Raw genomic sequence first — 72,089 nt, forward strand, 5'->3', positions numbered from 1 at the left:
CAGGGCTGGGCGAGGTTTGTGAGAAATAGAGCATTCCACAATGAGTCCTGTTTCAGGTTTAGCCTAAGCACCCAATAGGATATCGAAAAGATAGTCAGTATAAGGAAGCACAAGCCCAACATTAGACTGGTCAGGTTGTAGAACGCCAATTAAAGGGTTGTTGACAATTCCACAGAAGGAAGTACCAGTTCGATCGAAACTTGATTGAGAATGTCCGCCAGAGAGGAACTGGCCTCCGTAGCCAAACCAGGAGGAGACAGGAGAAGTTTCCAAGCCACTGGCATAACCCAAGTAAAGTAATCAGACTACATAGGGAGTGGAGCCATCTCAGAAACGGGAGAGGGATACACCACAGTCTGTAGTACTTCAACAACCATGGCCCTCAGAAGGAAAAAGCAGAGGAAAGGAGTCTGACACGGTCGGCTACATCGGCACCACATCAGACGCAGTAACCGAAGCCGGTAGACGTTGAGAAGGCGACGCCTCCACGTCGAAAGGACCGTTGATCGGTGTAGACGTCACCACTATGGAAGTCGGCAGACAAGAGTCAGACGCCGACATCGGAATCTACAGACCAGTATCAAGAGCCAAAGATGGGAGCCTCGACAGGCTATGCACCGGCGTCGCTAAGTGTCAGTCACAGGAGGTCGGCCTGAAGCCACGGGAGACACCGCCGGTGGGGTCACAGGCACGACCTCGTGCACTTCTGTGGGGCCCAAGGGTGTTCCAAAGGGAGGTGTGATCCAAGAATAGATTGAAGAGTTCTCATCTGGGTCAAAGACACCCCAGGATAGGTGGGGATACGCAGGACTGACCCATGCCCGACACTTCAACAGAAGAGTGGGGACAAGCAATGCACCGAAGGAGAGATTTGCCTCTGGACATCGATGGAGAATGATGCCCGCAGGAACGGCTCCAAGCACGGTCGGTCCATATAGTGCATATAGTATCGAGGACGCCAAGCAGACTTTGATGACTGTGATATCTGTGCCCCAAAAAGCTTCATGCGACGTTCCCTGCATGCTTTTGGTCGGAGCTGGTGACAGGAGTCGCACTCTTCAGAGTCATGGTGCTCACCCAGGCACCACATGCAAACCGAGTGAGGGTCCGTGGCATACATCTGTCATCCACAGGACTCAAGGCTTGAACCCAGACAACATTGAAGAAGAGAGAAAGAGGGGGCACTTTGCTCAGGCGACAAAAAAAGTCAAGTAGGCAGAAAAACGGCTGAAGGAACATTTCTGGATCCATATTGGCGCCCTGGGGAGAACTCTAAGATAAGGAATCTGGGCTAGATGCCTATCAAATACACTTGATGCAATACTTCAGTAAGTAAACCGGTCTCAGCAGACTTACTGAGCTACAAAACAGTAAATGTACGGGCACAAGCCATATAAAAAAAAAACTACTACAAGATGGTTGGGGCGGCACGGTAAATGGTAATCACTTATCACTTTTCTTTGTCAAGGAGTGCCAAAACAACCTCTCCCAGAGGGGAAAAAGTTCTTTGTTGTAACGTCAAATGCCATTAAAGCACTTGTATCAAGAGTCAGCAACAGTAACTCTTATTACATGTCTGGTAAAAGATTTAGCTCAAAGCTTCAGTAAACACCAGCACTTCACTGTACTTGTACATATAGAGGAGCAACACTCATCCCATCAACCGAGGTGAATTTATGAGGCCCCCCACCACAGGAAAGTAGGTAGCCTGAAGCCTCTCCCGCAACAGCCATGAACAAGCGCTCCACACCACCATGTTTCTCCGAGATCAAGCAGAAATGCCTTGGAGAAAAGCCCCGTCATTTTCGGACTGGGGGCGTATTTTTCTTTCTCTCCTCTTCCCATTGGCTTGAATGTAAAATTCCAGCCAATGGGAAGAGGAGAGAAAGAACCTAAAAAAATAAATAAAATAAAAAGACGCCCCTCAATCCGAAAAAGATGGGGCTTAAATGGACAGACGCCCCTCTTCTCCAATGGCTGGCCTCCGTTTAGGAAGCCAGCCAATGGAGAAGAGGGGCGGGTTCAAGCCCCACTACTGGAGAACATAAAATCTTGTCAGCGAGACTGCGCAAGTGCAGCCTTCGTTAGCCGACACCTAAAAATGCTATGCAAGGCAACCCTTACTAATAAGACCTATGGTACAAGTGTCAGCAGAGACTGGTTGTTTGTAAGAACGATGCTCCTACAACAGCACAAAGAAAAAACACACTTTCTGCTAACTTTCAAAAATGATGGGGTTTTTTTACCAATCCAACTCTGATCGGTAAATAGAGGAAATAAACACCAGCATAATTTTTGTAGATGCTTGTTTTTTTAGGCACGCGGAGATGAAGTGATGAGCCCTAAATCCCCTCCACATCGTCCTTTCACATGCTCTCCTCCTCTTCCCCTTGTTTTCGTCCACTTTCCTCTCCTTCCTCCCCACTCCTTCGGTCTTCAATTTGGCTCAATATTTTATCTCTCTCCATACCCTCACCCTGTCCCTTCTTTTGGATGTTGCCTGGTCACATCCCTTGCTCTCGATCCCATCTGGCTGCTGCTTCTCTACCCTGACCTCCCCTTTCTGCCCACCGTGCCTTACGTTGGTCTCCACCTCAGCCTACTGGTCTACAAGCGTACCCACCATCTGCACCTGTTCTCCACTTGACCCCTCCAGTAGTCTGCCCCCTTCAGCTGGCCACTAATGCCCTCTGGCTTCTATCAAGAAAGTGTACATTTGACATTACTTGGTGTTGTATTGAGATCATTTGTATTTTATCTGGAATGTTTATTAATTGAGAATTCTCTTTGGAATTCTCCTTGTTCAGAAGGTGGATGCTCTATTAAATACTTCTGTACCCAATACTGGATTTCTTTTAGATTATTTACTCTACTACTTCACTACTACACTTGGCTCCTGCCCTTCCACGTTCAGGGCCTTGCCTAGGGAACGCTTCCCTCCAGCAGGTCCCTGCTAAGCACTGTGTACACAAGCACTCCTGGTTCAGGACCTCATGCAGGATGTGCACATGCACGGCTCCGGAATGGAGGGCGGGAGTGGGCTCTCCACTGCCACAGAAGAGGAATCCTCGTGGCTGCTTAGCTATAAAACACAATACTTAGGGGCATATTTACAATAAAGTGGCGTAGCGTGTAGTTATGCCAAGAAGGCTAACAACACTCTTCGTCACTTTAGAAACGCAGGGCTGCACCATATTTACTACAATAAGGTGCATCCCTGCGCTGGCGCCAACGCAGGAACCTTTGCACCATGTTGCATGGGTGCCTGTGTTCAGGAAAGATTGTTTATGTGCAGGAAGGTCCCCCTTCCTGCACATAAACAATCTTTAAATGCAGTTTTGTAACTTCTACATGTGCTGCTTAATGCAGCACATATAGAAGTTGCAAAGCTGATTTTTTTTCCAAATGACTTTATGTGTAGGAAGGGGCACCTTCCTGCACATAAACACTCATGGGCAATTTGCGGTTTCTGTATGCTGCACAAGGCAGCACACATGGAAACAGCAAAAACAAGGAGAAATAAAGCCTTTCTCCTGGTATCGCTAGGTTAAGACCAGGTTGCCCTGGTCTTCATTTTGGCACTGCCTCCTATTTACGCTGCCTTTGTAAATAGGGGGCAGCGTCAAAATCAATGGGTGTTCCAGTGGAATGCCTACCACAACACCCACTGCCCCCCCTTCACGCTAAGCATAGCGTGAAAGGGTGCCTTAATTTACAAGGCAGCATTAAACCACGTTAAGTGGCTTAACGTTGTCTTGTAAATAAGGCGTGGCCCCTTTCGCCATCACAACGTCACTGAAAGTGACGTAGTTGTGGCGGTTTGGGCTTGAAAATATATGCCCCTTAGACTCAAATCCTCACACTTATGTTTCACCAAACTCTGGGATTGTAAGGAAATCGCCTAATGCATCCAAATGGTGCTACCAGTGTCTATACACAGGGTATATGGTAAGTCATGTGAGTTAAAGTGCCTTACGCCACTCACAGCGGATAGGTTATAACAAAAACCAAAAAGAACAAGAGTAGAACAAATTACGAGTTTTAATCTCTACCATGTTTAATCATGTAAAAAGGTATGAAAAATAGCACAGGCTCTTCAAAAGCTGCTGATTTCTTATGATTATTTTGCAAATGGTTTAATGGAAGTAAAAGCTTACATGAAACACCATTCACGCCACACAATTACACAACTAACAATTCCACTTACACCATATACATCCACTCCATAAGACAAGGGCAAAAGACATTGCCATTTACAACGGCAATTGCTCGAACTCCAAAAAATGCGAGACCTATTGCATTTCTAATGCTGGTTAATGAATGTAGTTGTCCAAAAGGTGGAACAGAAATGCAACTCATTACTTTCTAGTGCAACATGTTTAACACAGCCAGCAATACCCTCGATTTACTTCTGGAACCAGTGGAGGTCGTTTTTTAAACCTTTATGTTCTTTAAAAAAAAATGTACCATGGGTACTTTGGATGAGAGGAACTGTAAGAATACAGGACACCTCACCTTTAGAAAAAGTAATCAAAAATTCTCCGCAGGTACTTATATAGGGCGTGGCATATCTTATGACACTTCAAGCTCTTACCCACTCTGGAGTGTGGTACTTCAACATAGGGTCCACTCCTCACAGATGCAGAATACACAGGTGTGTTACCCTCGATAATGAGGGAGAAACTACAACAGGTCAGTATGAACACTATCAATAGGGTAACCATGTAATAAGGGTGTGAGGAGTGTGGAAAAGGCATAATAGCACCTAGAGGTGGACTTTTTTTTTTTACAGCCTCCTCATAAGATCAAAAACAAACCGTAGGGAAAAACTGCGTTATATCCCTTTAACCAGGGCAGTAGGGAAATGCTGATTTATATCCCTTTAACCAGGCCACTATGGGTTGGCCCACTTGAAAGTCTAAAATGAAGGTCATGTGCCAGGCATTAGAGTTAATTGAAGTGTCAACGGAACTTGAATTCCCAGCGAGTCTAGACAGCAGACTGCAGCAGTCTTGCGGCTACGTACTGGAGTAGTGCGAGACCCCAGAGCTTCATTGGTACAGTCTAGTGGGGGAAAAACAACTTTCATGGCCACCTGAAACTGTGACCGCATAGGTCATCTGGAAACCTAGTGAACCAAGATGGCATCCGATGGCCTAAACAGGTCCTAGCTCGGAGGGCATGGCCAAGATGGCAACCGGTAGGACGTGCCTGCTCATTGCTCTGGTTCCGATCCGTTGCCCCGGCTAAAGCCTTGAACAGTGGACCCGCAGAGAAAGCTTTGGGGCCCGAGGGCACGTTTGCGGTATGTCAGGAGCTGTTTTTCCGGGGTGAATGCTGCAAAGGACGGAGGAGTGCGACCCTAGAAGCCAAATGGTTGCTGCGGAGGGGGTGTTCTAGGGCGCTCCTCGTGGCGGACCGTGCAGCAGCGTCTTCCTGCCTCACATAAGTCAGAGAGCAGTGGTCCGCAGGCACGGTCGAGCCACGTCGGACTTCGGGCTGGGGCTGTTCCGCTGCTCCGTCACCCTACAGGGGAAAGAAGCACACTCCAGTGGCGGGGCTGCCGAGAATACAGCCCGGAGACAGAAGGACCGGGACCAGCGGGAGCCCTAACCGGGAGTGAAGCTCTGGACTGGTGGCGGTTCCCCCCACCCCACCCCGACTCAGACTGTACTTGAGGCCAGTGAAGGCCAGAGAGGCTCTGCTAGGAGGGGACACGCGCCATCCCACGAATGTAGGCTGTGCTATCGCTGCAGGCCCCCCTCTTGGTGTCTAATTGTTGCCAGAGGAGGGGATCGGCCCGGAGGCATCGAGCGGTCGGCACCAAAGGTACTGACAGAGGGTCCAGTCACAGGTGGTGAGCAGAACGGGAAGGGCCCAGAAACCAAAAAGAGTTGCATCGCAAGGCCTGAGGAGAGAGCTGTTGGATCCCCTTCGCCGCTTCCACACCTAAGGTGAGGGATAGTCTAGCCAATATGCTTCACACCAGAAATGGCCCCAGTGGAGGCTGGCCTGCCTGCGACCCAAGATACAGTGACGGTCAGAGGAGCGGCTGAGGCCGGGCACTGCATTCGACGCACGCCCCAACGTGTATGCTGCCAAAGAGTTGCGGCAATCTGCTAGTGCTGGGTCAAGCAGCAAAGCTGAAGACTAAAAGAGAAGATTAGTGCAGCCGCAAACTCTCCAAAAGAGGTTTTTCGTATTGTCATATCCTTGGTCACCATACCCCAAAAAACCCCAACCCAGAGGATGCACTTGCTCGATGTAACAATCTAGCAGAATATTTCCACCAAAAAATCCACTTGATTGGCCAATCCTTTGCTCCCTGCCAGATTGATCCTATTGCGTCCAATACTTTTCTCCCTGCCAGATTGATCCTATTGCGTCCAACACCAAGAGTTCTTCTCCCAACCTACTATGCTCTCTAGCAGAGTTCCCTTTACTAGATGAGGTTTCCCTAAAAGCACTTATTCCCAGAGTGACCTCGGGCTCTCCTTTAGACCCTGCCCCCGCGACACCTTTCCTTAGTTGCAGATGCTATATGCACAGTAATCTTGGATATCTTAAATGCCTCAATCTCCTCGGGCACGGTCCCCCCTGCCTGGAAATGCGCCCAGTTAAGGGCCCTCCTGAAAAAACCTAGTTTAGATCTTTCTAACTTGGCCAATTATCGTCCCATATCTCTCCTCCGCTGGCTGAGTAAGCTGACTGAGAGACACATAAATTCCACACTAGGACAGTATCTATAGTCTAATAACCTGCTACATGTCTCACAAACAGGATTCCGCCCTCAACTAGGGACAGAGACGGCCCTTCTGGCAGTAACCGAAGAGGCACGGAGACTTCTGGATCAGGGGGGCTGGGAGTGACCCATTCAGCACTCACTTGGCTACAGTCCTTCCAGGTCTTCAGGAGCAATGCCTCTTCCAACCGCTTGCCGCTTAGCTGTGGGGTTCCTCAGGGCTCTTCCCTGAGCCCCACACTCTTTAACACCTATATGGCGCCTTTAGCAGAGGTAGTTCTTCCATTCGGTATACAGATCATAACGTACGCAGATGACACCAAACTGCTGGTGTCATTGAAACACCCAGAGGGTTCATCCAGCTCTCTAGGCAGCTTCCTGGAGGCAGTAGCCGAATGGATGAAACTATCTCACCTTAAGCTAAATGGCAACAAGACTGAGCTGATGTTTCTGGGAAAATCTCCACCTCCCTCTTCGGCACTTCTATGGCCAACTTGCCTCAGCCCGATGCCTGCTCCAAAGCAGCAGATAAAGAGCCTCAGCATGTGGCTGGACATCTCTTGCTGCTTCAGCCATCAAGCTTGCCGCTGCCTGCTTTGGCCTGCTGAGGAGGTTAATAAAAGTTCTTCCCCTGCTTCCCTTCAAGGCGAGAAGAATTATGGTGCAAGCTCTCATGCTCTACCACCCGAACCATGGGAATGCGTTGTACCTGGGCGACCCGCAGGCAACCATGCAAAAACTCCAAGTAATTCAGAATTGCACAGCCCGTCAACTGCTCCAAATTCCTCTGAGACAATCAGCAAAATCTGCGTTGAGGACCCTGCACTGGCTCCCTATTCAGGCCAGGATTCAGTTCAAGGCCATGTGCCTGGCTCACAGAGCCATCTGGAAATCTGGTCCGGCTATCATACTTCCCCTGACTACCCCTTGCCAACCCTCAAGAAATCTTCGCTCCAGCTCTGCCTCCCTCGCCACAACTAGGAAAGTTCGTCGTTCCAGGTGGGGCGGACGTTCTTTCTCCCTGAATGCCCTAAACCTCTGGAACTCTCTCTCCCCACTCTGCGTGGCGAACCAAACATACAGCCTTCCGCAAGCTTCTTAAAACTCACCTGTTTAGCAATGTGCCCTAAATTGACGTGCTTTCACAGTGCGGTCCATAGTGCTACGAGGCCTCAGGGTAGAAACGCTATACAAATATAACTTCAAAAGCTGTGCCCTCAAATCCTCACAACGGGCCTGCGCTACCGGTGCGAGCCTGGGGGCACCACCCTCCCCCCTGAGCAACATACGTGCCATACTTAGCAATTAACATATTCTCTCGCATTCAGACCCCCTGCACTGGATACCTATACTGCGGTGCAAGGGGCCAGTGCTGGGTCAGCCACAGACAGAGGAAGATATAACACCCTCAGAGGAAGCAGACTATGGCGAGTGTCAAGGGGGTGGGGGGGAGAGAAGACAGATCTGTTAAAGATCTACTTAAATCTCAGACAACCAACGTTGCGGAAAGCACTGACCCGGCAGACACTGAGGACACTGAAGGCCCACTTACCCGTGCATTCATTGAGACCTTATTCGCATAACTCCAGGATGATCTCAAGCAGATGGATATTAACTGGCGCAGGAGATCAGGGAGGTACAGAAAGATGTAGACTCCCTGGGAGGCAGGGTCAACACCCTTGAGATTCAGGGCACGAGCAGAGACAAAGAGATCAAACTCTTACAACAGGAGGTGGTACGCTTAAAAGACCAGCATCTGGACCTCCAGGCACATGCAGAAGACCTGGAGAACTGCTCCAGGCGCAATAACATTCGTATTCGTAACATTCCGTGTGGGGTAGAAGGCCAGAATATTGGGGCCTTCGTGGAGGACCTCTTCAGGTCGATCCTCGATGCTCCAGAGGACATGGAAATGAAGCTGGACCGCACGCACCGGGAGGCCCCCAGGAGGTCCCCCCCAGACATACTCACATGTGTGCATGACTTTCAGCTGAAGGAACGAATCCTACAAAAAGCTTAAGCCTGTGAGTCCTTGGAGTTCCATGGGCATCTGCCTCTCTTGTTCCAGGATTTAGCTGCCTCAACCCATCAGAAGAGGAGAGTCTTCCGGCCCATCACTGCACATCTCCGGGACAGCAACATTCCGTACTCATGGGGGCATCCATTCAGTCTCATCTTTTGTCTTAATGGGAAGATCCAGCAAGTTCCCTCAGTCAAGGAGGCCTGCCAATTGCCAAATATATCAGAAGAAGACGCAGCAAGCCCGCCCTTGCCTTCCAGGTCGGGTAAGGGCCGCCGGCCTGGGAGTTGGAAGACTGTTGGCGCGAACTCTTTGAAACTACATCTGAATCCCAAAACACTCATCAGAGAGGCAGGCGCTCTTGGCACCGTTGGGAGAAGACACCTCAGGCTCAGACTGAAGGCGCTGGGCATTGAGATAGTAAAGTTCGTCGCCCGATGCACCTTTGGTATCACACATGGCCGGGGCACGGGGGAGCAGAGCGACCTGGCGTTCTGGACCTTTTCCACCCTCATCCCATGGTAATGCACCCCCAGGACATTTCAGACTTCTTCTGTTTTGTTTACATGTTGATGGGTTTATTATTTAGTATGGGGACCACTTCAGTCTTGAACACACCGCCCATTCCACTTGACTAAGAAGCGCGTCCAGCTTGCACAGCATGTCAGTCTCTCCCTTCCATCATAGGGAATTGCATGACCTGTCCTCTCAAGATCCTGTCTTTGAACGTGAAGGGGTAAATAATCCCATCAAGCACCGAGCCGAAACTGGGTTTTCAGTGGGTACACTGACCCTGTTGCCACAGGTCGTGTAAATGGATACACCTCTACTCCGTTTCCCATATAGAGAGGGACCCGCCAGGGTTGTCCCCTCTCCCCCTTACTCTGTGCTCTCTACATGGAGCCAATGGCCCAACAAAGCCGAGATAATCAGTTGATCTCAGGGATCCACTTTGGGGGGGGGGGGGACCTGCACACACTTCGCCTATATGCGGATGATGATATTGTGACGTTGGAGAACCCCCTGGTCTCTGTCCCAGCGGTCTTGTCAGAGCTGGAACGCTTCTCCCTTGTTGCCAGCTTCAAAACTAATGTCCACAAATCACAGTCCTTAAACCTCACCCTCAAACCATCGACACTCAACTCCTTAAGGAGCACACTCCCTATACAATAGGCCTCGGAGGAAATTCCCTATTTGGGGATTCAGCTCGCTGCGTCAATACCAAATATCATAAAGCTAAACTACGCAACTCTGCACCGGCAGGTTAAGGAAGACCTACGCCGTCAGAGACGATATGCACTATCCTGGCTGGGCCGTATAGCATCCATTAAAAGGTCCATGCTGCCCAACATCTTATTCTTCTTCCAGACTCTTCCTCCAGAGCCCCCTCAAGGCATGCTGAGTACACTGCAGCAGGAGCTTGAAACCTTTACATGGGTGAGCAGGAAGCCCAGAATGCAACATAACATGAGTTACAGGCCTCCAGGAGAGGGGGTTCTGAGGATCCCCAACCTCCAGGACATCTTCTGGGTGACCCAAATCAGGACTTTCGTTGAGTGGTCATGTTCGGTGTCTGAAAAGCACTGGCTTTTCATAGATAGGGCGCTAGCCGTGAGATCGCTTTGGCAGATACCCTTCCTTTCCTAGGCGGCGTAACCTAAAAATCTATACTTGTCGTGCCTAACGAGTGTTCCCCTTAGTGGTTGTGATAAAATACCGGTTAAAAGGAACCGCAATACCGTTCCATTCCCCCAACCCCAATTATCGCCAACATCTCCTTCTCCCCAGGGCTGAAACTAAAGGCCTTCGCGCGATGGACAGAGGAAGGGCGCAGATCGATCGGACACTTCTTCAACGTAGAGGGCCCGCTCTCTTTCACGGACTTCTGTCATGAGCAGGGGCTCCCTGAGTCAGACGCTTTCACTACAGATACGGCACTAGGTCATGCACCCAGAGGTCCGTCGGCAAGCACAACGCTGCCTCACCACATACGAAAAGCGGCTGCTATCCAAGACGGATGACGCCCATCTAGTGTTGCAGCTCTACTGCTTAATTAGGCAGGCCCTTCAACCCCCACAAGTCCCCAAGCCAAAAGAGATGGGATTTAGAACTGGAAAGCAATCTTACACAAAGAGAATGGCAGGGCATATACTATAGGGCGAAACACATTGCCCGCAACGTGGCGAGTGTAGAGACATCTACGAAAATAGTCATATATTGGTATTACACTCCTGTATGTCTTCACAAATGCAATCCATTAAAAGATTCTCAATGTTGGCATGGATGCGACATGCCGGGCACGCTGACCCACATCTTGTGAGACTGCCCTAGGTTAAAATCCTACTGGGAGCAGATCCCACGAGACATAGATATGCACTTCGACACAGAGTTACCCCGGTTCCCAGCTTTAGTCATCCTGGGTTTACCGAACGCTCTCACATTCCCCCTAAAGTTGCGAAAGGGCCGCCAAATAGCATTAGCCTTGGGGGCATCCCTTCAAAACATACTCAGACACTGGAGAACTAACCACATTCCCACTTACATAGGCTGGTTGCATCGTTTGTGGCACATTCTTGGCATGGAGAGGATCTATCTCTCACCAGCTGGCAAGAGCGCGTCTTGCCCGGACATATGGGACCCTTCTTAGAACTATTATCTTCTGAATTTAATGAGAATACCTGTCCCAAGTATTTGAGGTTTTTGCGCCTCATAAGATCGGTGCAGGAGAACCCTCAGGGCCCAACTAAGCCAGGGTGATCACATCAGAGGGGGTGGCGGAAGCCGGCGGGGGTAAGTGGGGAGGGGGAGCTGGCGGGGGTGGATGTTGCGTTTGTTTAGCATACCGCTACGGCTTTCCCCATGTCGTGGTCTATTACGATGTGCATTTCCCTATACTAATGTTGATTTGTTTTTTCTTTTTCCTGTGCAAAACTATAATAAAGAAATGTAAACTTAAAATCTCTGAGGTCTAGTTGGGCGACAGTGTGACACTCATAAGGCCTGAAGTGGATCCTTAGCTTTCCAAAGAAAGGGGTATGGACGGAGGCCATCCAGTCGACGCGCAGTAAACTAGACATCCCTGTGTGCTTTGCCTGCAGACTGGATCCTATTGCGCAGGGAATAGTAGGAATGATGTCACCGGAAGAGCCGCTTGAGTGGAGTAGGCCCCTGCTGTAAGACTGCTGCTGTGAACTAATGCGATTTTTGAGCATATATTGGTCAGACCCTGCAGGATTTCTTGATTTGCAAAAAAATAATTCTTGTGAAAATCTGCAGTTTTGTAAAAAGGCAGCGCTTTTTAGGAAAATGCACGCAAAATTCCTTTTATTGGCCCCGTGCTAACTTTGTCTACTAATCCAAATAAACTGATGGGATCAGCGAGCAAACGAGGTGTTTGTTTACTCACCTGCTGCATTGTATCCCCCTGCCTGGAGAACACTGCTGCTGCTCAGACCGGGACACCAAAACGCAAGTACCTTTTGTCCTGGCCCAGCAGGATATGCAGCTTCTCTGCTCCTCTTCCCCCACCCTCAGTACTCCCACCATCCTCAGGCTGAAAGTCGATGGTGTGATTGCAGGGGCCTGATTTTAAAACAAGGAAAGGATTCGGGCCCGCTGCCCAGGGTCATGCAGGGGGCCACTGGGGTACTATTTTTTTTTTTTTTTTTTAAATAAAGACCGACTTCGGGCGTGCGGCCCGTAGTCATGAAGTGGGATCCGCTGGGGGCAATTTATTTTTTTTAATGAAAGAATTCGGGCCGACTTCCTGTGGGCATGGCATCGTTTTTTGTTTAAAAACACTACTGAAGCATTCTTCCTTATGAAGTAATCGCCTCAGGGACTGTAAATCCACCATGTAAAAAAATGGATGCGACTGGCCTTTCTACTTCTCTTAAGTTAATTTCCCCACGCTCCATATCATTAAACAGCTAGTTCTGGCAGAACATAAACCCAGAGTATTTTTAAGATTAAATATTAGAATATCCAGGCAAACCAAAACAGGTAATTTATTCTCGGTCACCCACGTAGGTTTTCCATTTCTGTACTGAGAGGCGCCGTTTTCTTCCCTCTCACTTCTTCCCTTCAATATTCTGCAGCAGCATTAGGGCGGTTTAAGTGCTGTCAAGTCAAGTCAAGTTAGATCATTTATATAGCGCGCTACATACCCAGAGGGTCTCAAGGCGCTTGAAGAAGGGTGGGGAATTACTTGTCAAATATCCACGTTTTGAGTTGCTTTCTGAATGCTAGGTGGTTCTGAGTAAGGTGAGTGGGAAGTGAGTTCCAGGTCTTAGCTGCCAGGTAGGAGAAGGATCTACCTCCCATGGTGGTTTTGTTGATGCGAGGTACAGTGGCAAGGGCTTGGTTGGAGGATCGTAGCTGGCGGGAGGGGATGTAGAAGGACAGTCGTGTGTTGAGGCATTCAGGTCCGATTTCGTAGAGTGCTTTGTGTGCGTGGGTTAGGAGCCGGAAAGTAATCCTCATATTGACGGGGAGCCAGTGGAGGTTTTTCAGGTGACCAGAGATGTGTTCTTTACGCGGGATGTCTAATATGAGCCTGGCTGAAGCGTTCTGGATGCGTTGGAGTTTATTCTGGAGTTTTGCGGTGGTACCGGCGTAGAGGGTGTTTCTGTAGTCCAGACGGCTCGTGACCAGAGCGTGGGTGACTGTTTTTCTAGTTTCGGTGGGGATCCAGCGAAATGTTTTTTTGAGCATGCGAAGAATGTTGAAGCAAGATGAAGAAACGGCGTTGACTTGTCTGTTCATCGAGAGTGAGGAATCCAGGATGACGCCCAGGTTCCGTGCGTGGTCCGTCGGGATGGGTGCTTTTCCGAGGGCCTCTGGCCACCAGGAGTCGTCCCAGGCGGAGGGGGAGGTGCCTAGGATGAGGACTTCAGTTTTGTCTGAGTTCAGTTTCAGACGGCTGTGCTTCATCCATTCGGCTACTTCTTTCATTCCTTCATGCAGGTTGGTTTTGGCAGTGTTAGGGTCTCTGGTGAGTGATAGGATCAGTTGAGTGTCCTCGGCGTAGGAGATGATGTTGAGGTTGTGTTGGCGTGCGATGGCCGCAAGGGGGCTCATGTATATGTTGAAGAGGGTGGGGCTGAGTGAGGATCCTTGTGGTACGCCGCAGATGACTTCAGTGGCCTCTGACTTGAATGGTGGGAGGCGGACTCTCTGGGTTCTTCCGGTGAGGAACGAGGTGATCCATTCCAGTGCTTTTCCTTGGATTCCGACGTTTCTGAGGCGTTGTAAAAGGGTGCTATGACAGACCGTGTCGAAGGCTGCGGAGAGGTCGAGGAGGATGAGGGCGACTGTGTCACCATTGTCCAGTAGAGTTCGAATGTCGTCTGTTGCTGCGATGAGGGCGGTTTCAGTGCTGTGCTTGGCTCGGAAGCCGGATTGTGAGGAGTCGAGGGATTTGTTGGTTTCGAGGAATGCAGCGAGCTGGTTGTTGACCGTTTTCTCGATGACTTTGGCCGGGAATGGAAGGAGTGAGATAGGGCGGTAGTTTTTGAGTTCGGTGGGGTCAGCTGTGGGTTTCTTCAGGAGGGCGCTGAGTTCGGCATTTTTCCAGCTTTCCGGGAAGGTAGCGGAGTTGAGGGAGCAGTTGATGACGTCTCGGAGGTGCGGTGCTATAATGGAGTCTGCTTTGTTAAAGATGTGGTGAGGGCATGGGTCTGTGGGGGATCCTGAGTGGATAGAGTTCATCAGACGGATGGTGTCCTCAGTGGAGATTGGCTTCCAGTCATTGAGGATGTTCAGGGGGGGTGGGGGTTCAGCAGGGGGTTGGGTGGGTTGGTCTTCGGGTCGGTTGTTGAAGCTGTTGTGGATGTCTGCAATTTTGTTGTGGAAGAATGAGGCTAGGGAGTCACAGAGGGCTTGAGAGGGGGTGATGTCGTTGGAGTTGGCAGAGGGGTTGGTAAATTCCTTGACGATGTTGAATAATTCCTTGCTGTTGTGGGCGTTGTTATCTAGTCGGTCCTTGAAAGCGGCTTTCTTGGCATTCCGGATCAGTTGGTGGTGTATGCGGGTGGCGTTTTTGAAGGCGTCCTTGGTGCTGGTGGTTGGGTCTTTTTTCCAGGCCTTCTCAAGGGATCGACAGAGTTTCTTGGATTTCTTAAGCTCATCGTTGAACCAGGAGGTCCTCTTGCTGCCTAGTTTGATTTGTCGTTTTTTCAGTGGTGCTAGGATGTCGGCGCTGTTGGATAACCATTGGGTGAGGTTGGTGGCTGCTTGGTCTGGGTTTGAGGAGTGGGCTGGGGGGTTTTGAAGAAGCGATGAGGAGATCTGGTCGATGGTGACTTTGTTCCAGTTTCTTTGCAGAGTGGGTTGGGGGTGGTTGTTGGATGTGGGCTTGTTGTAGGTAAAGTGAACGCAGCTGTGGTCAGTCCAAAGGAGAGCTGTGGTGTGGCTGAAGGAGACATGTTTGCTGGAGGTGAAGATAGGGTCGAGTGTGTGACCTGCGATGTGGGTGGGGGTAGTGACAAGTTGTTTAAGTCCGAGGTTGGCGAGGTTGTCCAGAAGGGTGGTGGTGTTGCGGTCGTTATTCTTTTCAAGGTGAAAGTTGAGGTCTCCCAAAAGGATGTAATCCTCTGAGGGGAGCGCGTGTGGAGTGATGAAGTCCGTGATGTCTTCACTAAATTGTGCGCGGGGTCCTGGTGGCCTGTAAAGGAGGGTGCCTCTGAGTGTGGTCTTGGGGTCGGTGTGGATCTGGAAGTGAAGGTGTTCAGAGTTGGCGAGATTGACGTCTGAGCTGGTTGAGATGCGGATGGATTTCTTATGGACGATAGCGATGCCTCCTCCTGTGTGGCCGGTACGGTCCTTGCGAATGATCTTATAGCCTTCCGGGATGGCAATGGTGATGTCTGGGGCTGAAGAGGCATTCATCCATGTTTCTGTTAAGAAGGCGACGTCCGGCGAGATGGTGTCTAGTAGATTCCAGAGGTCAATGGCGTGTCTGTGGACTGAGCGGGTGTTGAGCAGGATGCATTGTAGGTGGTTGGGGTCGGATAACTGTTGTGTGTTCGTAGATAAGGAGTTGTTCTTGGTGCCGTCGAACTTGCAGGGGTAGCAGGAAAAGGGTCCATGGGTGTGTCCGGGAGCGGCTTGGACGCAGTTGGGGGAACGGCCGGGGTTAAAGGCTAGGAGGGTGGAGGCGTCGTAAGTAATGCGGGAAGGGTGGACATTACGAGGACCAGGGGCTCTGGCGCTGGGCGCGGTCCAGGCGCGGACGGGCGTAGACGGGCTTACCTTTGGCGCGGCCATCTGTCATTAATACGCTTTGAGGGGGGGGAGGGGCGTGGGAGGGGCAGCAGGGAGGCGGGAGCGGTGCGAGGAGGAAGGGCTCAGGGCAACAACAACAAACAAAATGGAGGTAGAGACAAGTCGAGTGAGGCTGGGGCACAGAAAAAGGTCACAGGCGCTTTAAACATGCAGATTGAGATTGAAGTAAACCGGTAGAGCGCAGCTCCGTTTCCGTGAACTCTTGGCAGTAGTTCATGCTGGACTGTTTCTATTGGAGCAGGACCAAGACTGATTTGCACATGGCTCGTCTAATCTGAGGTGGCATGGTGGGCAAAAGAACAATGGGTTAGAATGGGACCCCCCCAGTAATTTCCAGTAGTTAGACAAATTGCAACATTCTGCCCATCATCTGTTGTGTGTTTGATGCAACACCCTCACTGGCCTAAAGTATGCCCAGACACAGACTTCTGGCTCACTGGAACCAAGCTGCAGCCAACTGAAGAGATCTAATCAGGCTATCCTGTTTTGGGCTGCTTGTGTTCTAGTTCAGAGGGCCTGGCTTAGCAGTCAGTACTGGAACGCCCCCAATGGAGCATGACCAAGGCTGATTTCCAAATGGTTGGGCCTAATCTGAGGTGGCAGGGTGGGCAAATAAAAGAGGGGTTGGAATGCTACTATGAGCAATAGTCAGTGGTTAAACAAATTGCAAGCATTCCACCGATCACCTTTTGGGTGTCTGGTATTTCTCATTACATGCATCTGACTGATCATGATCCTTGGTAATTCCAACACCTCGTTTGACATCCCAGATTAAGGCAACACAAAATCTAGTCACCACTCTCTGGAATCTATTGAATTTCACTAACGTATCATTGGACTGATGCACACGGCCAGACATACCTTGGATGTCAGCTTCTCAAATCCTTAAATGACCACCAGTCTTACCCACCTCTTTGGGCTGACCACTACGCTGAATTTTTCAATGTTGACACGATACAGAAAGGCTCTGCGTATAATAATATCACTAGCACTCTGATGGGCTGCTGAAGCACTCCAAGCTACTGAATATTAGAAGAACTGTATACACTGCTAGTTTCATATTCAATTCTACTACCAGTCAGATCCCCACGCAAACCCCTAAAGTTGCTGCTGTTCCTGACCCCATTGTTACAGTTGGGCATGATGCTCCTTGTTCATCAAATTCTCTACTCTCGGATCACGCCTGTCGTTTTAAACTGGATGACTAAACCCCATCTCAAAACTTTAAAAAAATTAAAATAAATCAGAAAAACATCCTAAATTATAGATCACTAAAAAAAACCAAGGCATAAGTCTGTTACTCATGGACTTGGCACCCCACCTTCACAATCAGGATTCCAGCCTCAGGCTTGGACACAGAATCAAACCAAATTCCATCACCTTCTAACTTGGGGGTTCACTCATCAGATCAAGACATCTTACCCACAGTGTACCCACATCAGGATTAAGCTATATCCTATTTCGGTGTGCCTAATGATGATCTATAGTTTCACGGGTAGCAAAGGAAACAAGCATTGGAAATGCAATAGCTCTCGCATTAGAAAAGTTGGAGCTATTGGTCTTGTAAATGACAAATATTTTATTTATTTGTTGGTTTTTCAAATAGCTAAATTGATAGCTTTGTCATTTACAACGTCAATAGTTATAACTTTCGCGAATGTGACACCTATAGCATTTTGAATGCAACATGTTTTGTATTTACGTGACATAGATGGCAGCTCTGGTCGTTAGGCCACATCTCTAGAGAGCAGGAGAGTGCAGCAGGTGTGAGTGGGTGTGTGAGGGTGTGTGAGGGTGAGGGTGTGGGTGTGTGAGGGTGTTTGAGGGTGTGTGAGGGTGAGTGAAGTTGTGTGAGGTGGTGAGGGTGAGGGTTAGGGGGTGTGAGGGGGTGGTGGATGTAGGACAGTGGAAATACACACTTAAAGCCCACTAAGATCAGAAACTGCTAGGAAATATGCTAAAATTAACAGCGCGTGTTGAAATAATAGGAACATTGAAATATTTATCTTCACGAGTATCACTACAACTGATGGTATAACTTGGGTGACAAAGATGATCAACAAATAAACACACTCCACAGAAGAGTTGGATTATGCCTTGGATTCATGAGAAAGCGGAGCTCTCACTAGATTTTTCACGGTCACATTAGAGACAGCAAAATTCAGGATATGCTTGGAAACTGCAGACAACAGATTATTGACCAGCTGGTGACACGGCTGAACACAGGGCCGGCTCCGTACAGAGGGCAGCTGCCAAGAAGCTGTGGATACACTCTATGGCTATGCGTACCATGTTGTAAACATCCGAGCTATCCCTCAAGCTAGCACATATGCCGCAAGCCTATGCCCCCGAGACAGAGCCTCGTCAGAGGAGTTGGCATGACAGAGTGGGGCTACGGTATCTGGTTGGAGAGTGGTATCGTATATGCAGGGGATCAGGTTTGTGTTAAAGAAGGGTGAGTCACCAGGAACGTGGCGAATGGGTGGCGATCAAGGTGTGGGGACTCACTGGCACTGTCTGGCCGTTGTGTAGCTAAAGAAGGTTTGTAGTGTACTTTTCCGGTTTCCTTGGTGTCAGCTTAGAGATCTATTGGTGGATCTAGAGCCGGATAATTCCCCGTGTTTATGGGGCGGCCATTTTTAAATCAGGCACTGCGGGGCTCTGTAGTAGGTTAAAAACACCTGTTTAAGGTCCCTTTGTCGCCAGAATCAGGGTCGAGGCGGGTCGTGAATTCCCGGGGGCCCGCAGCAGAGGGACACCGAGTTGAAATCCCTGTGGTGACCGGGCATGGGAGGCAGTTCGTAGAAGTCAAAGAAGAGGGTCTTGTGAGTCGGCTACACGGCGCCAACAATTTGACTACAGGCGAGAGTTTTAAGGATTTATAGTTAGACCTTTGTTGGACTTGTCCTAGTTAAACGGCCATTTTAAGGTCAGGGGATTGTGACAAAGGGGCATAAGAGAAACTCGCTCACCGTTTCACGAGAAGAATCTTCGTGCTGGCCTGTGGGGGTCCTAGTTAAACGGCCATTTTAAGGTCAGGGGATTGTGACAAAGGGGCATAAGAGAAACTCGCTCACCGTTTCACGAGAAGAATCTTCGTGCTGGCCTGTGGGAGGCGGCCCATGTGGGTCGAGGCAGGTCAGGGCTCTCATGTGCCCACTGGGTCTCCTAGAGGGAAGAGAGAGAAGGGGAGGAGAAATGCGACACGGCGGGCAGGGGAGGGGGCGGAGCGGGGAGAGGGAACAGACGGAGAGAAGGCAGATAAGGGGAGGGGGGAGGAGAAATGCGACACGGCGGGCAGGGGAGGGGGCGGAGCGGGGAGAGGGAACAGACGAAGGGACGGCAGATAAGGGGAGGGGGGAGGAGAAATGCGACACGGCGGGGTGAGGGAACTGATGTGCACGCGCTTTTAAGCTCAATGCGCATGCGTATTGAGCTTAAAAGTCACGGGCACTGCAAGGAATCGCCACGATTCCTTGCAAGTTGGATAAAGAGTGGATAAGCCCCCATAGTCTCGCTTGCTCGATGCGCATGCGCATCGACAGGCGAGACCTAATAAAGCACCACAGGAATAATCTCCCTGCATTTAAAATCTATTGCCCTTCACCCAGTTTTATACTGACTTCCATTTACGGTTAGACCCTCTTATAAGGCCATCTAGTTGACCACCATCATTCCTCCAAAAGAACGTTTTAGCTTAAATCCACAGATGACATTTCCACTGTGAGATAAAACAAAGAATTGAGCCCCAGATGCACAGCAAATCGAAAATGAGAGTACAGAGCGTTTCCAATCTAGAAACAAAACTTTGAAAACCTCCGCTTGCTCAGATAGAAAGTCTCAGGACGGATTGCTATCAGTCTACTGACTGGCAGCCTACTTTTCGTGTGCTTCACTCAAAGTCACCAGGCTTCTCCTCATTCGCGATTATATTGTAAAGTAAACAAACAGACAGACAAAAGTGGTATTATGGCTATCGGGAGTAAGGGCAATATCTGGTTAAAACAAAGAAAAGTTAGCCAGTGAATTGCTAGTAATTCAGAGTATACGAAATAATGCTTAAAGTGAATTGAAGAGGAAAAAGAGCCACTGAAGGCTACAGCCATATCACTGACTGGATTGGCCAGAAGACCCTTGAGACAAAAATGAGTCAAGCCATCTGTACTAGAAAGTCATGGTTTGGTTTTGAAATGTACGTACAAGATTACTCACATTGTTTTCAGTGACAGTCACTTCCGGCAGTGACAGTCACTTCCGGTGCATTACAAACTTTTACAAGAACAAACGATGGGCACCGCCGTGTACCGGAGTGTCATAGGGGTTCTGTCCAACAAAAGGCAGAATAAAGAGTATTGACAGGTGTTCTGCCACACGCGTGATGCTGTTAAATGTATACACAATACGCGGAACAGCCAAGAAACAGCACAGGGAATTTCTGCATACAGAATCATGAAAACCGATGCGACAGGAAGTCGAAATGGGACTGACGCGGTCATGCACACATACTGTTGAGAACAGAGGGCTTGACACGCTCCCAAACATTGCAGTATACAAAATGGTATTAAATTTCAAGCGAATATGCATACACGAGGCACATGACAACTTGTTAACAGAGACTCTGAACCTACAGAGGTGTTCACAGAGTAGGGCAGGCAGGGTGTGCGACTATGGTACCTTATCATGGGCGACAGGCTCCAAACAAGCACTGTCACGTCCAAATGTTTATCACTAAGAGTGAGGGTGTACCGTGTACGAATACATGTAGTGTTAAGCAACTGAGAACACTGTATGCGTGGGCTTGTGAGCAGTGTCCACTCAGAATAGCGTACATCTGGGCTTGAAGTCAGTTTCCACCAAAGGCAACATACACGAGCTTGAGCGCACAGATAATACCGGTCCCAGCTGCATACACAGTGATGGGCAATCGTAGGCGACACTGTTTACGGCTGGGGTGACTATTCTGCTGCGGGTGGTATACACGGACTAGCAGTGTAAATTGGCTGTGTGTGCAGTCAGCGAGACTGAAGCGAGAGATTTACTAGAAATCAATGTGATATCACCAACTCATGAGATGGGGGGGGGGGCTTGTGGATGAAAAACACAGTTCAAGCGGGAATCTCGACTGTTGAAAGGGTGAATGCGTGTTATCATAACAGATCAACAATCTGCAAAGTAAACATGCGTTTTGGTGTCAACAAATGGATCGAACCGTACGCCACAGTATAAGTAAAGACAGGCAGAGACTACCATTGCCTACTGCGGCGCCAGTCAACATACCAGGCAGGCAATACTCTCCAACGTATAAGCAAGAGCCGCAGGCAAGTGCCCAAAGTTTCAATAAAGTAACGCGACTAACCGGCTCCAGACGTATATGAAAGTTCCAACTTTGTCACCCCCTCCTTTTCATCGGCATCTATTTATTAGCTATTGTGTTATCTGAAGCTAAAGATTTGTTGTGGTAGTCGCTTGTTGCATGATGTACAATACTATATAGTAGTGTCCCACTCTCTCAATTCCAACCAACTCCACCGTAACGACCCATTTCAAAAGTACAGTACAGCAGATTGTTTATGAAACAGTATTAGTATTTAAGGAGTTGCAATACATCCATACTTGTATTATAACAACAGTTATACATGTATACGTTGTATCCATCAGATTCACCACGTATCTCCGTGTTTTCTTGCCGTTTTCATTGTCAAAATGAGTAAATTAATACGCCTTAATAAAGCTACTTCTCAAAGTAGAATATAGATTCCTGGGTACCAAGGCAATTAATATACACTTACAGATCAACACAATTGTCCAACAATAGGGAAATGGTACCTTTCAGTATCTGACACACAATTACGTTTTAAGAACTAAAATACATACGTATTTAGCGAAACTGGCTAACAAGGACAGGAACTATGAATACAACTATGGATAGTTATACATATAACAAAAGATACGACTATTCGCTGCTCATGATCCTCCTGCTTGCTTCAACGATGGCAAATCACCGATAAAATCAGAGGCACACCACAAACAATTGCGCGTGCTATCAGCTAATCGTGCCCACCTTCTGGTTCAGTGATCGCGCATCACAAAACAGTTTACTTTTAAAACAGGGCAGACTTGTGAGCGGTTTCAACTAGGATGAACTCCAAACACACTACTGATTATAATGCACTAATCGATCATCAACTCTCTGCAACTGTCTGCATTTCCTTCAGAAAGGGGTTAAAACACGAGAGTGACAGCGTAAGGGCACATCCCCTCCTGCCCGCGGTGCAGAGTGTGAGGAGCCTTCGGAGCCCCATCATGAAAACGGCAGGTGCAGAACTGGAAAGGTGTAAATGTATTCGTCTACAAAAGGCAGAGTGTCACACTCACCCTCCTCGCAGAGACTCCGGGGGCGCGGAGGCCCAACGTGGACTGTATTAGCAGCAGACAAGTCAACCGGAGCCCAGAGCACTCAGCGGGGACAGGAGCACTGGGAGGAGGAGCCTTACACTACAGGACCGAACCGAAATGTTAGAACGATAACGCGTCCGTGACGTAAGTATGAGCCGAGTGGCTCTCCTTGGCAGACTGCGCCACAAAACACACTTTGTTGTATCTATTAAGACTACTCACCAGGACAAGTGGCTTTTCTCAGCAGGTAATAGCCTGTATCTGGACACGGAATCACAAACAGGAGAATAATCAATTTTTCATTTGTATAATGACCATCTCTCACTATTTACACAGCGCATCCGTGAATGCAATCTTATGTCATTTGTGTGTAATTTTACCACTTCCGGGTCGTACACTAACCAATCCCATAGCTAAATATATCGTGGGCGTCGTCTATGAGTGGGTGGGCTGCTAATGTGTACTAGCCCGGTGGATAATACAGCCAATCGTAGTGCACCATACACAATTCCGAAGTGTGGATTGGTCGTGTTTTCTTCACGTGTTTTTTGTCTGCGAGGAGCTCTCAAATAGCCTGCAGGTATTTTTAGTTTTTCAGATCATTCCATCCAGTGCTCAGCTTGGAGTTAGCTTGAGCTCCGCCTGCAGTGAGTTTGTTACGGACGCGGTGGGGGCACTGTAGTGAAGCACCGAGTCGTGTAAACTGTGCAAAAGTAAGGGGGGTAACATTTTTCTTACAAATGAGTAACCTCCTCCGAAAAGCAGATCTACAATATCCAAAGGGCTATAAAAAGGGACAGGTTTTACAAATTTGAACGGAATGAATTTACCTGAAATGAGTGCTTAATATTTATGTTAAACACTGCAGATGCAAATTGTAAATATTTTATGGGAAAGACAAATACTTTTTACATTTTGTAAATAGAATATTTTGTAAAGGAACTGATGGAGCAAGGTAATGAACAAAATTTTGTTCAAACTTGCGAAATTAATCTCTCCTAATAAAAGTAATCAGTCTAATAAGCTTGTGGTGAAATTATTAATCAGCTTAGTTTTAAAATGCATTCATGAAACACGCGGGACTAATGGGCTTTTTGTTGCAAACGCATTGAAAAATTAATAAACTAACCTTGTCTATTGTCTTTGTCAGTATTAAATGCGGCAGTTTAATTTAATGGCATGTGCTTATTTTATGTGCTTATGTTATGTCTTTTGTGATAAAAGCTTTTGGAGTTCCTGTCATTCGAAAAGGACAAGTAAATATAAAGCTGCTTTTTAGTGCTTTAGCCAGGTAACCATGGTTAATTAGAAAAGGGGGAGGGTAACAGAATGGGTCTCAATTCTTTAATTAATTGATGTCTTGGGTTTGTTTAATAATAGTTTCCGAAGTGAGGCCTAAAAGTTGGTGCAGAAATATGGCTGACAGAGCTGCTGAGACGAAAGCTTGTCCAGAGTGATTTCCTCCACATGCGCAGCTATGAAGAATCTTGCTGCAAAGTCGTTATGAAATAAAGAGCGTTTCCTTTGACGTGTTGAGTGTGTTCACGGAGGCCAGCCAAGGACAGTATTTTTGATATGCCTGCCAAGGTTAGGAAGTGAAATGTCCGAGGCTCGAGTAAAGTATCATTCTTGAGGAAATCGAGGATGTCGAAGTGAAAAGACAATGGGCCTTATATGAAGCCTGGATTTTGGTCGAGAGTCGAATGACCTAATGAATTTTATCGTGGACTGACACGGAACAGCCAATGTAAAGCTTGGATTCCTATGAAAGAATGTAAAATGTAGAAAGTTTAGCTAGAGAGAATGGTATAAATTATGACACCATGAGAGGGAAAAAACTCTTACTTTCCGATTCCTGAGTGGTGTGTTATGCTGATGGACCTTTGGCGCATGTAAGGACAGCAGACTTTACTGATTTATTCTTTTCTAGGTAAAGTCAGATTAAGACAGGGAAAATAGTTTCAAGTCAAGTCAAGTCAAAGGATTTATATAGCGCACTACATACCCGTAGGGTTTCAAGGCGCTTAGGAAGGGGAGGAGAATTACTTGTCAAAGATCCACGTTTTAAGTAGCTTTCTGAATGCTAGGTGGTTCTGGGTAAGGCAAAGGTAAGCGGGGAGAGAGTTCCATGTTTTAGCAGCCAGGTATGAAAAGGATCTGCTTCCCATGGTGGTCTTGTTGATGCGAGGTACAGTGGCGAGGGCTTGGCTGGAAGAACGTAGTTGGCGGGAGGGGGTGTAGAAGGACAGTCGTGAGTTGAGGCATTCTGGACCGATGTCGTAGAGTGATTTGTGTGCGTGGGTAAGCAGTCGGAAAGTGATCCTTTTATTGACGGGTAGCCAGTGGAGGTCTTTAAGGTGACCAGAGATGTGATCGTTGCGTGGGATGTCTAATATGAGTCTGGCTGAGGCGTTTTGGATTCGTTGGAGTTTCTTCTGGAGTTTTGCGGTGGTACCTGCGTAGAGGGTGTTTCCGTAGTCCAGTCGGCTCGTGACCAGAGCGTGGGTGACTATTTTCCTTGTTTCGGAGGGGATCCAGCGAAATGTTTTTCTGAGCATGCGAAGAATGTTGAAGCAGGAAGAGGATACGGCGCTGACTTGTCTGTTCATTGAGAGTGAAGAATCCAGGATGACGCCTAGGTTCCGTGCGTGGTCTGTCGGGATGGGTGCTTTTCCGAGGGCTTCCGGCCACCAGGAGTCGTCCCATGCAGAGGGGGATGTACCTAAGATGAGGACTTCTGTTTTGTCCGAGTTCAATTTCAGACGGCTTTGTTTCATCCATTCGGCAACTTCTTTCATTCCTTCGTGTAGGTTGGTTTTGGCGGTGCTGGGGTCATTGGTGAGGGAAAGGATCAGTTGAGTGTCATCCGCGTACGAGATGATGTTGAGGTTGTGATGGCGTGCGATGGCCGCGAGGGGGCTCATGTATACGTTGAAGAGGGTGGGACTGAGTGAGGATCCTTGTGGTACGCCGCAGATGACTTCAGAGGCCTTGGATTTGAATGGTGGAAGGCGGACTCTCTGGGTTCTTCCGGTGAGGAACGAGGAGATCCATTCAAGTGAAAGGAAAACCGTTATTTTACTAAATTCTTCATGTTTCTGAGCTTGTTTTGAAGTGTCAGTTCTAATTTTCATTTCCTTATTAAAATGCTGCATTCATAATTGTTTATGAAATAAAGTTTCTAAAACGTAAAATGCTCTTTCTTTATGAAAATTAAGTAAATAAAATTAGATTTTAAATGACGAGCTGGTCTTGTTTATTCATGGTCTAGTTTCCATTAGTTGATCCATTCGCCTTAAGTGATTTAACTAGTTAGTAATACATGATTTAAAACCATGATAATGATAGTTAAACTGCAGTTGTATATAATAATGTAAATATTTTGTGAATAGTTTTATTAGTTAAATCCTATGATTCAGTTGCTCAAAAATTGTCTCATTGGTGTTATGGGCCTTTATGTGTGATTCATGATTAATGGTGAGTATTGAGGTGATAGGTAGCGTTTACGAGACAGTTTTTCAATTGGAGCGCTGGATCAATAACTTGGTAGCAGAGTTCGGTTACTATGGTAACTAACATGTTACATGGTAATTACATAGGATTAATGTCTAAAACATGTTAAGTTTGTTTAGTTGTTATATGTAGTCGAAAGGTTTTTTCCATCAGTGTGAAAAATTCCTAGTTGTGCCGGCATGGGTAGTGTGACAAGTGAAGTTACACAGTGCATTTTTTCTGTTTCAAAATAGTGGTATCGTCGTATATCACTAGTGTTGTGGTCGTACAGCACAAGTTTAGGGATATTTTACGTGTGTAAGGTAGAATGCATAATGAAGATTGTCTATGAAATCGTAACTTTCGAGTATATGGACTTCTGTCCTGTTTTAAAACTCACTGTGAAAAGAGTAGTAGAATTTATCTAAGCTTGAGTGAAGGGTAAGTATAGCGTTGTCTGTTTTACTGGTGAGTGAGGATTTCTATTGGTGGGTTAAAGTCCTACTAAAGATTTATGTATGCATGGTTAGGGATTTTTCCGTATGAATGTGCGTAAATTAATTCGTAATATACGATCGAGTGAATCTCTAGATTGTCTCTAAGGAGGTATAAAATATCTCTGTATGTGCATTTAGAGAGAAATGAGTTTGTTATTACTTGTTAGAAGAGTAGAGTAAGGCTACTTACTTTATCGACGAATTTGAATATTCTGTGAAAATAGCGTCGTCTATTTTACGCAAAAAGAATACTTGGATGTTTGAGAAAAGCTATCACTTTGTTTTAGCGAAACAGACAAATGGTTTGTTTTTGTGGAGTTATTAACTGAATTTCATCGAAAGTTTTGTAAATATGGCGCTGTGAATTTTTTTTATAAAGGAGGGGTCAGAGCGAGAGACATAGCAGCTTCTCTGCAGCGGTAGCATACGTCACTAGAGCTGCGCTGTGATTGGCTAACATATGTCACAGTTCATGTGACAAGGCAAGCTTACAGCTGATTGGCCCATCGAGAAAAACTGCAATTCTGTTGGTTGAGCAAAATAGTGACGAGGCTTCACCTGATTGGTTTGTTGGTGAGTTTCGCGTACGGATTGGTTAGTGTTGCGGAATAACAACTTCCTTGTTACGATCTTTTCCGAAGTTGAGGATATCATTCAAAAACATGGATTATTATTTTATGAAAGAGAAAAAGAAACTTTCGTGGTTTCAGAAATTGAAAAATAAAATTAAACCTGACAAGAACATTCATAAGTACAAAACACCTGAAGCTTATATGTTGGGTGAATATGGCTACCATACTTGTCTCTGGATTGAGAATTGGATGAAATATACTGAAAATTATGGTGTCTTAGCATGGCCAGAAGACGGATCATTTAAAACAGCGGTTTTGAAAAACTTAAGAGAAAGAATGATAAATCTTGTACCGAAACCTAGGCCTACACAATTTGAAGCTTTAGTTGAACGGGAAGATGAGATGCATGAATTAGAACAAGAGAGTAGAGGAATTCCAAAAAGATTAGTTAGAGAAACACATCAGGATAGAATGCGTCGATGGAGAAGTGCAGACATGTGTGATGGCTTGTACCCAGTGAGACTAGTTAATGAGACAACTGGAAAAAGACGTTCCCAAAAGAAAAATAATACTCGAGAAGAGAGTGATTCAGAAGATGCGGTTCTTGAAGAAATTTATACTAAAAAAAAAACACCTTATCAACCAGTTGGTTCATGGACTACTCCTCCAAGTGCCCCACCTAGAGAAATTATTGTTGAGACATCCCCTGAAACAAATTTGACTAATAGTAAAACTCCAGAAAGAGTAGAAACAGGGCGTAATTCAAATATATCACCAGTAAATAGTAATTTTACCGAAACTCCAGATCAAAGAAATGAAACCCCAAGAAATGAAATCAGAGCAGAAAGGTATGAGGGATTACCATTCCCAGATACTTCGGAATATATTTGTTCTGCAAATGAATTAATACAACAGTTAACTAAAAGCATGGAAGCAGTAACAGTACCTGTAACGATTGGACCTGGTCTTCCAGTATTTGATCAAAAAGAAATTAGACATTCATCTTTAACTGTTCCATTAAATTTGGAAATACAAAAAGTAACTGAAAAATTTTATTCAGATTTGACTGAAATACATTGAGAGAGAATGATGATGCCTGATTTAACTCTTAATCAAAGCTTATCATGTAAAACCCCAATTGGTGCAGATTCTGATTCTGGATCACCAGAAAAGAGTATAAATAAAATAAATTTAACGCAAACCCCAGATGGTAAATTACTTGATGTTGGAAAATTAAAAGCAGATTTAGAGGAATTAATTATTGGGACAATTGGAACTGACAGTTTAAAGGCATATCAGGATGATGAATTTTTGTTTATTTGCAAAAGCATAACATGGAAAACGAAAAACAGATATGATCAATCGGAAGAAATGGCTTCTGAATTAGAAGTAGACCTAAGTAAACAGAGACATTTACAGAAAAGTTATAGGGTGGATTTCTCTGAAAAAGACATTGAAAACATGAATACTTCAGGAAGAATTACACATATAAAAGATTTAATTGTGATTTTGAGAAAATGGGGTGAATTAAGTAAATGGAGAGCGAAATGGACAAAGAAAAGAGATGAAGACAGAAAAAGTTTAAATGTTCTTGTAAAAGAGAAAGAAAAAGTAGTAAATACATGTCCGATGAGGGAAATAGCAGGTGGAGGGTTTGTGCATGTCCCATGGACAAGACAGGACATTTTACTGTTCACAAATGATTTTCCCCGATTGAGAGAAAAGCCTGTGGAATGGTATCGACAGGTAGAAAGATTTGTGAAAGTTTCAAAGGTTTTGTTGGTTGATCTTGATGGATTATTTGACATAATTGTTCCATCAGATCTTTGGACAGAATGTAAAACTGCTATAGATTGGCCTAAAGAAGAACCTCAACGAGATAAAGTAACAGGTGCTCCTTCACCAGATGTTATGAGAAAATACGAGCAAGTGATTGTGTTTTTTAAAAACAAAATTCCTCCAAAAGAAATAGATTGGGTTAAAATAGACAGAACAATTCAAGAGTCAAAAGAATCAGTACATTCATTTTATGAAAGATTGTTGCTGGTATTTAAACAATTCAGTGGTTATGAGCATATAAGTGAAAAGGATATGAGCCATTTTATATACAGATTTGTACATGGCTTGAGACCTGAAATTAGTGAAATGATAAGAACTGGAATAGTTGGTTGGCAATCACATACAGTTGATGATATTTTGAGAAAGGCAAAATACTGTAGTGATGAGATAGATGCTAAACAAAAGAAGCTGGAAGAAAAAGCAATGTGGGCACAGGTGAAAGTGGCTGAGCAACAAATAGCAACTTTAGGAAATAAAAATGCTGATCAGAATCAAGGAAAATTTAAAGGTAATTATAATAAGCCAAAGTTGATGGAAAATATAGAAGAGTTAAAACAGAAACTCCCATGTTTTAATTGTGTCGAAATTGGACACTGGAAGCGCGAATGTAAGAATCCGCCCAGAAATTTTGTTAAAAATCAATCATTAAATCCACAGATGCAGAATGAGATAAATCAGCAGTAACAGCTACAGCGACAGGTAGTGATTCAGCAAAATCAGTTACCACAACCACCACTTCCAAACTGTGTAAATTTGCAGAGATACAGAACAGAATCAGGATTCAGCGGAGGTGAACAGGTAAACAGATCACCAAGAGTTAATGTGTCAAATGTGTCACAACAATATTGGTTGAAAGACGATGGAGGGAGTGAATCTGAGGATTACTTCTGACGGTGCCTGAGAGAGGAGGAAGAGTGTGTGCTTGGAGCCACTCTTGAGGTAGATCAATCTAGTCCATTTGTAAATGGTAAAGTGAATGAAGTGGAAATTACTTTCCTAGTGGATACAGCAGCCCTGCCAAGTGTCACGCTTCAGACGTGACACTAACGCATTTCAGTGTGGTGGTCCGCATCACCGCACTGAAATGCATTGTCACGCATTATGGCACCTCTCAGCTGTGAAGCCGGAGCACTTATAATCCACCAATATCGAAATCTGCAGTGGTAGCGCGATGTGCGACTCTCCGGCAGGCTTGGGGGCTGGTGCGTCTGCTCAGTCCTGTGGTATCGCGAGGCATGACGTCAGGAGAAGAGTCACTGTCAGTGCCTGCTATTGTGAGACTTTAATAGGGCGGGGCGGCCGGCGCGAGAGAGCAGCCTTTCGAAAGTAGTGAATAGCTGTGTGCGTTGGATTTTGGTAGTGCAGCTGAACATGCTGCTAAGTGCTTGCACCAAGTTGAGGCGCAAAACAGATACACTGGGCGGCCTGCAAGCACCCTCTGAGGCTCACCTGACGCCGGGCGCTGGTGGTGGTCGATTCCCTCGCCGTTGTGAACCTGAACCTGCTGCTCCCTGTGAGAAAACTGTAATGCTGAGTAAGTACAATTATTAAATTTTTTAGATAACTAAATTAATGTAGGAGCTGAATAATCTAAGTTGAAACAGCGTTTACGATAATTGAAATATACACGGCGAGGCCAGATTTTTACAGATTAGCCGGCCTATCTCCGTCAGAGTCTACTCTGGGCATGGGTGATCCACCAGGCTGCGGCTTGCCTACAATTTTCCTGCGACGTGTGAGGTTGCTGGCCACCATGGGGTGCCCCTTTGATGGCTAGCAACGTCACGCACTTCGCAGATTGGCCCCAGACAAACAGAATGGCAGGCAGCAGCTTTGTTTATCTTTGCAGCGCTCGCCATCAGCAGACATTGTGCTTAATGCTGTCCAAGCCCTTACATTAGTGTGGGGAGGGTCATGGTGCAGGGTGTTGGTTTTAATGCCCACTAATCCCCCCACGCCAGGCTGGCCCCAGATTGTGAAAAACTCCACCTTTGCAGCTCCTGCCCCCAATTACCGTGGTTTTGGGAACGAGGGCACAGTGTTTGTCCATTGTCATGATCCCGGGCCTTTTTCGGTCGGCAGACCAATCAAGTCATTAAGTGCAACCGCGATAAGCCCAGGGTGTCAACAACTCCAGTCGAAGCTCCTGCCATCCCCTATCCCAGAAAGAAGAAGGTTGGCTGCACTGTACCTGGGAGACAGGCCAGCATGAGATTGCTGCCAGACACCAGCAACAATTTGGTAAGGAGCGGTGATAAATGTACAGGGCAATGGCTGGTGACAGCTAAGTAAGTATTTCAGAGATGGGAAAACTGTGGTGATTAATTTGGGTAATTCGTATCAATTGCAACACTAAAATAACAAAATAGTGTAACATTTCTTTACAACAAAATTAATTTCTAACTTGCGAATTAAAGGGTATATGCAGGCAGACACTGAGATAAAACAGCTGTAATTTGTTATAGATTACCAGCTGCATTTTATTAAATACTACAAAAAAATATTACAGGAAGGTATGGAACGGTAGGAAAGGGCGCAGGGCAACTTCGAAAATCACATAGTATCCCAGGTCAGGTGTAAATTGTGTATTTAATCCAGGTACTGCACTGCATTTACTAAAATGAGATTTTCGTTTTGTTCTATACATTTTCTTAATCCACTGCTCTTTATCAAGTGTCCCTTAACCCCTTCCATGCTGATGACGGAACGGTTCCGTCATCAGCGTCGGTTGAGCTGTGCTGATGACGGAACCGTTCCGTCATGACTCCGCCCGCGCAAGGCGGAGTCAGCACAGGCGGGGAATACGCCCCGCACGCAAGGGGTTAAGGTGTCACTAATGAGATGTGAATATCACTTGAAGGTGACTTGAAAACATAGAAATGTTACCCGTGCATACTGAAAACTTTGCAGCTATGTTTGGGCCGTGCTGGTGAAGGTCGGGTGACTCTGGTCAGTGGTGTCGGAGATGGTGTCACTCATAGTCGTTGAAATTTCACTCATAATTACACTGAAATTATGAAAATGTCACACCTTCCAGTTCTTGTTGGACAAGATACATTCTTGACACACATCCACAAAATTGTTCACATTTCTGTCCATAAATGGCCACCAAAAGCTGTTTCTTAAGGATTTCTTAGTGGCAGCAGATCGTACATGTCCTCTATGAGCTAGATCTATCCCTTTTGAACAACATCCAGAATAGCAACCATACATTCATTACCAAGTAGCTCATCACTAATGAATCCACATACTCCATAATGGGAAAATAGGATAAACAGTCTGTTCTAGAATTGGTGTTACTGATGGAGCAAGGATTCGTACGTAAGAAACTTGCTCTGATACAATCCTCTCGAATAACATGTAATAATGTAACCAAGATGTTTCTTGGATACTAATAATTGCATTACACTACATTGTACTTAATCTAAGGCAAGATTTTCAATGAGCTTTACTAACAAGTAATCCGAGTGGCCTAAAATGGCTGCCGAAAACGCGGGAAACTACTGCGCATGCGTCTACTGCATCTACGTAGTATGACGTCTTTCGCTTTGGTGGGAAATCTATGCAGCTGTGCAGTAGTATTTAAAATGGCTGCTTGAACTTCACATGCTAAATGCACATGCTACGCTTAAACTAAACCTTGCACATCTTATTAAACTGCTAATGCAATAGTTAAAATACATTAAAGGGATTAGAGCAGAAATAAGTGGTATACAGTGCATTCATTTATATTCATATTCTAACATGTTTTTCTTTAACTTTGTTACTAGTTCGTATTTGGGCCTGGAGGGTGACTGAAATCTCCATCTTTCCTAATTATGTGCAAGTGCACTGGACTCTGTCAAACTCCATGCTGTGACATTGAAACCCAGCCAAGGACACTTTAACCAGAGATGCGCCTGGGAACACCACCTCTTGACCCAGAGAGGGGAAGGAGAAAAAGTCAAAATTTGCATACACTGTATTGATCCTATTTTGAGATGCGGGTGGGAAATAAACCTTGGGAAAATAATTAAGGGGAGGTAACATAGAACAATAAGTTTAAGAAATGACATTACATTAGTATGGTATGATGACCTCTCCCCATCCCATTGTCCCGTCAGAAGTAGGGGATTCACAAATATTGAAACATTGGGGGGTGGTACATACACTTAGAATAGTATAACTAAGGTAGGCTCAGTCAGTTAGATTGTGAGACTTGTCCCTGACCCATCACTGCAACAGAAGACGGCGGATGCCACGGAGGTCATAGACGCTGCTCGAGCATTCTGACAGAAGAATCGAGAAAGGAGAGACTGAGAGAGAGAAGAGTCAGAGATATTACATGAAGAAGACGAACCTGTCCATCCAGAAGGGGGAAGAATCGAGGAGAGTAGTACCAGAGAGGGGTACAATGCTGGTGTTGCACTTAGAAGAGGATACCTATCCTGTCCTGAACCTGCCTGATCTATTGGCTCCTGACTACTCGGGAGTCCCTTTCCCAGCCCCTTGGCCAGGGGTTGGTCTTCACACCATTCTAGGTAAATATAATTCTGTGTGGTATGTCCTTGTACCGTTTTCCCTTTTCATCTTTCCCAGGTACCAATGTCATGACATTTTAAGTCTTTTATGTTTACTTTAATCATTTTCTCCTGAAAATTGGTGTTTGACGTGTATTGGTATTTGACTCACAAAGTTATTGCATAGATAAAGTTTTAAAAATTCTCTCGAGTCTGTGCTCATTCTAAATAATAAAGCTAAATGTAATTTCTACCTATTCTGCTAACAATCTGATCTATTGACCAGAGGAAATTGAGAACTAAGGTGATAAGGTTTAGTAAGAAATGGTGTAAAAGGTAAAATTCATCACAAGGTAAAAACAAGCATTTGCAATGCAATAGGTCTCGCATTAGGAAAGTTTGAGCTATTGGTCTTGTAAATGACAATTGTTTTATTTATGTGTTGGTTTTGAAAATAGCTAAGTTAATATCTTTGTCATTTATAATGCCAATAGTTATAACTTTCGCAAATGTGACACCTATAGCATTTGTAATGCAACATGTTTTGTATTTACGTGACTTAGATGTATTGATATTACAAATAACAATGGCTTTTAATTTTTTTAATTAAATAATAGTGATTTTAATTTATAATGGCAATAGCTTAAACTTTTTTGAATCACTTTTGTGAACATTATGTTCAGTGTATTTTATTGTGACGAAAATCCAAGAACAGAAGTGAAATATTAACATCTTTTGTGACAAAGCTTAAAACATTGAGAGAACATATTTGAACCAGTTGTTGTTGAATGGTTGCACAGATTAATGCTGTGATGGCGCGGAGTGATGTTGTGGTGGCGACGAGTGATGCTGTGGCGTTCATTGATGCTGTGGTAGCGCATAGTGATGTTGTGGTGCCCCTGAGTGATGCTGTGGAGGCCGTGAGTGATGCTGTGGAGGCCCAGAGTGATGCTGTGGAGGCCGTGAGTGATGCTGTGGATGCCCAGAGTGATGCTGTGGAGGCCCAGAGTGATGCTGTGGAGGCCCTGAGTTATGCTGTGGAGGCCCCGAGTTATGCTGTGGAGGCCCTAAGTGATGCTGTGGAGGCCCTGAGTGATGCTGTGGAGGCCCTGAGTGATGCTGTGGTGGCGCATAATGATGCTGTGGTAGCGCATAGTGATGCTGTGGTGTTCCAGAGTGATGCTGCGGTGTTCCAGAGTGATGCTGTGGTAGTGCTGAGTGATGCTGTGGTGGTGCTGAGTGATGCTGTGGTGGTGCTGAGTGATGCTGTGGTGGTGCTGAGTGATGCTGTGGTTGTGCTGAGTGATGCTGTGAAAGTGAAAGTACAGCCGGCCGGCCGTGAATAATTAGGGGGGTGCTCAGTAGGTTATGTGACAAACCGATAGTATCTGGTAATAAGAAGCGTAAAAATGGAGTGATGTAACCTTCACCAAGAAAAACATAAATTGAGAAACGGCATATATAGAAATGGCAATAGGACTACTAGAGAAAGTGCCCGGTAGTGAGTAAGTGAAATGGTGTGCTAATAAAAATGGCAGAGTTCAAAAAGTAAACTAATGGAAATTAGTAGTGTGTTCAGCGTTCAATAGCCCTAAATGGTAAATAAACTAACTATAAGACAAGAATAAATGCATTGCGCAATGCAATAGGGTGTTTTCCTAAATGTATGACGGTAATGTGTCAATCTAAAAAAACGGTGGCAGTAGTACAAAAACAACCAATTTAGCGGAAATAAATGTGAATTAAACGAGGTAAATGAAATATAATAAAACAAGTTAAAAAAAATAAAAATACACTGGGAGGGGGGAGGAGAAACGCGAGACACGGCCTGGCGACCGTGAAAGTGAAAGTACGGCCGGCCGTGAATAATTCGGGGGGTGCTCAGTAGGTTATGTGACAAACCGATAGTATCTGGTAATAAGAAGCGTAAAAATGGAGTGATGTAACCTTCACCAAGAAAAACATAAATTGAGAAAAGGGTGCATAAAAGGGTTGAAATACAGGAAAAAAAACGTGTCGGTAACGCGACCAGCTTACTGGCACTACGAATTAAGCATGAATGGTAGACACAAGGTCCCGGTGGTGTCGATCGTGTATCAGGAAAACGCCGCTGTAATGGGAGCAACGGCATATATAGAAATGGCAATAGGCCTACTAGAGAAAGTGCCCGGGAGTGAGTAAGTGAAATGGTGTGCTAATAAAAATGGCGGAGTTCAAAAAGTAAACTAATGGAAATTAGTAGTGTGTTCAGCGTTCAATAGCCCTAAATGGTAAATAAACTAACTATAAGACAAGGATAAATGCATTGCGCAATGCGATAGGGTGTTTTCCTAAATGTATGACGGTAATGTGTCAATCTAAAAAAACGTTGGCAGTAGTACAAAAACAACCAATTTAGCGGAAATAAATGTGAATTAAACAAGGTAAATGAAATATAATAAAACAAGTTTAAAAAAAAAAGTACACTGGGAGGGGGGGGAGGGGGGGAAGAAACGCGAGACACGGCCTGGCGGCCGTGAAAGTGAAAGTACAGACGGCCGGCCGTGAATAATTAGGGGAGGAGAAATGCCTGAGGCAGAGCGCACACTGGGGGAAGCTTGTGGGAGGGAGGCTGGTGGCTTTGATGCGTGCACGCGCTTTTCACGGGCACTGCATGAAATCGCCCGTTTGGTTAAGCTCTGGTTAAGCCCCTATATCTCGCGCCAGCAATGCGCAAGCGCATTAGCAGGCGAGACCTAATAAGTCCTGATCACCAGCGGTGATTATCAGTTTATTTATGCATGTTTTATGGGCCTAGGTGAGTATGGTGTTTTAGAGTAAACCCCAAGCTGGTAATCACACTGCATCAGTTTTTCTTTGTAGCAGAGCTATGGTTAGGTTTAGTTAAAGTTAGGTAGAACATTGTGTATTGAGATATTGATTTATGTATTAACCAACACCCGTATGTATTGTTTTATGTTGTCCAGAAATTCCCGGGAATATTGAATAGCGGGTGGTAAATGGAAGCCACACTGCAGTGAGGTTAATTGCCTTGATGAAGAAAGTGTGGAAAGTTAGGTAGAACTTGAAGCACTGGTTAGGGATTATTTTCTTGTATAAAAGGGAGAGTGATTGGTAGCAAAGGAGTTCGTTGGTGAAACTTTGGTCTTATATCACCTAGAAAGGGTAATACTGAAGGAGTAGCAGGTTCTTTGATGGTTGAATGAAGAGTAAGCGGAAGAGGTTTTACACGTAGTGTGTGAGGGGTAAACAGAAAAGTTTTACTCGCAGTGGAAGAAATTGACTTTTCTTTGGAATTGAGTAAATCATGCAGAGTAGCGAATGTTTTTACGTTGTTAATTAATTAAATTGAAAAAAAATTGAGTTTCGCATTACCTTGCAAAGGAGGGGTCAGTCGCGGGTGCTGCACTGACGTCACTAAGAGCTGCGCAGGGATTGGTTGAGACAGCGGGCGTGTAGCTGAGGTAAAATTGTAAAGGAGGGGTGAGTACAAAGGAGCGAAACTGACATCACAGAAAAGCAGCGCAAGCATTGGTTAAACTAAATAAGTAAACTAAACGTTGATTGGTCATCAGAATAAAAGACGCACTGGTATCGGAGAAGCATTAGAGTAAAAGTAAATAATTGATTGTTCGCCGAAATATAATTTTCGGTGTTAATAGACAGTGGGGATTGTATGTGGCGCCAAGATCCAACCATAACAGGGACTCTTCCAGCCAGAAGGTTTTTAGGGTTTGCCCACGAGCAGTATATTAGGGGGAATCCACGTACAATGTACGGAGAAAAGAAGAAGATGTAATTTATGCAGAAAAGAAGAAATTATTTTAAAAAGGATAAACCCATTAAAACTAGAGAACAAATAATTATACATTCCCCGAAAACACCTGCATCCTACATGATAATAGAAAGAGGCTACCACACTTGTGTATGGTTAGAAAATTGGATAGAATACACAAAAGATGATGGAGTATTAGCATTTCCTGAGTATGGAACATTTAATGGAAGAGTTTTACACCATTTACGAATTCGCATGAATGAGTTAGAACCAAGACCTAGATTAACACAGTAGAATGGGAAACTGAAGCTTTTGAGCAAGACAGATCACGATGTAGTGGTAACATAAATATATTTTATCCTAGATTTCCCTTGAGATAATCAGATGAAGCAATGGAGACAGGCCATGGTAGTGGAAGGATTATATCCTGAACGGACCACAGAAGAAACAGCAGGAAGTAAAAGTACTGAGAAAACAAACAATTAAGTGACTGGTAGTGGAGATTCAGAAGATGATTATTTTGAAGATATATTAATGACAAATCCTCCACCTTACCAAGAGGAATTAAATAGAACTACCCCTAGTGCCCCGCTTCTGAAAACACCTCTAGTTCCGCAAGTAGTACATGAGACTACAATGGAAAGGGTACTTCAAGAAAAAGAAAGGCAATACATAAAAATATAAGTGAGTTAATTCAGAAAATAACTCCGTTAAATACAAATCCTGAAGCACTAACGATACCCGTGACCATAGGTCCTGTTGTTCCCTTGTATGGAGATAAGCAACGTTGTTCTAAAAACACCTGTCCTGACTACACCGATCACAGAAGCAAGAAAAGAAAATATAATAATTGATGATTAGGCAAGTGAGTGTGAGTCAATAATTTCCTTAATGGATTTGCCAATAAGAGAGCCAATAAACGATTCATTCAGAAAAGTCACACCGGATGCTCAAAAGAGGTACAGATTAAAACATCCACAGGAACAAAACGTGCCACTGTAGTAACCCCAGAAGAAATAGAAAGATGGACACAAAAAGCCATAGAAAATCCAAAAACACAGCTAAAAGTATTGGATATATTTAAATTAAGAGTAGAATTGGAAGAAATGATAGCTGGAAATGTAGGAGTAGAAGGATTAAATACTTTCAGCGAGGAAGAATTGTTATTCATATGCAGAAGCCTTACCCAAAATACGAAAATATTTAATGAGAAATTGATTAATTTGGCTTCAGAAATGGGAATTGACATAGGGAAATCCAAAGTAATACAGAAACCATATAAAGCAGAATTTTCTGATAAGGATTCAGAAAATATGAATGTGTCAGGAAGGAAATTACAGATGAAAGAATTGTTTACACTATTGCAAAAACGGGGAGATTTGGATAGATGGAAAACTAGGTGGGCAAAGAAAAAGGAAGAAGCACAGGCAAAACGAACGACATCTGAGTATTTAATAAAAGAAACAGAAAAAGTTGAAAGGTTTTGCCCAGTGAGAGAAATTCCAGGAGGTGGTTATGTACATGTCCGATGGACCTGACAGGATATTTTATCATTTACAAATGATTTCCCAAAGCTTAGAGAAAAACCAGTAGAAGGGTACAGGCAAGTTGAAAGGTTCGTGAAAGTCTCGAAAGTTTTGTTGAAGGATTTAGATGGTTTATTTTACATAGTTGTTCCTGCTGATTTATGGGCAGAATTTAAAATTACAATAGATTGGCCTAATGATGAGTACTCAAGAGATGAAAAGACAGGATCCCCGTCAGCTGAGGTAATGAAAAAATATAATCAGGTAATTACATTCCTGAAAGGGAAGATTCCCCCAAAGGAAACTGATTGGATAAAAATAGAAAGAACAACCCAATAAAAAGAAAAGATGCAGGAGGGCCGACCTTTGCTAGATGGAAAGCGGCGTTGCTTATATGTGCAGGGAGTGAAAGTGTAATTCACCTGCAACAAGCCTAACGGTCCCGTAATGAGAAGGCACTAGATGCAGCCCGGGCGTGGGAGACTGTTGTACTTAAAGGAAGTCCATGAGCCAGGTATATATTCCATGTAGGTTTAATCAGGCTTAGTTTCATAGTTCAGGTTAAGATGTTAAGTCAAGATGAATATAAATATAACCCCACCAGGAGTGGCCTCCCTGCCACTCAGCCTGCCTGCCATCAACTGCCACTCCACCTAAGCCAGGCACACAAGATTCTACCATGACATCAGACATTCCAAGAGCCACACCAGCTGAGTAGCAGGGAAAACACAAAGCTAAGTATAACATATCCCCCTTCCTTAGGGACAAGACCATTCACAAGAGATGAAAGAAATGTGAACAGATACAATGCATTCTGAAAAGAAAGCATTAGCGTTCCAAATACAATGCATAGTAAAAGAAAACAATTATGTTGTAAATACACTGCATTGTAAAAGAAAGCAATACATTGTACACTAAAGATAAACATCAACTTCCAAAAATAAGCAATGCATTTCCAAGCATAACATTTACATTGCCCATCCCCCTCCCTTAGGGAAAAAAAAAACACTTAGGGCACAGACCAGCCTAGACAAACAACATAGAGCACTCACCACCCTAAGACAAAAACACGGGACACTCACCACCCCAAATCGGACCACTATAGGGCACTCACCACTCTAGACAAGATATAGGGCACTCACCTCCTTAATACCACTGCACGGGGCACTAACCACCCCAAAACAGACCACTATAGGGCACTCACCACCCTAAACAAGATATAGGGCATTCACCTCCCTAATACCACTGCACGGGGCACTAACCACCCCAAAACATACCACTATAAGGCACTCACCACCCTAGACAAGATATAGGGCACTCACCTCCCTAATACCACTGCACGGGGCACTAACCACCCCAAAACAGACCACAATAGGGCACTCACCACCCTAAACAACTATACGGGGCACTCACCACCCACTAAACGGACCACTATAGGGCACTCACCACCCTAGACAACATATAGGGCACTCACCACCCTAGACAAACAAAATAGGGCACTCACCACCCTCAAACAGACCTAACAGACCTATAGGGCATTATACGACACAGACCACCTTAAACAACAACAGATAGGGCACTCACCACCCTAAAACAAATAACATACGACACAAAACACCATAGACAACATTTAGGGCACTCACCACCCTAATACCACATGACAGGGCACTCACCACCCCAAAACCGACCTCTATAGGGCACTCACAACCCTAGACAAAAACATAGGGCACTCACCCTACGCCATCCACGGTCACTCACCACACCAAAACACATCGCTTTCTACCCTAAAACATGCTAAATTAAACAATGTATACCACTACAGATTCACCATCAACCCCACACGAACCACGAGACAAACACCACAATGACCAGCATAGTAATGCTAGAGAAAGTCTCGTACTCCGGTGAGCGATCTCTCACCCGAAACTATCTCCCAATTTGAATGTTGCACAGCTTCTCCAAGTGCTAACTGCAAAATCCCATTTAGCATAAATGTTTTAAAAGTACCTTTAAATGCACACCCTACCACATCTCTTCTTGGCGACATGGCACCAATACAGCTCCAAGGGGCACCATCTGCTACTCTTCACAGCAGCGACACCACCAAAAGTCTTGTTCATCCCACAAAGTGACATCTCTATTGAGATACTCTGTCCATGGCTCCTCCTTAGCCTCACTCTCTCTGCGTGTAGCTGCATAGAAGTGACATTTCTTTTGAAAAAAAAATTTGTAAACCCAAAGGATGTAACGTATAATTTACACTCCGGACAGTCCACTCTTCCCTCCAATGTGACACTAACTTTCTCATCCAAAATGGCGGGACGTATTACACGCCGCACTGGGTGGCTCACGGCACGCCAGTGCAGGGAAACATCTTTAAGCAGCCCTTTAACGTCACAGAAGGTAGACAGCAGAAACTCGTGAACCCGTGAGTAGCGCGTGTTGTTTTTTCCTTTTTCAAAAATGTAAAATAACCGTTTGGTTTTGCCAGTCTTCCTACACTTCCAAGAAATACATTTTAAACAACCCGCAAGGCAGTCCCAAAAGTAATACTTCATCGCAGTTTCATTTTCCAGCACTTGTGGTGCCAATCAGTATTGCACCGCGAAATTAACTCTACGCTTCTGCTTTTCACAAATATGAAACGTGTTGCTCTCCTCAGCCGCTTTTCTACACACAATAAACGTGTGGCACTCCTCACCTACAAAAGCGGTTGCAGCTCTTAGCTTAACACACGATCTTAATGTTAAAACTCCTCAGCGTAGAAAAACACAGCGCTGCCCATCCTCGTCGCCAAAAATGTTGTACTTAAAGGAAGTCCATGAGCCAGGTATATATTCCATGTAGGTTTAATCAGGCTTAGTTTCATAGTTCAGGTTAAGATGTTAAGTCAAGATGAATATAAATATAACCCCACCAGGAGTGGCCTCCCTGCCACTCAGCCTGCCTGCCATCAACTGCCACTCCACCTAAGCCAGGCACACAAGATTCTACCATGACATCAGACATTCCAAGAGCCACACCAGCTGAGTAGCAGGGAAAACACAAAGCTAAGTATAACATAGACCCTAGTTATTGAATTGAAGGCTATGGATGCGGACTGTTGATCAGACCTGAGTGTACAATCGGGAGATGGAAATTAGTGGATGGTTGCGCCACTATGGGAGATGGAATGGATGTATGCGCCCCCCCTTTCCCAACGACATCATGCTCATATATAGTGCTAGGTGTATGGTACCCTGTACAGTTATATTGCTCCAATTTGTTGTATAGATTAGTTACGCTGTGATAAGCGACACGCCGGTGGGGGAGGGGGGAATGTGGGAGGAAACGGGAGGGTAAGTAGTTAATTTCATATTATATAGCTCTACAGCACATGTGTACCTGTGTAACGGATGGATTTCTTGCTATTATTGTCGGGGGATGGCGGTTATGTAAATGCTGATCGACAGTTGTTTAATATTTATCCTGGCCTTCCCGCCGATTATACTATTATACGCCATTTGCGTTTATCATCTGTTGCGATATTATTGAAGAGCCTGTTTTAATATAATTGACTGCTGAGCTCGTTGTTTGTGTTTGAAAATCAATAAATAGATTTAAAAAAACAACCCAATAGAAAGATGAGTCAGTCCATGCATATTATGAACGTCTCTTACAGGTGTTCAAGATGTACAACAGGTTGGAGAATATTGAGCACAAGGACATGAAATCCTCAAGTACACAAAGTATTATGGGGATGGAATTGACAACAGACACAAGAATTTAGAAGAAAAAGTGATATGGGCCCAAGTTAAATTAGCAGAGCAGCAGGAACTTCAGCTAAGTAAACAGGTGGAAAGCCAAGGGAAAGGGCACGGCCACGGTGACAATAGTGGGGGCAAACCAAGAGGGCGAATGAGCAGAGAAGAGGCGAAGAAAAAGTTTCCCTGTCACGGGTGGGGAAAATTGGGGCATTGGAAAAACGAGCGTAAGCTTATAGAGAATAAAAAAGTCCAAAATCAAAATTTAAATCCACAGACGCAGAATGAGGCAACCACAGCAGGTTGTACAGAGTCAATTGCCACCTGCCCCTATGCCAAATTTTGTGAGTCAAGCCAAGTACAGTGTGGACACTGGATTCCAGGAGGGAAGTGGTAAGAAAAATTCAGTACCTCCACAGTTTCTTTTGTAGAATTAATTTTTGGAAAATAACATACAATGACAGGGCCTGAGAGGGGAGGAAGAGGAGTGCGTACTTGGCGCATCCTTGCCTGTAGATCAGTCAGGTCCATATATTGATGGTAAGGTTGAAGGAAATGACATCACCTTCTTATTGTATACTGGTGCTACCCGTTCTACTGTGAAAACAATAGACATCCCAAACCTACCCCTCTCGGCAGAAGCAATCCAAGTAGTGGGCGTTTCTAATAAAAAATTAGGACCCCAATAACTGAACCAAAGGAGGTATGTTTTGGCAACTTTAGAGAAATGCACAAATTTGTTGTGTGTGACTCAAGTCCTGTGAACTTGCTAGGAAAGGATTTATTGTGCAAAATGAACTGCACAATATTTTGCACACCGGATGGTGTTGCAATTCAGAATCCTGATGAAGACGGTGTATAGAAAATTATGTTAGCAAAACAAGGAACAGATGTAAATTAAATGTTTTCTATTATGACACCAAACGATTTACTAGACAAAGTCCAAACTACAGTAAATCCTGATATTTGGGATTTTACCGGAAAAGAAGTAGGATTAATTGCAAATGTAGACCCAATAAAAGTAACTGTAAAAGAAGCAAATATCCGACAATACAAAATGAGCCCATAAATTAAAGCAGGCGTAGCAGCAGAAATTGATCGATTGGTTGAGCGAGCCATTATAAAAGAAGTAATGAGTAGCCCTTGTAATTCACCTATAATTGGAATAAAGAAACCCAACGGGAAATATAGGGTGGTCCAAGATTTGAGGAAAATTAACAAAATTGTCATACCATGTTGTCCGATAGTGCCAAATCCAGCAGTAATTTTATATCTGATACCATGGACAGCAGGATGGTTTACTGTATTGACTTATTCCATGCCTTTTTCTCCATTCCATTGCATCCTGATAGCCATTTTTTTTTTGTTCAAATTTGATGAGCATGTTTACATTTGGAATCGTGTTCCACAAGGGTACACTGAAAGTACTTCGATTTGTAACCAAAATTTGAAAACATGTCTTGAATCTCTGGTGTTGCCCAGACAATCAGTTTTGGTGCAATATATTAATGACTTATTGGTCGCATCAAAAACTCAAACTGATTGTGTTGTGGATTCAATTGCATTACTAAATCACCTGGCTGAAGGTGGACATAAAGTGTCACCAGAAAAATTAAAATTTTGCAAAAATTCGGTCAAATATTCGTGGCACCAAATAGAAAGACGAGTCAGAAAAGTGACCTCAGAAAGAGTAAAAATAATAAGACATATGCAGTTACCACAGTCCCAAAAAGAAATAAGTATGTTTCTTGGAGTCGTAAGTTATTGCAGGCAGTGGATTGTGGGATTTGTATTACTAGCTAAACCTTTGATACATTGACCAAGAAACGAGCAAAAGATCCAGTAGAATGGGAGCATGACAGCTTTTGTAAAATTACGAAACTGTCTGTGTGAAGCACCTGCTCTTGGTATGCCAGATTATTCAAAAGAATTTGCCTTGTTCTGTGATGAGAGAGATAATTGTGCACTTTCAGTTCTAACACAGAGACATGGCTTAATGCGACGTCCTGTGGCATATTTTTCTGCTACTTTGGACCCAGTGGCATCTGCATTGCCAGAGTGTCTGAAAGCTGTAGTTGTAACGAGTTTGGAGCACAGTGAATCAGTTGTATTGGGACACCTTGTAAAGGTGTACGTCCCACATTCAGTTGTAATTCTGTTGACAAGAACTCAAACTCAGTACCTTACTCCTAGTCGACTGACTAAATATGAGCGAATCATATTAGGGGCTGAGAATGTAGCGATAGCCAGTTTTACTGTCTTAAATCTAGCAACCTTGTTGCCAGATCCGTATTATGAAGAAGTAAAAGATGAAGTAGATTATGAATGTCTTGACGTCACTGAACTAAGTACCAAACCTCTTCCAGACATACAGGAAGAACCCCTAAAAGATGCAGAACATGAGCTTTTTGTAGATAGCTCATGTATGCGCCATGAGGAAGGAGGATTGAGTGCTGCTTATGCTGTATGCACATTGGCTGGAATAGTCAAAGCATCCCATTTACCAGGGGTCAAGTCTGCACAAGTAGCCGAATTGATTGCTTTAATTAAAGCTTGCAAAATTTGGAAAAATGGAGAGTAACCATTTACACAGATAGTATGGTTACGGGGTTGTGCATGACTTTGGCCAACTCTGGATGCAGAGGGATTTCATGATTTCTTCAGGAACCCCTATTAAAAATGGAAATGTTGTAAAAGAATTGATTGAAGCAATTCAGTTGCCAAAGGAAGTGGCCGTGGTCAAGGGTGCTGCTCACCAGTCAGGAACTGATAAGGTGACAGCTGGTAATCGTTATGCTGACCAAGTTGCTCAACATTGTGCTAAATACAAAATAGCATTAAAGAAGAAAATTAAAGTATGTGGAATCAGCTGCCAACTTATGCTACTTGGGGGCATAGGAACATGGGAAGAAGTGAGAGACTTATAAGATGAAGCAGACATAAAAGAAAAGGAGGAGTGGGAGAAAATAGGTTGTCAGAGAAGGGGTGATGATGGTGTGTGGATTTACCTAGATGGAAGAACAGTGCTGCCGACTTTATGCTTGCACCCATGGCTAGAATGTACCACGGAGACACTCACACAGGCAGAGATGCTATGATTAGACTTTTCAGAGAAGATTGGTTCAATGCAAGGTTCAGGAATGTCGCAGAGAGTCTTTGCCAGAGATGCTTAACTTGTCAACAAATGAACCCAGGTAGGAAAACTGTAGTCTGCACAGGGAAAATTGGGAAAGCAGAGGGTCCATTTATAAGACTTCAAATAGATTTCATTCAGTTGCCTGTTTGTCGAGGACTAAAATATGTACTTGTCATAGTTTGTCTATTTTCAAAGTAGGTGGAAGCGTACCCGACCAGAAGGAATGACAACTTGACAGTGGCCAAACTTTTATAGAGGGAACTCATTCCTTCATTCGGTTTTCCAGTAACTATTGAATCAGACAGAAAGTCTCATTTTAATAATGAAATAATTTGAATAATTTGTGAAGCATTTAAAATTGAACAAAAAGTGCACTGTGCATACCTCCCAGAGGCTTCTGGAGTGGTAGAACAATTGAATGGCACACTCAAGTCAAGACTGGAAGAGGTGTGTGCCTCAACCCCACTGGAGTGGCTAATGCTTTACCTCTTGTCCTGATGGGACTCGGAAGTATCCCAGACAAAAATACCGGTTTGAGTCCCCATGAAGTACTCCTGGGAAGGGCAATGAGGCAAGCATGTATTCCACGACACAAGCTGTTAAATATATCTGATGATTTGGTACTAGAGTATTGCAAAGAGTTGGCTGATCAAGTGCGTTCTATCTCTCATCAGGTTGGGGAAGACGCTGTTGCCAGGCAGCCGAACCAAGTGCATGATCTGAATCCAGGTGACTGGGTAGTTGTGAAAAATCACACTCGAGAATCGTGCCTAGCACCAAGGTGGGAAAAGCCACCTCAGGTTATATTGGTTACAACAACAGCTGTTAAGTGTTCAGGCTTGCCTAATTGGATTCATGCAAGCAATACCAAGAGAGTGCCAACACCTGACAAAGTAGATCCACAACAACATCAAGCAGTTGATGTGGCTGATGGTTGTACAGCTGAAGGATCACGAGTAACAGATCCTGAAGTAGCTGAACAAGAACAACCTAGCACCAGTCAGGATTACTGGATCCCAGTAGTGGACATACCTGAAATTATTGTGAGAACAAGAAGTCAATCTTGATGAGAAAGACAGGACGGGAGTGAGGACGAGACCGGAATAGAAGAACGCGCTCAGATTACAGAAAATAAAGCTAATACCGAACCTGAGCTGGATCAGATAAGGAAAGAAAACTTAACTCAGACAGAAGAAAATAAAAGCAACATCCACAAGTCTGAGGAGGGACAGATAGGCATTAGAGAAAACGCCCAAGAAGAAGAAAATCAAGAAATCATAAGACCTGAGCAGGACCAGTTAGGAAAAGAAAATCAAGCTCAGGAAGAAGAAGAAAGCCAAAACAAACAAAATCCTGAACAGGATCAGATTAGAAAAGAAGAATACATCCAGGCAGAAATGGCTACGGTAATAAGCCTTGGACAAGGTCAGATAGAGAGGACTTCAGAAGATGAAAATAATCAATTTGTGCCACAAATCAACGAAAACAAAAGAACTCTTGAAGAAACTGAAAGCACAGTGTAAGCTATAAGAATCAGGAAAGGTGATACTTGGCCTAGTATTATCAAGAGAATGAAATATCGCCTTTAAGACAATAAGTGAAGAACCTGACTAAGTAAATGAAGTAACCAGCCAATCTGGACCGTCAACAGAAAAGCCAAGAAGGAGAAGTCCACGATTGAAAAGACTGAATAATAAATTCAGTGGTCCTGAATGGACATATGTAATTCTTGAAGATTTAGAGAATCTAGAAATAAGTGGAGATAGTGATGAAAAATTGAATGCTGATCGAATTGACGAAGAAGTGAGACCAACCTGAAAAAGTAACTCCCCAGGTTGTATTCTGTACAAAAGTTAAAAAGAGGGGAGAAATCTCTTTAGTCTGAAATGGCTGACAGTAGAGCTGCTGGAAAACCAAAATAAAATTGTGTAAAAAGATGATGTAGAATGTGTACATGTAGCACATTTTTAGTACTTATAGTATGGTTAGTACTGACAATAGTCATTCCCTATCTAATGACCACAAACAAACAGAATGACACTAATGCACATGGAAAGGTATCTAACATTAAGCAAGATAGAGTAGAACTAGAAGCACCAGATGAAACAGATTTACACCACAGCGTGTATAAAAATAATACAGATCTAAATGTTTTTGCTAGCCTGTTAGTACATTATGTAGAAACCATGGAAGTTAGCGATTGTTATGTATGTATGAAATTGCCGACATCTGTAGCAGAAGGAGTAACATATCATCATTTACCATTGACATGTGGTATTTCATGTAGTATTCTAGCTAGTTTATTTGACAGAACTGGAAAGTTACAATATTATTATTCTAACATAGATTTGATTATTTCTGAAGTTTGCCTGCGGAAAAGTATGAACCCTGTCATTAGCAGTAGAGATTCACAATTCATGGGTCAATATTTGCTAACGATGAAAGCAATAGATATAGCTGAACCACATAAGCACAATTTAACATGTAAGTTACATGAGGAAGAAAATATATTTTTGAATTTAGTAGAGAAAAGGAGACAGGATTTCCATAGAAGGGCTTCTGAACCGAAACCTCAGATACCTAAGTGGGCTGAGAGAGAAGAACTTATTGCAACTGGCAAGACTAATGCTGCTATGTCCCTGGACCTTGAAAAGAAAGGGAACATCTGTCTCCATAGGTTCAAAACAAAGTATAACATTATATTTATTGGTTCCAGTGAATGTGAGCACAATTTTCTGATAATAGGTGGATGGGGACTAAAAGATCCAGTATTTCCTGGAGTTTATTGTCTGAGGAAACAAAGCTTACTTTAGGCTGCCTGACCATTGGTATGGGAGTTGCTATTTTGGAATAGTATTCCCTAAAGAATATCATGTAAAACGAATCACTGGAAGCAATAAAGAAAACAACAGACTAACACACAAGAAATAAGCTAGTTTTTCAGAAATTGTAGGAGATATCTTTAGTGCATTGATACCTTCAGTGGGGAGTAATTCTGAATACACAAAGAATTTGTAAATTATCTACAGTGGTGGATCACTTATCGACTGACACTGCTAGAGGATTCTTATTGATCAATACCAAATTAGTGTTAGTAAGATCTATGGTTTTACAAAATCGACTTGCCCTTGATATATTATTGGAAAAAGAGGGCAGAGTCAATAAAATGTTGAAGGTGCAAAATTGTTGCACCTACATACCTGACAAAAGTGTTGAAATTGGAAGATATGTAAAAAATATCACAAATTTGGAAGAGGACTTGAAACCACTGGAAGTTGACAGTGTATGGAAGAAACTAACAAATAGTATTTTTTTTTATAGGTAGTTGGTTTTCTAATGAAGGGAGAAGTATTATACGTCAAATACTGATGCCAATTATGGGAATAACATTATTAGCCTTAACAATAATGGTTTGGTGCAAATGGTGCAGAAAAAGAAAATGGTATGGAGTGAATGAAAAGATAACAAAAAGAAAATATGAAGAAAGTCAGGTTGAAGAAATAAAGGGAGATATTTACAAAAGAATTAAGGGTTTCCAAAAGAGAAAAGGAAAGGGAAATAAAAAAATGGAAGAAATTGAAATGGGAAATTGCTAAAGTTGGCATCTGGTTTAGTAATTAAGTGATGGCATAGAATGCCACCACAGAGGGGATTGACGGAGCAAGGTTTCATACGTAAGAAACTTGCTCGGATGCAATCCTCTCAAATAACATGTAATAATGTAACCAACATGTTTCATGGATACTAATAATTGCATTACACTACATTTTACTTCATCTAGGGGAAGCTTTTCAATGTGCTTTACTAACAAGTAATCAGAGTGGCTTAAAATGGCTGCCGAAAATGTGGGAATCTTCTGTGCATGTGTCTACTGCATCTACATAGTATGACATCTTTCTCTTTGGTAGGAAATCTTAGCAGCTGTGCAGTAGTAATTAAAAGGCCGCTTGAACTTCACATGCTAAATGCACATGCTACTCTTAAACTAAACCTTGCACGTCTTACTAAACTGCTAATGCAATAGTTAAAATAAATTAAGGGGATTAGAGTAGGAATAAGTGGTATACAGTGCATTCATTTATATTCGTATTCTAACATGTTTTTCTTTAACTTTGTTCGTATTTGGGCCTGGAGGGTGACTGAAATCTCCATCTTGCCTGATTATGCGCAAGTGCACGGGACTCTGTCAAACTCCATGCTGTGACATTGAAACCCAGCCAAGGACACTTTAACCAGAGAAGCCCCTTGGAACACCACCTCTTGACCCAGAGAGGGGAAGGAGAAAAAGTAAAAATCCGCTTACAATGTATTGATCCTAATGTGAGATGCTGTGGGAAATAAAGCTTGGGAAAGTAATTAAAGGGAGGGAACATAGAACAATACGTTTAAGAAATGACATTACATTAGTATGGTGTGATGACCTCTCCTCATCCCATTGTCCAATCAGAAGTAGGGGATTCACGAATATTGAAACATTGGGGGGTTGTACATACACTTAGAAAAGTATAACTAAGGTAGGCTCAGTCATTTAGATTGTCAGACTTGTCACTGACCTATCACTGCAACAGAAGACGGCGGATGCCACGGTGGTCAGAGACGCTGTTCGAGCATTCTGACAGAAGATTTGAGAAAGGAGAGACGGAGAGAGACGGAGAGAGAGAAGAGTCGGAGATATTACATGAAGAAGACAAACCTTTCCATCCATAAGGGGGAAGAATCAAGGAGAGTAGTACCAGAGAGGGGTGCAACGCTGGCGTTGCACTTAAAAGAGGTCACCTATCCTGTCCTGAACCTGCCCTGAACTATTGGCTCCTGTTCAAAGCTTGTCAATTGCCCAAGCGCATGCAGGTGTCTCCCTTTCAATAGTACTGTACAGTCTTTCTACATCAGATAACAACCTGGAGGCAAAGGCAATAGTGGCCTCAACACCAAATGGCGCCAAGACTAGCATGCACTGTTATACTACATTGCTGACCACTACTAAAGAATTTTAAAGCTGTATCTTTAGTTAATAAATTCTCAATCTCCAACAAAACCTTTTATTTTTCCAGACCCCACTCAAACTTTTATTGTTTTCTAAGCATCCTTTTCAGTGGTTCCATAATGGTGGCGTATCCACAAACAAATCTGCAATAATAATCACTTAATCCTAAAAAGGATTTAAATTCCTCTTTATTGCTTGGAGGAGAAACCTCTCTAAGCGCTTTAAGTAAGTCTTCCTTGGGTCTGACACCATGGGCGGTTATGCAGTGCCCTAAATTCTCACCACTGCTAGTGATAAATTTGCACTTATCTTTTGACACTGTCATACCATGTTTGCACAATATTTTTAACACCATGTGTAAAATGCAATTATGTTCAGACACAATTTTTGCAAATATAAGAATATCGTCTTGAAAGGCTAACACCAGTTACATCCTTGAAGAAGGTAGATTTACATTTTTTGAAACACACTAGTCAAACTAAATGTCAAACACAAGTATTTGTATGCGCCAAATGGTGTATTAAATGAGGTAAGTGCCCGTGACTCTTCTTTAAGAGGTTCCTGGTGGTAGACTGCCTTGAAATCGATATTACTTAAGATTTTAGCCCACACCAAGGTAGATAGCAGTTCATTTAATTTTGGTAAAAGGAAGCAATCAACTTTGCTTTTCTTATTAAGTGAACATAGATCAGCACACAGCAGAATCTGCCCAGATAAAGGAACATCTCTCACTTTGTGCTTCACCTGTACTGCATCAGGTTTCAAAGTAATATCATTCTTGAACCCTTGGACAGTTTCTATGTCATCCAAAATAAACAGTTAGAGTTTTAGAAATAATATGTTCAATATTATTATCATTGGTTTCAAGGGAACATTTGTGCTTGGTCTTAAACAATCTAAAGTCTCCCTTGATCAATCCAGCCCATGATGTCCCTTCCATTCACAGCCAGATACATTATTGTAAATATCTCCCTGCCAGAGACATTTAATCCTCAAATAACCCAATTGTCTCTATTTCCGACTCGCCCTAAGCAATGGTTCTCATGTTAGCTTGTTTAAGCAAGGTATTGTGCCAGTGTAACTTGAAAGAACATTCTGATAACATAGTGACATGTGAACCAGAGTCCACCATGACTCTGATATTGACCTTACCTATTTTAACCTTACAATATGCCCATTCATCCTGGCTACTGATGCCACTTCATTTATACCAGATGTATCATTGGTTAACTGTTCATTGCCTTCCTGTTGATCGGTACCGACAGTTAAAATTGTCAAAGAATTCATTTAACCCTCAATATGGTCATACTGCTGTTCTATATCAGGAACAAAGCTCACTTTCACTGTTGCACTATTTTTGCATACTTTCATAAAGTTACCTATTTTTTCTTTACATTCAGTATACCTTTTACCTTGAGCTGGACAACCAGGACTGTTTGCCAAATAACTAACCGAACCACATCTATAACACACAGCAGATTTTAAAACTTTGGGTTTGTGCTTATCCTGTAATTTGTTTACTGCACTCACACTCTTCTGCACCACCAGAAGCGCCCAACAACACTTTTACTGAATCCAGAGAACGTTCTATGCCTTTGGCAAACTTAACTATTTGATCAAGAGTAGGATTAGTGGCACATAAAAGGTGTTCGTGAACTTTCATAGAATGACAGTTTAAAACAATTTGGTCTCTAGGATATTGATATTTGGTATTCTCAAATTTGCAACTGCTAGCCAAGATCCTAAGAACAGCCACATACTGATCAATGCTTTCACCAGCCACTTGCTTTCATTAGAAAACATTAAATCTCTCTAATACAATGCTCTGAGAAATGTAAGGCCAATTTTTTTCTGCTTCCATAAACACATTCCACCCTGCAGCATCTTCAGAATTTTCTTTTGGGGATTGAATTTCAGGCAAATTATCAAATATTTTCCGTCCCTCAGTTCTAAAGCAATTGTACAGGATAGCAAACGTCCTGGCAGCGCTGTAATTAGTCCCATCAATAGCAACCAAATAGTTTCTGAATACTTGCGCCCAATGTATCCACTCCATTTTAGGCTTCCCTGGCTAAGCCACAAAATGATCAGGTTGTTGCAAGTTACCACTTCCAGACATAGCGCAACTACAAAAAATTAAATCAGCAAAGGAACAAAACAGAAACTGCCAGACATAGCGCAACTACAAAGAAACAAAAAAGAAAAATCAACACAGGAAAAAAACAGCAATAACAGAGAAGGAAAGGGAAATGTTACCGCAGAGTACTGCCAGGTGATTTGAAAGTGAAAAGGAGATCCTTAAGTTGTGGCACGCAGAATATTTAAAGAAAAAATAAATAAATAATGGAAGGAACACCAGATCAGCGGTCAATTTGCACACAACTTGCACGCCGATCCAAACAAAGGGTCTTGGCAACGTGTCTCGGCAACCAAAGCGCCTTGGCAACCAGGCGGTTTGTAACACGTGCCAACAAGTGCTGCCTAGCAACAAGCAAAGCTTGGTTGTGAATGTGCGTGCACAGCACATCTTCTTGACAATGCATGAGCCACAGTCACAGTGCGTATAACAGTGCATGAGCCTTAGCACTGTGCTGCCTCATATACGTAATGAAGCGTCTCTGGGGTGACGTAAGATCATCCACTCAATCAGGCTCCAAATCAACATATCCAACAAATCTGAAAGCTGCTGAAGTAAAAGAAAGGCACCACAGCAAGGGATTGACCAGCGAAGAACAAATCCGTAGCTGGAATAAATTGCAGACGGCCTCCCAATAGTAAGGAAAAATAAATCTGATACTCCTGTGAATATGTTCCCAGTCGTTGCCAAAATGTTGAAGTTCATGAATCCAGTAACCACGCTGTAGTAAGTAAATCCACAACTTATTTATTTAAGTATTTGTGATCCAAAGTGAAGAGTCCATCTACAAGCGTCCGCCTAGTTCCGCTGTTCCAAAGACCAACCGTCCTACAAGGCTGGAACACAGAACATGTGAGCCGGCTTGTAAGATGCGCTTACAGGTTACACGAAACATACAAATGCAGAACAAAGAATACAGAAAAAATGGATGACCTCATGGTGACGATATCACACACAGCATCATCTGCAGGGCTTTAAGTGGGACGGGTCCTGCCGTAGCTGAGCACCGGCAGTTCTAAAAAGCAGGTGCTGAGACTGGTCCCTATTGAGCTCTACATTTTTGCCCTCACTCTCGGGATGAAAAGAAAAAAATCTTAACTTTGCAGTAGCACCACCTTTCACTGATTTGATATCACTTTAAAGAGATTTGTTATAGTTCTTACAGCCTTATCATTTCAGACTAAAGCACTTTCAACACTTAATACGACGAAGCCATAGTTGTAGCTTATTTATCTTAGGCAACTAACAACCATTTGCAAAGCCAATAGTCCTTGCTTGTTATAGATGTAATGTTACTTGCTGTATTATAGATCTGGATGCAATGACAGAAGCAGCAAATTACCAGTCGGGCGGCACACTGTGCTAAGCACAGATATTTAGCTTATGTGTTTGAAACAGCGTCTTAATTACATCGGCCACGTCCCTTTCAGAGACCCCCCAGTGTTTTCATCTCACTTAAAGCCCTGGTCTTAACATTCTACACACATGCTATAAATACTTGAAACCTTCAGCACCTACATTCTACATGATCTACAATAATTCTACATTCTACTATTAGATTATTACTGCCCATTACTACACACCCATTCCTTCTAATGAAAACAAAAAAACTGAAACTTGCACTACAGATGCAAAAAATAAAAACAGCACATTTGCTATAAAATTACACACACTTTAGTATTGTGACACAGATAAAATCCTCCAAAAATGTTTTTTAAGGTTTCTGCCAAATGTACTTTCCTCATACTTTCAACAGAACCACTTTGATTGCCCATCTTCCCATTACCACATCCAGCAATGGAATTTACATTGTCCACAATAACACTTTGACTCTCAGCACTCTGAGTCACACACCTTCCTCACTCATACTTTTTCAGTTCTTACACAAACATCAGTTGCTGCTTGCATTTCCTGATTTACAACTCCTCCTACATTTTCAGTGTTAACACTTAACCACCAGTACCGTCCATGCTGCTCACTCTCACTATAAGCTTCCTTCCTTATGTTACTTCAAGTGACTTTAACTACTGCCAGTCTACTCGTGTGAGAAATACTGCCATCATCCAGTTCTACCTTATTCTTCATCACTTTCACAATTTGCTTTAGATGACTGCACTTTTACCTTTTGCAACTTTTGTGGCAGATTTAACTCTTACCCTTTGTCCATACAATTTTATGTCCTGTACACCAAGTTTATTATCATAATATGATTTGTTCGTTCCCTGCGATGCCAATAAACACTGTCTCACTTCCTCCACATTCCTCTATTCACCCAGCCAGGATTAGCCTTGGGATGTGGTACCCGACCTCTCATTATACCAAATGGACTTTCTCCTGTAGAATCATGAGTGGTTACCCTATACTGCCAAACCATTTTCTTCAATTTTGTACCAAAATCCTTACGACTTCTATCAGCCTGTCACAAAATATCCTTGATAACTCTGTTCACTCCCTCCACAGCACCTTTACCCCATGGATTATAAGGTGCAGAGAATCTCTGAGTAATTCCAGCAAATTCCATGAAATCCTTCATCCCCATGACCTGAATTGAACTACATTGTCTGTGGGTAAAGATTTAGGAAAACCTTCCCTCAAAAATAGGTCATCCAAAAATGTAATCACTATTTTATTTTCCACTTTGTCCACCACTTCCACTTCTAGCCATTTGGAAAACAAATCTATCAAAATTAGGATGTACTTAAGTGACACATCATAGATCCCAAGATGTTCAATGCCACATCTTCCCATGGCAGAGCAGGGCAACCTAACAAACTCAAAGGGGTGTTAAGTGTCTTTTGAGATTTATCCACACTTTCACATTCCATGCACGACCTGACAAACCTCTCTGTTTCCATGTCAATTTTTGGCCACCAATACAAGGCTTTAAACTTCCGTTTAGTGGGTGCTATTCCTGCATTCCCTTCATGACAGAGAGAATTTTTTTTTCTCATCTTGTGTAGTGGTATCACTTTGTCACCTCTCACAACAAACATGTCTTCTACTCCCAACTCATCTCTAAATTTCCAGAACTCCTTCAATTCTCCCAGCATTTCAGTTTTCACACATTCTCCTAAGCAATGCATGATCCTATGTCTGACACTCTTTAAAATATCATCTTTTGCCTGTACCTCCATCCGCTCTTCTTTTTGCAAACCTTTGACACACCATTTGTGAAGATTCCTAATATACACATATCAGTCCATGTATTATCAACCACCTCTATAAGAGCCAGTGATAACCTGCTCCAAAAATCACCTGTCATATTCTTTTTTTCAGGCTCATATTGGACCTCATAAGGAAAATCCTGTAAGCACATGGATATACATGCAATTCTTGCGGAAGCTCTGGACGAAACATCAGTGGTCAAAAGTTTTGTCAAAGGCTTATGATCTGATCGCACAAAAATATTTCTCCCCATAAGAATTTTCAAAAATGTTCGAGTGCCCAAACACAGGCCAAGGTTTCCCTTCTGGTCACAGAGTACTTCTCTGTAGGCGAGAGTGATCTAGTCTGGAAAGCTATGATTACTTTGTTACCATTGATGGAGCGGATTTTTTGCAAAAAGAAACCTGCTCAGATTAACATCCCTGTGTAGTGACAAAGGCACTCTTGTGGTTTGAGACCCTGTGATGACCTTTGACTACAATTATTTTAACTGACTTTAGTGTGTTATTTCGTCCTAGCCTGGATGTACGATGTCCTGCTTCTCTTCTTTCTTGTATCTTGCTGTCTTTCAGTGGGAGCTGTCAAGGAGTAAGACAGTCTTGCCAAGAACGTGAGGGATGTGCATTTGAAAGCATGAAAGGGAGAGAGAGGTGTGGAATGTAATTATGAAGTGCTTACTATTGGCTTTGACATGGCCTCATGTCATCTTGTTTTCTGACTTTGCCTTGCTTCAGCATTTCTGCGTACACAGCAGCGCTTGCAAGTTGTTTGGGTTAGGAGAATTATGAGAATTACCATTGGCTTTGACATGGCCTCATGTCACCCTTTTCCCCTGGCTTTGCCTTGATTCAGCTTTTCTGCGTGCACAGCAGCGCTTGCAAGTTGCTTGGGTTATTCACGTTCAAGGTCTTTCTGTTATGGTGAGGTATTGTTTGTGTTCTGAAAGGCTTTTGTAAACTTCTTCAAGATAAAGGCTGGAACATGTGAGTTTGGAGAAGGGAACGTGAGAGCTCCTTCCTGCCGTGGGAATGCTTGCTTGAAACCTGGCCAGTCCTGGTAAGATTCCTCTGGCCTACTGGGAGGTCTCTCTCAAATCGTCCAGTGTGTTAAAAGCTGAGGGTTGTGAACTTGGAAACAGGGAGTTTAAAATCTGAGTGAGGACGGATGTGTCTATCTCGGAGTGAACCCTGGTTGCTGACACTCTCAATCAGAGCTGTTTACTTCCCCAATTTGAGATGCAGTGTTTTGCACCAGGTTTTGATTATTGCCATTGTGATGTGAGCCAGTGGCTGTGATCATTTGATGTGTGAGTGAGTGTGTTTTCTTTGTGATGTGAGTCAAAGTGCACCTCCAAAGTACTCATTTGATGTATTTATAGCTTTCCGATCTCTTGCAGGACGTCCAGATTATTTGCTTGAGTCTTATCTCATATTATTTGCTGCTTGTTTATTTTCAGTATTATTCATGCATTAAATTTACCAAGTGTGTTATTATTGCTTGCATATAAACATATATAGATATCTCTTTGTATATTTGAATCTTTTGCATTTGATATCTGGGAAAGCTTTTGAGAGCATTGTGCAAAATGAACCCCAAGCCTTATTCTAAAGAGAGAGTCCTTGCATTTTGTAAAATAAAACCCTTTTCTAAAGGTGCTGTGTTAAAGTGTTTTGACTGCGTCGGGTGTTGGTCTACTGTGTGGAAGATTCTGAGATTATCTGATAGGCGCATTCAAAACACCCCGTAATACATAATAACAGTGTGCAGTGTAAACTAACGTACAAAACACAATGAAACATGTGGGAAACGGCTTTGCGCACGCATGCACTAATGTGAAATAATGCATGAAAGAACTAAGCTGCATTTACGATTGCGCTTTGAAAGAACAAGAAATAATGCATGAATAGGCTGCATCCTGCATCTTGCTTTAAAAAAATAAAATAAAAAAATAATGCTGCTTTTACCTAAATCTTTGCTAGAAAAAACATTAACATGGGATAGTGCAAAGGTGGGTGGTAGACAGTGAAAAGTTAATGTCTATGTAATTATTAAATGCCTGTATTTTGTTTGTCATAGTGAGATGAACGGGCCTGAAAATGCATTAAATTGCCACGATAGTTGAGCTGGAGAGAAAACCTATAATAATAAAGTAAATAGACAGCAAAGGCTGAGGACAGCAGAAGAGGCACGAAGGTCCAAGATCATTATGCTGAAAAGACATTGTTTGCCTGCCAAAAGGTTGAGACTGGCCGTGGGACCCAAGACTCCTTCCACGGACATAGCTGAAAAACATATGAGAAAATAATGAATAAAGATACATGTATTAAATGTATGAACGATTCAAAGCTTATGTCATGAGAAGGGAAGTAGAGGGAAGTAGAACAATAGTCTATAGTAAGCTAGAATGAAATCATGATGGTGTGACAGACCTCCTCCCGGCTCATCCAATGAGAAGTCACATTTTATGAAATGTTTCAACTGGTGTGGGTTGGACATGTAGGTTTTAGTGTATAATTGGGATGCCTTTAGGAGTGTGGTTTTAGGCAGCTCGTCGGTAGGAGAGAGAGAAGGGTGATGCGTCGCTGTTCGTTGGTTTGAAGAGAGGCCTAGCTGATCCTGTCCCTGTCCCGTACCTGGGTTCTGAAGTCTTTGTTCCCTGACTCTATTTCAGGGGACCCCCACTACAACCTGAACCAGGGTGGTGGTATTTCACTGATCTTTGGGTTAGTATATCAGTCTGACTCGTACTTTGCATAATTATTTGCAAATGTATTTTTGTCTCTGAAACTTATGTCTTTTCATCTATCCCCTCTGTCTTTTTTATATTGTTTCACATTTTTTTGCTGAAACTTGTGTCTCTTCCTCTACCCCCTCCGTCATATGTTTATTGTTTTGCATTATTTTGCTAAAACTGTCTCTTAATCTATCCACTCCTTCATGTGCATATTGTATATTGATGATAAGTATGACACTGTTTGCATTTTATGATGTTTTTCTCTCCCTCTTGTGAATTTCATTGTATGCATTTGTAACCGTATGCAATGAGCATTTACTTTTCATGATTATTTGAGATAAATTTTATTAATCTTACAGAGAGTCTGTGATTACTTATCTGACTAAATAGTTAGTTAAATAGTACTATTATTACCATCAACTACTCAACCAATTAGTTCATCGACCAGAGGAAACAGAGTTGATATAGATTTAGTTATGTATTTAGAAAAAGTTAAACATGCACCTGTGAAGAAAACAAACTATTAACATCATTAAAACTTGACCCCCAGCGCATCAGGTATTTGGGTGAATGTGTATGGGCCATTTGTATGTGATGTTATCGAGAATTGATCCCTGATTAATTAGTAGCACTGGATCACCATTATCACATTTCTGGGTGAGCACTGTTGTGTTGGTGCTCGAGCGTGTGCTTGAGCCACCCTGGCTCGCGGGATTCTAGAGCTTGGGTCGAGCTTTGGGGTGGAATGTGTGAGGGTTGGTCTTGGGACGGACCTGGGAGCTGCCTGGTGTGTGGGCTCTTCCTTGCTGTCAGGGGTTGAATTTATTGGAATAAAGCCTACATCTGAACTACCTTGAGTGCTTTATTTCTTTCCATCAATGGCGAAGAGAGACCTAAACCCCGCGAACCTACGCTGCCTACGATTTTCGGCTACCAGCTACATTTAAAGAAAATATGACAGCACTTGAATAAGCCGTCTATCCTGCTAATGTGAATGCTGCATTTCACATTTCTAGGCACCAAGTACCAAGGATTTTGTGTACTGCCTACTTGGGGCATATCTGGCAAAAAGGCATCCTGGTTACTGTTGGTGGAATTGCCATTCGGCCTAAGTTTTCGAGGTGTGGCAGTGTTCCACACTTGAGTGGCAGCGAAGGAGGAGGCTGTGTCGTCTGCAGCTCCAGAGGCTCGTCTCTTCTACGGCTGCAATGTTGTGTCGAAGGCATAAAGGAAGAGGTCCTGACGTGGATCTTCGTCTACAACCTCGTGATGAACGTTGTAAAAAGGAAATCCTGCTGTTCCTATGGCACACGTCACCACTCTAGGTCACGCAACGTGACATTGCGTGACACCCATTTAGTTGCATTTTGAGTTTCTTTGGCAACAGCACGTACGAAGCTTGCAGTCGCAGGCTGTCTCCTCACACTTCAAGTTTGCGCTTTTTGCCAGCCATAATGCGCGTATTCAGTGATTCCACTCCAGTGATACCAGTGCATCAACAGTGATAAGCACACTGCGTGTTACTCCTTACTTACTTCTCAGAATTAGAGGTACATTTCATTTTGTTGTATCCTAACTTGCCATCTCAAGTATTTTGTATTGTTGCATATAACTCATTAGGATACAGATCTCTTCTGTGTAATTATTTACATTCCCCTTTATGGATATGGCTATGGCTACCATGAATCTTCCTGCTTCACAGTCATTCATGATTAAGGATTGTGAAGTATCTAGCCAGAAATGGGAAGAATGGAGAGATTACCTGATTAAATATTTGGATACTTTTGAGAGTAAGGAGTTAACCTCAGAGAGGAAAAGAAAACTCCCCTACATTGTTTAGGTCCTGGTGGTTTAAGACTATATAACCAGATCAAGAAGAAACCTTTGGTTGGAAGTCAGGTGAATGATTGCACTCAAGCTATCGCAGACTTAAACTCATATTTTGCTCCTAATGTGTGCAAAGCTGTGCACAGATTCAACTTTTATCACAGAAAATAAGGGTCCTGTGAGATGGTGGAGGATTATATAGCGGCTCTAAGAAGGCTAGCTTTGTCATGCAAGTTCGGCATTATTGAAGAGGAACTAATTTGTGACCAATTGATTATGCATTGTAATAATCTGAATCTTCAAGATAAACTGTGGATTAATGGAGACGCAAGCTTACGAGAAATTAGTTCCATTATTAGCAAAGCTGAAGTTAATTCTAGATGTGCCAAATCTGTTGTGGCAAATAGTAAACTGGACAAGGGTGAACACATCGTAAAATTGGTAAAAGGGAACTATTCTCGTTTAAATGACCATTCTAAAAAGAAAAATGATAAATTACATGTGAAAGAAAAAGAGGCATACAAAGATTGCACAGAGAAATTCTCTGAATTAAAAGGGAAGTGTTACCGTTGCGGTAGTTCTTCTCATTTAGCACATGATAAGAAGTGTCCAGCTTTAGGCCAGAAGTGTGCTTATTCCAAGGTTTCTGGTCATTTTGCACGTGTGTGTCGCAAATCTAAGTCGGTGAAGTGTGTGGTAGATGAGTATGATCAAGGGGATAAGAGTGTTGATTCTGATGGTGAAGAGAACAAAGTCTTCTGTCTTCATGAGGAATTCAATGATGCTTGTGGTAAGCTGAGAAATAAAACAGTTTAGTTTTATTTCTAACAGGTGGGGTTCCAGTTACTCTTATGGCCAACCCGGGGATCACCCTACTCTATTATCAACAAAAACAAATGGGAGGAAACATTTTGTGAGAAAATTGGTTCTGAACTAGAGAATCCTGATTTGCACCCTGTAAGTTATACAGGTGAACTCAATGATTTGCTTGGTTTTCGAAAATTCTCCTTTGAATTTAAGGGGAGACAAGCAGTTTGTAAGCTGTATGTGTCTCTTTCTGGTCCCTGTGTTTTAGGCTGGTGGGATCAAGGTGAGTTGGGGATACTCCTGGATCCTAATAGTCCAGATCCCGTTATGAGTGTGAAGACAGAGTGTGAGGACCTATGTGAGGAATTTGTAAAAAAATCCCCCAATATCTTCCCTGGGAGCATTGGTGAGCTCAAGTGTTTTTCACACAAAATAAATCTTAAGGAAAATGCTTGCCCCTGCATCCACAAGGTTAGAAATATTCCCATGAGCGTCAAGGATGAAGTTGTCAGTGAGATTCAAAAGCTGGTTGACAACGGGATAGTTGAGCGTGGGAAGTCCTCGGACTGAGTCGCCCCCTTGTCGTTGCACGCAAAGCCAACTTCAGGGTTTGTCTATGTGTGGACTTGAGGGCACTCAATAAGAATATTTTTGTAGATGTATTTCCGTCCCTAGAATCTCCTAGTTACTTTCAGCTACCAAGAACGGTAGGTTCTCCATGATTGACCTAACCTCTGCGTAAAACTAAGTGCATAGTAAACACTTAAACGCTTTTGTCAGCCCTATTGGCACTTTCCAATTATGGTGAGTTCCTTTTGGGTTAGCTTCAGCGGCTGCCATGTTTCAGCGTCTCATGCACTTAATGCCTGAAACTGATGCCACTGATTGATACCTTAAATTATCGTCATCAACTTGACTTTCTTGATTTGTCAATCAGTGACAATCCAGCCATCAACTTATGCGGATCTGACCATACATCCACGATAAGGATTAATCGTGGTAATATTGACTATATAAGGGTCCTTGTTTATGCAATATCTACTGACCTGAAGATGGTCTGACGGACTGAGGCCACTGAGACCGAAACGTCGACTTCACCATCTTTTTCTGAGATATTTGTTGGTCTCCAGTGACTATTATTCTCATTAGGATTCATTTGATTTTACCTCTTTTCATGATTTATTACCAATTTGTTTGTTAATTTGTACTCTTTTTAAATTAACTACTGATATATAAACAAATTTATATTTTCAAACAAATAAGATATTTCCGTGTTTCTGTGCTCTTGATTCTCATTTATTGTTGTTGTCAAAGGACACTTTGGTGAATGTTCTCATGAGAGTCACCCCCAGAATAATTCTAGAACAGTTATTCATTTAATTTCTTTGAAACAAAATCCCTTGTAAAAGCAGCACGGCACTCCCGCTGCACGGGATACCTGCACACGCCACTTTGCCCTGCATAACTCGGACAGCACATCACACTTTACAGCGGCCCCTTGCTGAGAGGAGGTGCGCCCACCGAATAACGCGGTAAAAGCAGAACGGCACTCCCGCTGCGCGGAATACCTGCGCAAGCCACTTTGCCCTGCCTAACTCAGACAGCACATCGCACTTTACAGCGGCCCCTTGCTGAGAGGTGGTGCGGCCACCGGAAGATGCCGTAAAAGCACTGTGGAACTCCCGCTGTGCGGGACACACGCGGGTGAACAGAGGCCATGGGCGGACCCGTCTGATCCCGTCAGAGCCCAGAGGAGGTTGGGCTGGGCCACACCTCTTGAGTTTCACGTAGAAACTTTGATATTTAATGGTTCTGAACTATTTACTTTGATGTGTATGCATTCATATTGCTTTACTGTACAGCAGAGGGTTTATTTGTGGCTATTGAGGGCTTACTTTATTTTCGTTGAATGGTCATTTTGTGGATTAAGTTGGGATTTGCGTGTCCGATTGGTTAAGATGGGTAAAAGGAAATTGCGGAGAAGTAATACCGAGCAGGTAGCCAGTAAACCGCGAGCTCCTAATATGACTTCGTGGAACTATTTGACGGGAGCAGTTAGCGCCATTGAAAAACACATTTCTACTGTAGAAGAGTCATTAAGCATGGACTCACAAGGGGCCCAACCGAATAGTAAGGCTAATGCTTTACAAAATAATGAGTTGAGGGAAGCTTGCACTTCACAAAATACTATCACAGAGAAATTGAATGGCTGTGTCCAGGTTATTAGTGATGACATTTCCCATTTTGATCTGGAGGCCAATTGCCACCCCCACCCAAAAGATCGTGTAAACCGTTAACCAACTTCGATTGGTATTGTCAAGCTTAAAGCTAAAACACAGCAGGGTAAAAGTATTAAAAACAAGGGCACTGTCTTTCCTTCAGGCGAAATGAATAAATTATTAAGCCTGATCATGGACTTAACTAAGTATGTTAAACAATCTACAGGCACCCTGGAGGTGAGACTTGAAAAAATAGAATCAGGCTTGGTAAGAGTTATAGCAAATCAAGATATCATTACTTCTATGGATGGCTCGAGTAAACAGATAATAGGTGTAGCGTGGATAGTGTAGCTATCTCTCAAGGCCAGAAACTAACCAATAGCGCTGCGAGTAAAGACAGTCAACAAGGTGAGAGGAATAGGACTACTAGAGCTATGGGATCCATTAGACCACATGTAACTATGCAAAGTAACAGCTCGTCAATATTGGCAAATGAGCGTAGAGAACCAGGAAAAGATAGTCTGGTAGAACAACAGGGTGAATTAGCGATGCACGATTCATGGTCAAAAGCAGGGCCTACTACTTTAAATCTGCATGAATATCAACCCTTACTACCAATTTTAAATCTACCGCCTGCAGCTACTCCTTATACAGTTGTTTTGGCCAACGTTCCCCCCTCTTCCGAAGTGGGTAATGAAACCTGGACTACACTGAGAAATATAACTATCCATTATCTGGGGAAAAGAACAGTACTGGCTAGTGAAATGTTTACAGCTTTTAAGATTGGTTTGGCGTGTGTTTAAGGGGTGGGTACAAGCAGGAAGACCTTTGAAGGGGACTGTATTGTTCTCTCTCTAGGCATTCCTTCACTGGTTTGTGAAATCTTGCTTAGAACTAAAGATACAAATATTTCTGTTCCTGGAATAAACGTCCTCCTCTTGGGCTTTTTTTATCAGCCCAAATCCCCCTACTTGCCTATTTAAAAAAAAAAGATTATTTTCAAAAGTTTTATATAGCGCTGGCTAGACCCGGAGGTATCATAGCGCTTTACATAAGCATCATATCATAGTTACAGGTTACATCGTTACAAAGGTTACATAGTTCTTAGAGCATGGCCACATAGTTACTTGTAAGGTCGAGATAAACAATAAGCACAAATATGTAAGGGGAAAATCAGTCAAGGTGAGAGATTCAGGAGAGGGGGGTTGGAGCAGGGTAAGTAGACAGATAATGAAGGCGGGAAAGAGCAGGGTAGGGTGAGAGACACAGCATGGGAAGAGGAGGGGAAGGGTGACGGGGACACAAACCGGTAGACGAGTCAAGGCAAACCTCCAAAGTCCAGTAAGCTCTGATCCCAGGGGAAGTGGGATCACTTCCCTAGCTCTATTGCGAGAGGCTCCCTTTGCGCAGTGGACTCTCTTAGAGGGGTCTCTGAGACTCCAAGGCCTACGTACTGGATCCTTCCCCAGAAAGGGGAGAGGGAGTGCTTTGGCAAGGGGTGCCATACCATACCTCAGTGTGAGTGGCTCCCTTGGCGCAGTGGACTCACTCAGCTGGTTCGCTGAGACTCCAGAGTATAAATATTGGATCTTTCCCCAACAAGGGGAGAAGGAGTGCTTAGTCAAAGGGCACAAAGGACAGGGGGGGTAGGCAGAGTAGCAGGCAAGGGGAGAGATTCGGGGGAGAGGGGATGGGAGCTAGGGACAAGACAATAAGGAGAGATGAAAAGAAGTCTGTCTAAAGACCAACTGGGTAGGTGACGACCAAGGAGGGAATCCATGTTCCATCTCCCCTATAGCTAAACTAAGTAGCTCCATCGGGCATCAGACAAAATAGTTCAGTCTCAATACATTGAGAGAGGAGGGAAGGAGAGACATAAATAGAGGGCGGATGCGGTAGGAGACGGCAGGAGAGATGAAAGGAAGTGCAACAATGTGGTTCAACAATATATCAGGAAAAGATCAAACAAGTAAACATTATTCTGTAGTAGGGGATCTCTGTGTATAGTCATAATCTAGTGAATAGTCCCGCCCATGTGCGTGGACCCCGGAGCAATCAAAAATAATCTCTTACAGTGTCAAAAAATGCAGAAATGCATAGACACTTAAGAGAAAATTTTAAGACATATAATGCAGCCCCCAACAGGCTACACTGTCCAGTACTTCAGCTAGAAATTCCACCAAAAAATCCACAAACAGCAAAGCATGTCCAGATTTTCATTTTCTTCAGTACAAACCCCTCTGGGAGATAGAGAGGAAGACCTGGACAGACAAGCCCCATAGGCTGCCATTATGTGTCTCAGAACAGGGTACTGTGCCTTTAAGAGAACTTTCCAGAACTTCACAGTATCCCAGAATGCCTTGCAGGTCTCTCTTACTTTCAGTTCTTTTTTCCGGCTCCTGCAAGCAGGACCCTGGAGCATTGAGCTCTCCCTTTTCAAGGGTTTTGTTGGTGTTTTTACACTAAAATCGTTTTTTGTGTACTTTATCTGTACCTTACAGCTTTCTTCTTGGCTTGTGGCACCCTTTGGTCGAAATAATGACTGCATTATTTGATAAATGCCCGGAGTGCTCCAGGAAGAAGGCCAAGACAGATCCCCATGAGGTCTGTATTCTCTGCCTTCCCTCTTCCCACATCCCTGAGGAGTGTGAGATCTGCCAGGGTTTTTCTGGCAGGACCCTGAAAGAAAGAAAGAAAATCAGGCTTCAGGGACTGGAAAAAAGGAGACAGAAGACACAAGGTGGGTCTGGACATGCTGAGGCCCCTGGGGGGCTCCCCGGAGGCAGGAAGCCCAGCACACGTCCCCATTCTCCGTCTGGGTCGGTGGCACCCTCCAAGACGTCGAGAGAGAAGTCCAAGGCCAGCTCCCCTTCTCCCCAGGGCTCTGGGTCGAGAACACGTCGACCGTCGACGTCGAGGGACCTACATAGGCCGCCGTCGGACGTGGAGACGGTGTCGTTGTCGCTGTCTTCGGCGTCGACGTCGAGCGATCGGCGTCGACAGGAACGGCGTCGACAGGACCAACGTCGACAGGACCAACGTCGACAGGATCGGCGTCGACGCACGCCGCCGAGGCAATACCGTCGATCGCCTTCCAGAAAGGCTTCATCGTCGTCGAGGGGATCCTCGTCGTCGAGCCCGCCGTCGACGCAGAAGTGCTCGACGGCGAGACGGAGGCGTGCCCCGTCGAGGCGAAGGAGATCGTCGTCAAGGTCGACGTCGAGACGCCACACGTCGAGGCGGTCGCCGTCGAGACGCAAGCGGTCGCCGTCAAGGCACAGGAGATCGTCGTCGAGATGGTCTGGGTCAACGTCGAGGCACGCGAGTCGCTCGACGCCGAAGAGGAAGAGACGGTCGACGCCGAAGGGCCGTTCGACGTCGAGGGACCGGCGGTCGACTCCTGAACACCGGTCGAAGGTGCCGGATGCCCGTACTAAGCGCCCTGAGGCTGTGGGGGGCTCCCCTCAGCCCAGGAGGGATGGTGGATCACCGGGATCGGTGCACTCGGAGGTTTATACTCCACAGAAGTCCGTAACACCTCCTCCTCCGTTGCCTAGAGGGCTGCGTCCGAGGATGACTACACCTCCTCCGTTGCCTCCTCTACCTGAGAAGCCTCCACCGGTTCCACCAAGGTCGGCCTCGTTGCCTCACCTTCCGACCCCTCCCAAGAAGACTCCTAAGTCTAAAGAACCGCGTAAGCCCAAGTCGGCCACCCCGGACAGGCCGGTGGACCGGCCGAAGCCCAGGAGGTCGAAGTCTCGCTCCAGACGGAGAGACCAATCGAGGAGCAGGCGCAGGTCCTCCACTCGTTCCAGACGGCGCCATAGGAGGCATAGATCCAGGACGGATACATCTTCCAGGACTCGCTCCTATTCCCCTACTCTGTCCGATTCCCCGGACACTAGGGTGTCCCCTATCGATGACATTGGTACATTCCAGGATGTTCTCCTGAGGGGGGCCGCGAAGTTGGGTATCACGGTGACGGCTCCTACACCTACGACGTCTGTGATATTCGAGACTTTACACAAAAAGAGCCTGTCTCGCCCTCTGTTGCCCTTGGTCCCGGGACTGGTGGAACCGGCACAAGAATTATTTCTTACGCCTGCGGTGGTTAGGGCCGCCCCTTCTAGGCTTTTGAAGAAATACAGGGCACCGGACTCTGACCCTGCCTTCCTGAGGATGGACCCAGTCCCCGACTCAGTGATCGTTACAGCAGCCAGAAAGCAACACTCTACCTCCCCGTCCTCCACCGTGCCTCCGGACAAGGAGAGCCGCTGGATTGATTCGGCGGGAAGGAAAGCATGCGGGACTTCCTCCACCACGATGAAGGCTTCCAGCGACTCGGCATTACTGGGTCGTTATGACCGGGCGCTTTGGGATTCCATCGAACAGTTCGCGGACCTTGTGCCGCGCGACAGGAAGGAGGACTTTATGGAAATCGTCAAGGAGGGGATGCTGGTTTCGAACCAGGCCATCAGTGCCGCGGCGGATATTTCCTTGTTGGCGGCACATGGCTACTGCCACGGTATCAACCAGCGCCGCCATGCATGGCTCAGGCTTACGTCTCTCAAGCCCGAGGCGCAACAGCGGGTGGCCAACCTGCCGTTTTCCGGGGACACGCTCTTCGGAAAACACGCGGATGACGAGATGGCCCGGATGAAGGCCGAGGCGGAAACCCTCACGGCAGTGGGCTTGGAAAAGCCCAAGGACAAGAAGCCATACCGCCAGTTCCAACGGCGGTTCGGTTCGCAAGGGAAAGGAAGAGGACAGTCTTGTATAAGCCTTTGAAGGCCAATAGGAGTGTGGCTCAGGAGGATAGTATCATAATCATATTGGAGGTAGCTGATTTGCACCCTCACAACATAGGGGCATGGGCATTAATAGAGTCCAGATGCTGAAGAAGATCTGATAAAAATAAGTTAAAATGGCAAGGGGCAAGAACACAATCTTGCTTTAGGCCATTATATGTTCGGATTTTCCTTGATATTGAACTACCATCAGCCAGCCTGACTTGAACCCAGGTATCCATATACAAAAGGATAACAGCCCTTAACAGTTTCCCTGTGATACCCAAACCAAGCATTTTTTCCATAACAAATTTCGAGGCACTGAATCAGAGGCTGCCTTTAGATCAATAAAAGCAATATATATTTTGTTTTTTTAAGACAGCTGGCTCCGCAAGTAGTGTCAGGTAGATTGGCCCTTCGCAAACCTTTTTGGTTAAGCAGAATGATACTTTCCTGCTTAGGCCAATTTTCCAATTCTCTCAACAAACTAGAGGCAAAGACCTTTGCATCAACATCAATCAACAAAATTAAACAGTAGTTAGCGAGATTGTCAACCGGGCCACTTTTATAAATAGCCTGCAATATGCTACCTTGCTATGATGCTGGCACAATTTCCAATGTCAATACTTCATTGAGCAATTTATATAAGATTCCAGCCCACATGTCAGCATTGGCACGGAACAAGGCATCAGGCAGCCCATTAGGACCGGGAGGACCATTTCCGCAAAGCCCACGTAGTAGAGTTATTATTTGATTACAACTTTTCCATTCTAAATTAATGCTGAAATCAAAGCTGGAATCACTAAGTTTCACTGTGGAATTCATCCCCTGGCACATGCCACTATCCATATCAATAATTGATATACTATTTTCCCCATAACCAAAGCACATATCTGGTTGATTTACCGCTTGATCCGCTGTGCAATACAAATTAGTAATAAATGTTACCCAACCAGTTTCATATATATTTACACAAAATGCCTTGCTTCCTCCCCTTTCAAACGTGGTAATTACTGCCCAAAATATTTTTGCATTGTTTTGTTTAGAGGCAAATAATAAGCTGTTCCAAAGCCCTGTTTGATAATTAGATTTAGCCTTCCAGACTTCTTGTTTATAAACTTTTCTAAGTTCCTTCATATTTTCTTTATAAACAGAGTAGGATTGATGGAATCTATGAGCATAAGCCTCCCGAATAGCTCATTTAAGATTTTTTTTTTTTTTGCATTTTCTTTAAAAAAAAATGTTTTTATTTGCATTTTAATCAACATAAACACAGCTGGCAAGTCACAAGTGATTAACCATACACCCCTGGGCTCCTCCGACCCCCCCACCCACCCTCCATAGTGACAACATCATAATCATCAGCATGACAAGATCCAACACCCGCCTACAGTACATCTGTGTGCATAATCCATTAAACAGCTAGCAGCCCCCTTCGAGTCCGGTGCCCACCGGCCAGCCTTCATCACCTCGGAACACAGCCCTATTCAGCAGGACCCTTAGCACAGCAATCAGAACCCAACCCCCCTTCAAGGCCATGATACCTTCTCCACTTTCCCCATACTCTTCGGAATTTCCGGGGACAGCCTCTGGCTTTATAGGTGACCCTTTCCGCTGCCATGTACAGATCCATTCCTCTTCTCCATTCCCCCACCTGGGGCGGCGACAGTGCTCCCCACCCCCTCACTACATCCCTCTTCGCCACCACCAGGGCCAGCATTGCGAAGATCAGGTGTGGGCGGCTCAAATCCACCTCATTGGTTATGCCTAGCAGGACAAACTTAGGTTCTATAGCAAGCTCTGTCTCCAGCACATTATTTAAGAGATTTTTTTATCTGAAAAAGCTTAGATGTAAACCATACTTTCAAATATCTTAATTGATTATTTGGTTTCCTAAACTATTGGGCTGCAAATTTCCCCACCCGGAACGTTGTTATAAAGTTCCATTTGTAAAGCATATTGACATCCCCCAGCTCACACTGATCACATTCCTTTAGTAATGTTTTAGCAGCTTGTGTTATTTTCTCTTCTTAAGCTATATGCCAGACTAACCTCTTCACATTATATGAGGAGTGGGCCATGTTAGGAAGTTTGTTAGTTCTAGGATTGAACTTGACAAAAAAATTAAATGTTACGATCTGAGGATTATGATCACTTTCGAGCCGAGGGACTACTGTATAGTCAGACAATTTTGTTCTTAAGTTATGTGAAATAAATGTGTAGTCAATAATTGATCCTTGTTTAGAATTTTTAAACAATGGAATGAGCTTAGATTTTTCTTTTAACAAACTAAACCCAGCCTTGGACATAATATCACACAACACTCTTTTGCAGTTCCGTTAGTCTTACCATTTACTGAAAAAAACGGAATGAGATGCAAATTAAAATCACCAGAGACTAGAAGGCCTGCTTCAGGGTTCTACATTATTAATTAACTTAAAATATCTCGCAAGATATACAGCTGCGTAATTTTTTATATTTTCTGTTACTTAGATACACATTGAGTATAATTAAACTAAATTCAGTATTAAATAACACAAGACATTGTAGCCAGCCCAGATTGAAATCCACCGCCGCTTCCACTACTAAATTTAGGTTGGCTGCAATGTAACACGACAGTCCGCACGGCCTGATTTATTCGTTTGCACTGCCAGGAGACTATATTCATTAAACCCAAGCAAGGGAGTCATTTGTTCTCTCCATATTTCCTGAAGTAATACAATTGTAAAAGAATTTAGAAATAATATTGTATCAGGGTTAGACAGTAGATGGTTCAGCCCATGAACATTCCAACAGCATAATCGCAATTGCACAGCATTAACATCTGTAGCTAAAAACTTTCAATTTCCATCTCCTCAAGGCACCTTCGTCAGAGTAGCTGGAAGCCAGGACCAATCCTCCATTCACACATTATTGCTAGGTAGCCACTCAAAAATTCGACCCCCTGTTTGTGAGTTGGTAATCAAAAAGTCTGTACTACAAGATGTATTTATTATTTATTATAATAGCTAGTATTATATATCACATTTAGATTTCTGTATTTAGCACATTTTCTTCATAAGATATTACTTATTACATACTGGAAAACATTTGTTTGTTCTTTTTGTCAATCAAATATACATCAGATATGATGTTATGAGTGTATTTATTAATATTTATCTTCTGCAATCTTTTCAGAAAATGTTGTACTGTTTATTGTACTTTGTAAAATGATAATTAAATATGTAAACACAAAAAAAAGAGATTGATTAGCTGATGGACCTGTTGCTCCTCTAAGTACTTATTACTTTCAGACGTTATTCTTTCCTTATCCACCTTAAGGGCCAATACCTCCAGAATCGGGGGACAATGTAAACAGGTCCAATTCTCAACATTAGTACCACATTCCATAAAATACAGACTTGAGTCTAAAATGTTGGTCACAATTTCACTTGAGGACCAAGTTGTAATATTAGACTCACAAAGAGTGTTTTGCTGTATTTCTTTAAACTACACCAACGCCAAATCAGTGGTTTAAATAAATGATAATTCAGGGATAATTCATAATAAGGGTCCCACCCACAGGGGCGGTCACCTACTTGACCCCATTTTTTCCAATATTCCTCAGTTACTTTGTTTCCCATCCCTACCGATTCTTTGGTCGGACCATTATTTAATTAGGTTTACAGTTGTTAGTACTGAAGCATTGTCTAATAGCAGATCTCCTGGGAGCATAAAGAAGAGAGACTGGAAAAAATTGGACATAGGTGCTTTCAATAAAGCGCTGGCTGACCACTCGCTGTTTAGTCGGCCGGACCTAGCAGATATTGAAACTGTGGCTAGTGCTGTGAACGCCTGGCTCCTTAAAGCCATTGATAAAACAGAGGTTTTAATCTTTGGCCCAAATCCGGACCTTTGGAGCTCAAGGC

At 43.9% G+C, this 72,089-nt stretch overlaps 1 protein-coding gene and 1 long non-coding RNA gene across 2 annotated transcripts; both read left to right on the forward strand.

Moving 5' to 3' along the window:
* The first annotated feature begins 11,835 nt into the window (after positions 1–11,835).
* On the forward strand, positions 11,836–22,825 carry LOC147666182 (uncharacterized). The gene is made up of 3 exons (XR_015304871.1): positions 11,836–12,878; positions 16,231–17,557; positions 19,608–22,825. It is a non-coding gene; the product is annotated as an uncharacterized LOC147666182 (long non-coding RNA).
* A 226-nt stretch (positions 22,826–23,051) lies between these two features.
* Positions 23,052–29,246, forward strand: LOC147666183 (uncharacterized). The gene is made up of 3 exons (XM_086949235.1): positions 23,052–23,155; positions 23,823–24,407; positions 25,502–29,246. The coding sequence occupies exon 3, from the start codon at positions 27,094–27,096 to the stop codon at positions 28,081–28,083; it is 990 nt and encodes a 329-aa protein (XP_086805361.1). The 5' UTR covers positions 23,052–23,155; positions 23,823–24,407; positions 25,502–27,093; the 3' UTR covers positions 28,084–29,246.
* The last annotated feature ends 42,843 nt before the right edge of the window (positions 29,247–72,089 follow it).

Source organism: Lissotriton vulgaris, unplaced genomic scaffold (assembly GCF_964263255.1).
Source record: "Lissotriton vulgaris unplaced genomic scaffold, aLisVul1.2 SCAFFOLD_3724, whole genome shotgun sequence".
Classification (NCBI taxonomy): Eukaryota; Metazoa; Chordata; class Amphibia; order Caudata; family Salamandridae; genus Lissotriton; species Lissotriton vulgaris.

Coding starts and splice junctions, on each gene's coding strand:
- LOC147666183 (XM_086949235.1), top strand. CDS start 27,094: ATGGATTATTATTTTATGAAAGAGAAAAAGAAACTTTCGTGGTTTCAG.